Consider the following 72,089-nt stretch of genomic DNA (forward strand, 5'->3'; position numbering starts at 1 on the left):
ATATATTCAACTCTCTCTCAAGATGTACACTATGGGCAGATGGAAGTGGTGACTTGAACTCAAAGTGGGCGCTCAAATATCAAAGGATGATAATGAGGACGATGAGAATGGTCATGGTGAGGAGTGAGTAGAAAATCCCTCTATTTATAACAAAACATTGAGACAGATCTAGATTTAGAAAATAATGATCATGATGATGATTAATGTCCACTAAGACCAATGTGGTCTATCAGAACTCGAGAAAAGAGAGTTTAATTGTCATTCATGTCACACGAAATGAGTCGATCTTGCAGACAAGATAGACCTTCCTATAATCTAAAGAAGACCTAATGACAAGCAAACCAATCACAAACTATCTTTCTCTAAATATGCAATTATAAACAAAGGCAAACAAGTGTTTTTAGGCCTACCTTGGGTCCAACGCAAGTTTGTGGAAGCCTTCGCTCCTTCGATCCAAATGAGCTCCCTTGTCGCGAATCTGCAAACACAAACAAGCAAAAAAATTAGATAGCACCTGAAAAGCCAATATCATAAAACATATTTAACATGAAAGTCAAGGAATTCATGAAACAAATGACATGAGACAATTTGTTGAGAAAAATGGATCTGATTGTATTAATTCAAATCAAAGAATAACTTTACAACCTGTGCCTTGACACTATACAAGCTCCTCCTAGGGTCCAGCAAGAAGTCTCCTCTACTTTGACAAGTTTCAGTCTCTTCCCAATGAAGCCAAAAAGGTATGTGATCTCTCCTCTCAAGCTCGACTAGGAAGTCTTAATTTCACCAGCATCTACCCTCAAAAATGTGCAGCTTCTAACCTCCTTAGCAACCAGCCCAATGCCTGAATTTATAGTGCAATGGAGGGAAGTTACTAGGTCCTCCTTCAAAGGGATAAAACCCTCCTTCAAAGGGATAGCTCCTCTCATCAAGGGATTAGCTCCTTCTCTTTTGGGATGCATGAACCACCTAAGAGCAGCCAATCCACGTCAAAATTCCTTCTAGAATCATCTAGAATTAACCCAAAGTGAGCTTTTTAGAATAAACTTGTGCCTTTTTGACTTTCACAGGGGTCCACACCCACACCTTTAGGGACAGAGCGGGAAGGTCCGCATTTTTTGTAAACAGGAGGTGTGGGACCACAGGAAATAGTGAGAGAAAATGCAGAACCAGAGTTTTGTTGATTTTCAATGTCTTTCTCTCATTTTCAAAGCTTGACTTGAAGAGCTGAAGTCTGAGACTTTCTTAGGAGGACAGTACAAGTGATGATAGAGCCATACTGACCGCAAATAATCATGGTGACGATATTTTTGTGTAACAGATTGCCCCCTAAAGTGCGAAGTCTGTAGTAGATGAGGATTTCATTTATCATTTAGGAAGAGTGAAGTACTTTATCATTTCGAGGATCATCTTGTGGAGAGCCCGGTTGGAACCTGTAAAAACATTCAATGCAAGATATATATATGAGATCATATCATCGCTGAGGTAGGCATTCCCATACTCAGATTAAAACTGACATAGAAAACTAACTACTGCTCTGATACAGGAATGATCTTGTAATACATCACAAGTATAGACTCATGTGGACACAGTATGGACGCAACCATCTGTTTATGAATAGTCCATTATATAATGAATACAAAATTCCTCGCAGCCTGGATTATGGAAACTAGATCCAGGGTCTTCATTTCTACTTCCCGAAACAGTACGATTCTATCCATGCGAATGAATGTGTTGAAGTCAAACATGGTAGAAACCACTTGATTACGAGTCAATGATGTAAACTGTTAACAAATGTGAGAGAAACCACCAGTGATGTCAATGGCTCTCAAAGTACCCAATACAATCCATGAGATGTGAATAAATGTGTTGATGTCGAACATGTCATGGAATCCTTTGATCGAAGGTCAATGATGCAACCTGTCGTCAAAGGCGAGAAACCTGCCATTGAGGCATGCAGATCCCAAGGTACTGACAATTTCTAGATCATCTTTCTAGATAATGAGATGAAGTCGATAGAAAGTGATCCGTTGCAGGCAAGCCCACAACATGAAATCATAGATCAAGTTGAAGAAATTTAGTTGCAAGGACTGACTCAGGGATGGTCAAGATGGATGACAGATATTTTGCAGATGAATGGCTTATTGGCAGTGACCTCTTGAACACATAACGACACAACAGATGGCTTGGTGAAAATTAACCCAAAGTTAATATCCAGAAACTGGCTGAAGACTTTCAATGTGGTTTGATCAACTGTTAGGCAAAGGATTCCCCAAACTAGGTGAATAAAAGTGTTGTGTTCAAGAGTGGTTACAAAGTATGAGAAACAGTCTCATTTTTCTCTCTTTTCCCCCACCATTTCTGGCAAGTACCTCTTTATTTTTGACAAGCTTGAGGAGGATAACATTTGCTTGATTATAAGCTCATCCTTCGGATGAGTCCAACTTATTTTAAATTCGAACCCTAAGAAGGAGTGGTTTGTTCTTGTTTGTAATTGAACAGGTCCTTTACTGTGAAATTTTAACGAGTCTAGTATAGGAGAAACTCAGCGTTTTTCAATTTTAGAGAGTCTAAAAAAACTTAAGAAGACTCCAGGGTTGACCTTTTTCGTAAATTTGTGTCTCCCAAGCCCGAAAAAGTATAAAATAATACTTGAGAGAACCGCTTGATCTTTACAACCAAGGAGTACTTTTTGTAATTAGTGTCCCTGATCCGAAAAAGTAAAAAAGCAATCAACGACACGTCGTTTTATAACCAATATCGAATTTGAAACGACAAAAATCCGGCAATCTTTTCATGTTTTTACAGTCAGAAAAGAGCTGTAAGTGGACTATCTTTTAGTTCCGTTTTAACGAGTTTAAAAGAAAAACTCGGCAATCTTTTCATGTTTCAGGAGTCAGAAAAGAGCTTAAAGGTGACTCTAAATGTTTTTTCGTCGAAAATGATAGATTTCGCCTGAATAATCCATTATCCTAAACAAAAATGCAAACATTACTCATACCTGTTTGAAATGGATAAAAATGTTGCAAAAATACCTTTTCAAAATGAAACATAAACAAATTTGCAATTTATTTACTCAAAAAACTTATAAAAAGGGCTTTCGTCAATTCATTTTTACCGTTTGAGTTTTGGGTGAGAAAATAGTGCTTTTGTCCAGAAAACTTCCCGTGAAGATTGCGGAAAATCCAACCGTCGGAATCGAACGTCGTCTTCTCCAGGTAATCCACATCATCCTACTCTTCATTTTTAACCATTTAATTTCTTGTTTTAGGCTTTTATTTCATTTTTTGGAGGGTTTTCAGGCTTAAAACCCGCGTGCGAGGGCCCGCAGGCGTAACACTCCCAGCCCGCAGACCCCGACTTTTTCTCAATGGGGAAAAAGTCAAGGGTCCGCACCTTCCATATAGGCAAGGTGCGGACCCACGCATTGTGTCTAACCCAGAGGGTGTGATCCCCACAGCAAGGGTTTTTAACCCAAAATTTCTCAAAATTGGCCCAAACAAATTAATTTCTAGCATTCTAATTTGTCCTTTTACTTGATGCAGAGAGTACATCATACTAGATTGGCGTGAATGAGATCATCAGGACGTGGATCTAGCCGCGTTGAATCACCAACCTTCGATCGATGCATTGAAGGCCTGCGGTTTGTACAAATTCTGGGCCATACCTAGCATGAGGGCCCAGGTGGATTTCTTATAGTGGCTGGTTGACAGATGGAGCATACAGGACCAGTGCTTCTTCATTGGTGGCCACCAGCTCGAAATCAAGCAAGCAGACATATATTTCTTGATCGGTTAGCCTAAGAGAGACGAAGACTTGACTCTATTCGGGACTAGGCCAGGTGGCCAGTCTGTTGATAGCCTTCGGCTAGAGTTCTGTAACAGCTAGGCTAGAGACAAAGGGATAGACATAAAAACCATATCCCTTCCTAAACTCATGGTGATCGCGTTTATTGTCACCAGACTTTGCGAGAGTGCCGCACTACATATTGCCACCAGATCCCAGATGCGAATGGCAGTTGACTGCTTTCGAGGCACCATCTTCAACTGGTGCGATGCTGTGTTGGCCAATGTGAAAGGCCAACTGACCAGAGCCAAGAACGGAAAACTAAAGACCTTTGGTTATGGGGCTTTGGTTGTGAGCTTTGGTCTGGAGAGGGTTCCCATGTTGATCCTGCAGCACCTTACTGTTGGAGCTGGGCTTCCTCGAGAGCCCAAACTGATGCGATGGGTCGCAGTTATGGCCCGTCATCTGGACGAGGGGACAGAGGTTGTTCGATTCAAACCTGAGTATTTCCAATGGTTGGAAAACTAGGCTTTTTCTATTCAGGACTTCCCTTACGCTGGGGTAGATTTTCGGGGTGACCCAGACATGGCTCTTCCACCAGGAGAGTAATGCGATGACTCAGGTAAAATCATTTTCAACATTTTTCTGATTTTAATTTTTTATTTTATTTTTCTATCGTCCCAAAACTGATAGTAAAAGTTTCAAATGCAGATGTGGGTCCACAGTGACCAGACGCTCTCCGGCTTTATGAGAGGAAACAACCAGTTGCAGCTGCGCCAGCCCCACAGGACGAATCAGTAGAGGTTTTGGCCGAGTTGGAGAGTCATCTAGAGCACTTGACAGGAGATATTCCGGAGACCACCATAGATGACATTCCTCGTTGACTTCAGCGCTATGTGATTGGGGTCCCAGGACCTTTTAGGAGGTTCCTTTGCAAGGTGGCCCGTGTAGTGGTTTATTATCGAGATCATCACCAGTGATAGGATGATCACCTATTGTGGGCACATATGACATTTTTGTTTTTTGTACTTATCATTTTTGCCGATCATAAGGTGTTTTTCAACCTATGATCGAGGACGATGTATTTTTTGACACACTCCTATATATATATATATATATATCACTATTACCGGATTATCTTGTAAATCATGTTATGGAATGGTTTTATTTACATGTATGATTATTGCAAATGTCTACTTAACATTCGAGAAGCAATTGCATTTGCTAATGTATTTAAATATATTGGAATATGTTGATATTCAATATAATCAAATTCATGTTCCAAGTGACGCACTCTCAAAAATAATCTCAATAACACTGGATTTCTAATAGCACGCAATCTATTAAGCTGTAATACAACGAGTTCAGAATCTAACCTCACTATCAAACTCCAAATCTCAAATGAAATAGATTCAGATAATAACTCAATCACTGCACTATACTCGGCAATGTTGTTCGTTGTTTGACCGAGGCTTACCCCATGCATAGACACCAACTCGTTATAGGGCGAATAGATAACCCAAGCCACGGAAGAAATGTTCCGTGTATTATGACAAGCACCATCAGCGAAACCAATGTATGTTTGGAGAGGCATCGACATCTGCAATATCAAGAGTAAAACCAAGATAAACAGGAATAATGAAAAAACACTCTCTAAGCTAAGCACACTGTTTAAACTAAAACACACCAGCTAGAAAGAAAAACTATCCTAACTAAAAATCTCCATACCCGTTCTTCAAGCATAATACCTCTTCAAGTAAAGACCATTTCTGGGTTTACCCAAAGAGTCCTCGTCCAAGTAAAGACCATTTCTGGGTTTACCCAAAGGGACCATGCCACATAGGAACGAATTTTCCAGTGCCTAACTTATCATTAGCTTGATCGTAAACTAAGACTAGATCTCCTTCCGAAAAATTTCGAGGGGTCACATTTCGATCATACTGAGCTTTCATACGTTTTGCGTGAGTCGCCAATGCAGCATCGCATCGATTCTCATCTAATTGAGCCAAGTATAGCAAACGTTTTTCCTCTTTGGAAGTGGCTGGAAGTAACTCGATGGCCATTTGCAATGATGGGATTTCGCATTCAATGGGTAACACATCTTCCAGACCATAAACTAGTTGGAAAGGAGTGAACCCTGTTGATGCTTTTACTGAGGTACGATACGCCCAAAGCACTGAAAATAGCATGTTATGCCAATTCGATCGATGAATCCCAATGATTTGTCGGATCATGATGACTAAGACTTTGTTGATGGATTCCACGAGACCATTAGCTTGTGGATAATAAGGGGTTGAACTATCGTGACGCAAACCAAGCTGGCCTGTAAGTTCGGTCATCATAACGTTTCGAAAATGACGCCCATGATTAGTGATAATCGCTTGTGGGACACCAAACCTAGCAATTATATGATTGAACACGAAAATTGCAGTTGTCTTGTTGTCTGCCTCAAATGTAGGCATCGCCTTGGCCCACTTGGTAAAATAATCTATCGCAAGGATGATATACGCATGCCCCCCGACCGAGTGAGGGTTACATGTAATAAAATCGATACCCCATTTGGAAAAAGGTCCAACGGAAATTATAGGGTGGAGAGGAGCAGGTGGAGCGCGCATCTTTCATTCAAAAATCTGGCAGTTGTGGCATTTGCGGACCGTGGTAATACAATCTTTAAACAAAGACGGCCAGAAGTAGCCAGCGCGCAATATCTTTTGGGCTGTGGCATACCCAGACATATGACCGCCACACGCTCCAGAGTGACAATCATTTAGAACCCTTTCAGCTTCCTTGTGAGTTAAACAACGTCGAAAAACAGAGTCCGCCCCATGGCGATAAAGAGTATCTCCAATAATCCTGAATTCTTGGGACTGGAATCGTATTTTCCGACGTTTTGACCTTGAAATTTCTGGCTGAAAGGATTGGGTCTGGAGATAAACGATGATATCCCCATACCACGGATCTAAAGTGCTGATTAGAAACAAGGATTCATCCGCAATGGGCTCCTCCGCCATAGTTTCCGTGTCAGCACGCGGGAAGTCACACATCAACTCCGCAAAAACTAAAGATTTCTTAGACTTAGATTTTTCAAATTCCAAGTCAAACTCCTGCAGGATAACAATCCATTTAGAGTACTTGCCCCCTAGCAATTGCTTGGTCAAAATGTAGATCATAGGGTTGCAATAAGAAATTACTGTAGTTTTACGTAGTAAAATGTAGTGACGAAAACGTTGGACAGCTTGAACAGCTGCCAATGCCAATTTCTCCACATGTGAGTATTTTAGCTCAGTTGGATTTAACGTTCGACTAAGGTAATATATCACATGTTCAGTTCCGAATTCATCTTCCTGAACCAAGACCATTCCAATGGTGGAATGAGAGGCGGCGAGATACAAGAAGTAATCCTGGTTGTAGTTGGGAGGATGCAATAACGGTGCATGGGTCAACGCGTGTTTCAGTGCATCAAAAGATTTCTGAGCTATCTCATCCCAATAGAATGGAGTATTCTGTTTCAACAACTGGGTAAAACCCTTTGTAACCTCGGCGTAGTTAGGAATGAATCGTCGTAAAAAGTTTGCTTTCCCTTGCAAACTTTGGAGTTGGCAAAGACTCGAAGGAGGAGGCAATTTGACAATAGCTTCGACCTTCGAGGGATCGACGCGAATGCCGGCTTTTGAAACTACAAACCCCAGCAATCGACCCGTTTCTATACAGAAAACACATTTGTGTGGATTCAACCAAATCTGATAATGCCTACACCTCATAAAGATTGCTTGTAAATGGACGAGGTGATCAGCTCGACGTAATGAATGAGCAGGCAGGTCATCGAGATAGGGTTGCACAATGTGCTTGATATCATGAAACGCATAAGACATGGCTCTTTGAAAAGTTGCTCTGGCATTCTTGAGCCCAAAAGGTAATTTGCAATAAGCAAACGTCCCCCATGGACAAATGAAAGCCGTTTTTGGTTGATCGGTAGGTAGCATATTAATTTGATTGTATCCGGAAAAACCATCCATGAAGGACAATATTTCGTTGCCGGCACAATCATCAATGATTTGATCGATAGGGGGAGTTGGGTAATTGTCCTTTGGACAGGCTCGATTAATGTCCCTATAATCGATACATATTCTTATTGTCCCTTGCTTTTTGTTAACCGGAACAATATTCGATACCCAATCCGTTAACGGAATCGGATAAATGAAACCTGCTTTGAGTAATTTTTCAACTTATGCTTTAATAGCAGCAACTTTTCTTGGGTGAATCTGACGCAAACGTTGCCGGACGGGTTTAGCGTCCGGGTAAGTCTTTATTTGATGAACAACAATCGCGGGATCAATTCCTGGCATTTCCTCATAGGACCAGGCAAACACGTCACGGAATTCTTGAAATAGGGCCTTATATATTTGAATTTCATTTTCTGTACACGGGGCACCTATATGAATGTTCTCAACAATTCTAGGCTTAACCGAAATGTCAATAGGAATAGTTCGAGAGATGTTTCCCAAATTTAACTCTGAATCAGGATGTTTCATTGGATTCTGAGGTTCCTTGACATATTCAGTCATAAAAATTGATGAAAAATCATTTTCAAAACGATCATTCTCGTGTAAAAACGAAGATATGTGATGGAGATCTTCCCATGGTAAATCATCTACACATAGGATTTCACGAATTTGCTCATCAGAGTGAACAAGTTCAGAAAACGTGATTAAATCCGAGCTTGATGTGAAAAGTGATTCTTCATGGACCACATTCATTAAGTCAATTTCGGTTGAAGATGGGTCGGTAAATGATTGCACGGCCTCATGCGCAATTTCATATGGACTCAAAGGCATGACATCACCAAATGAGTCTATCTCAAATTCAGAAGGAACGATCCAAGGATCATCATAAACAATGGTGTTTGACGTAATCATATGAATGGTTGCAAATGAAGACAATGCGTTGATTAGAGGAAAAGGAAAAGTTCCCAGTAAACTGTCATCTTTAACTGGTCCTACTCCAACATCCTTATACGGGATAGTCGTTTTACCGACATGCTGAATACTTTCAGAAGAGGCTGGGTCAGATGAAAAATAAGCCATCTGGTCTATTGTTACGATATTTCCATTATGAAGAAACTTTATAACTCGAAAGACTGATGAAACGACAGTTGTCATAGCGTAACACCAACTTCGACCCAAGAGAAGGTTGTAATCTAGAGGGGCATCAACCACCTCCACATCTAGATTAACAGTTTTTCCTTCAACCCCTATAGGCAAATCCTGTAGAATGCCAAAAGGATTAAACCCACAGCCATCAAAGGCCTTTAGAATCGTCGGGGATTGATTTAGCGAAGGAGAACCAAGCGATCTCCAACACTGTATCGACATAATACATGTTGAGGCTCCCTCATCAATCACAGTCCGATGAATAGGCCTGTTTTTTACCATCACTGGAATCTAGAAAGCCATTTGATGAGGTAAGCGCGGTGTACTATTTTCTAGATCGAAAATTATTAGGTTCGAGTCCTGAACGTCAACAGCTCCTATAGCCAACAAAAGTAATTTACGTTGTGCTGGACATGATTGCAGCACTTCCAAAGCCGACATTGCTGAGGGTGAAACAACTAAATCCTCAACAATGTTATAGTTCTGAGCCACTCTCGCGTGTGGATTGAAAGCTGAATTTCGAAGTATACCCTTGGTGGGCGGTTTGATTGAAGTCTGGATTAGGTTTCTCGATCTGTAGTGGATCGGAACCGGGAGTTGAGCTTGATGGATTAGAATGAGAAGATTCTGCTTCTTTACCATCAACAGGACTTTTACTACCATAATCATGCGATCGAGTCGCAATCCTAACATGGGACATCATCAGTATGGGTTCTTCATTGGCACTCGAGGAAGAACCAATCATCTTACTGTCTTGACTTGGAAAAGGATCCTTCAATACAGCAGGCGTTTGGGAACCTTTGACAATCTTCGCAACCTCTGCACGATGAAGGCAGTCTCTTGTAAAATGTTCTTCGTCACAAATGAGACAAGGATAACGAGGTTTGCATTTTTTGTCATTGGATTCTGATTTTTCAAGTTTCTCCTTTGAATTTTTGTCCGTTTTATTCTTCTTCTTCCCTTTCTTCTTCCCACTGGATTTTGATTTGGCTGTAGATGACTCTACAACATGAATATCGATGGAAATCTCGGCTGAAGAATCTTCGGTTGGGGAATCAGGCAAGGTTATGATAGGAGAATAATTCTTGGAAGACTTCTTCTTACTCTTAGTGTTAACCGTACCAATCATACCATCGGCGGCATGAGATCCCGAAGGAGCTGCAGTGATTTGATTTTGCTTGGGAAGATCGGGGATTTTCTCGTGTAACGTACCTGACTGAGTATAGACCAAGTCAAGGTACTGTGCTTGAGCAATTACTTGCTCCTCAGTAACAACTCCGGCTTTAGCTACATCTTCAGTGATCTTTGGCAACAAAGATTTTACAAACCACTCAGCCAAAATCTGATCTGGAATAAAAACCTTCACTAAACGTCGTCGACGTCTCCATTCATGAATATGATCTGAAATGTAAGTGGACATCGATTGCTTTAACGAAGTTAACAATTCTGTGCCATTGTCATATTGGACAAGCAACTGAAAATGAGTTAAAAACGAGGTAGCTAACTGACTAAAATTATAAAAAGTTCCTCGCGGTAACTCAATGTACCACTTGGCCGCAAGACTACCACTTGGCCGCAAGACCAATTAGAGTGCACTGGAAAATTCTTAGATGGATTGAATCATCTGAAATGGAGTTAGACGCACACCAGAGGTGATAAGTCATCACATGGTTCGACGGGTCCTCTCCTGATTTGCCTTCGAACTTAGGAATATCACTAGGCAACTTATTCGGCATTGGCGGCCAAAACGGAAGATAATTAATGGGATCGTTCGTTAGGCGTGACAAGTCACACAAGTCCAAAGTTGCGATAAATGGTAACTGACGATTAGGGTCCCTAAAACTCTGGGTCATGAGACCAGCCCCAGGAGGAGGATATCTAGGATAACTGGGAATAGGAATTGCATTTGGGATATTGTATCCTCCCGGAAAACTAGGATTAACCGGACCGTACTGGGGTTGTTGAGGTTGTTGATATGTGTACCCAGGGTATGGTTGATACTGATAGACTGGCTGCTGCACAGCAGGACCGAATTGGTACTGTCCCTGGTACGGTTGATAAGTAAATTGTGGTTGACTTGTGACAACCGTACTTGAACCAGGTTGTCCTACAAGCATCTGAACCAAAGTTTGAATCGTGGATCCAGACGGTGGTAAAGAAGTCTGAGGAGTAGATACAGGAACAATAGAAATCGGAGTTGTCGATACTCCGAAAGTAGGTGGGGTAGATTGAACAGATGTTGTGGCAGTTGCAGCAATCGTTTGAGGCGGAGTATGTGGCGTACTAGGCCCAGGTTGAGAAACTACCGAAGGTACAAAAGTTTGAATATTAGACTAGACAGGTTGCTCGGGTGTACCAGAAACTAAGGGTTCTCCAGTTTGGGATGAAAACTATACATTTGGTTGCAACACCTGTTGAGTTTGCGATGGTTCCAACACTAAATTCATTCCGGGGTACGGACCCATAACATGTTGAGAATATTGAGGACCATAACCGGGTTGAGGGTAGGATTGATAATTCAGAGGTACATTTCCCGTTCCTTGAACATATGATTGACTGGAGGGTGGTTGGAAACCTTGGTTCGAGTACTGACCTTGGGGTTGATACCCTTGAGGCACGTACTGATACTGGGGTTGACCTTGAGGTATAATTGGTACTGGGGTTGACCTTGGAGTACATATTGAGTTTGGGGTTGACCTTGAGGAACGTACTGTCCTGTAGGTATGTACTGTCCTTGAGGTTGCCCCCCAGGCGCAAATTGGGTACCTTGAGGTTGCCCCCCAGGCGATAATTGAGGATTTTGAGGCTGCCCCCCAAGCGGTAACTGGCCACCTTGAGGTTGAGGATTGGGAATAGAACCTGACATCATGAGAATATCTTCTACGCTCAACGACTTAGTACCATTGCTTCCAGTTAATAACCCTTACTCAATGGGTTGAGGAGATGCTCTCGAAAAAATACTAAAAAGTGACTGATACCCAGAGGGAACAGAAGGACCGCCGTACAAAAAAGATTCCGGTGATTGAGTAAACATGGACGACTGTCTTGACATATTTAACAGAGGATAGTAACCTCTAGGTGTTGGGTGATAAGGAACATGAGGTGGTGAAAAACTTAACCCTGGGTTTTCTAAGAAATTAGTCAAAAAAAGATACCAAGCACTGCTCCTAGGTGGACTGTAAAAAATTGGTTCACGCTCCCTTAGCTCAATAGCAGGTTGATTTTCATGGATAGGGATGCCTACTTCTTCTTCCGGAGTAGCAAGTTCTTCGATAGCTATAAGTCCAGAAGGAAGATTTTGGGTAATTATTCTTTCTACCCTAGGTGAACCAGGACCACTAGAAGCTGGAGAAGCAAACCCCGATGTCAGAGTAGCAGCAAATTCACTTTCAGGTTCGGATATTTCAAGTTCCTCACCTATATCACTAGTAGACGAAAAGCTACCAGTAATTTCGGAAGCAGACACTGATTGTAGATTATAATCTGCTACTAAAGCTTGAAAATCAGGATGTACCACCAAAGAAGACTCTCCTTCTTCAGGTGACCCAACTCTACTGTCTCTAGGAGTTACGAGGACTTTCAACCCTTCGGGCTGGCTCGGTGAAAACTCAAGAGGTTGGCCTCGAAGTCTACAGGACTTCCTCGGTAATTCAGCCACGGTTAAAAACTTTTAACTACTTCACATGCAAAAAAAGTAAAATCTCAATGAAAACCACCTAATGCCTCTAAAGAACCAAACAAATTTGAATCACACGCCTAAAGAATCTAGGAGATCAAACACACACAAATAGTAACTTTCAGTACTGAAAACACTAGTTGGTGATGAAATCCAACGTCGCAGAGTTCAATACAGAAATGGCAGTTGGAACAGTTACCCCGGCAACCTGCTTAATGAATAGACTGGCACAAGTTCCTCCACTTAACCGTCTCGAGTGAAGAGAACCCCCGAGAAAATCCAAGTGAGTCTAACTGACGTCTGCTCCAGGTACAGTGGGATCTTCCCACCACTGTCACCTTAGGAAGAATCCTAAAGAATATGGCCACTAAGGTTACCAACTAAAACAAATATACCTGGGGGAACAGTCTACGATCCGATACGCATGCAAGGGCAGAGTAGCAAGCTCAATCCCCTTGAAGGCTCCTTGACATAATCCAAGGTTTACCAACGAGTGACCCAGGCTCCTCGACAATGGTTAATCCGAGGTTTACTGTTTTTAATACGTGAATATCTGACATCGTTCCCAATGAGGAAGGATTGATTCTCACACTGGTTCGAACACGATCTCGTGCTTCTCCTTTAAGAGGAGCTTTCCCAGAGAATAAAAGAAACAATTGGATTTCTTCCCTACCACAAGATACAGTTACTTGTTTGTTTTTACTGTCTTGGAGAGTTAATTACTCTCCTACTCCAAGACACTAGCCTAAGCTATGTTGGTGTATCAGAGCCCTAGAAATAAAAATGTTACTAGATGAATTTTACTTTAAGCGATATTTTTATTGGTTTTTGTTTAAGTCAAAAGGTGTGGAGATGAAACTCGTGGTATGAAGACTCAACTCAAAATCACTAAAAATGCACCTAAGATGATTTAAACAATCTTTTCCCTTCGATGAACTTCTAGCTAAGAAAGAGTTTGAGAATGCAAATACTTTGTAAACACAAATCTTTCTTAACAAACAAATTAAAAGAAGAGCTTTTGTCCTTTCCAATGCACTCAAAACGAGGCAACTAGTTATTTTCACAAAAAATTTCCCTTTTCGTTTCAAAGCACTCAACCACTACAAAAACAAACTTTTTCCAAAAGAGATTTTTTTTTTTTTTTATAAAACACTCAAAACTATGGAAATGACTAACTTTGAGATCTATAAATCATAAAAAACTATTTGAAGTCAAAGCCTACAAGATGTATTTTTTAAGGATGTTTTACTTAGTTAGATGTAAACTAAGGACCAATTTATGCAGGTTCACAAATCAGTCAAAAACAACCAATTTTGGTTTTTTTTTTTTTAAATGAAAATCCAAACTTTTAAACACAAGCTTTTCGAAGTTTTGTAAAGAGAAAACACAAAGCGGATTCGTCAACAAGGGTAGATTTCAATAATGGTCAGACTCATAAGAAGGCTGGTAGAAACCAAGGTGATCTGAGGTCCCTACAGCGTCTAAGCTCAGAGCTACGACAAGACCAAAATGAAAAACAAACCCAACAAGCAAAACTCCTAGGAATTTCACCTAAAACCCTAACACCAATGAAATCAACCTAAGGAAAGCTTATGATAGGTTATATGCAGGTCTGGGCAGTGGATAAGAACTTATAAACAAAACTAAGCTAACTAACAGAGGAAATCTTAGGTTTTTCAAAATTTTGACAGGGCCCGCAGGCCCACAGTTAACACAGGTGCGCTACCGCTCTGTGCTAAAAGCAAAAGTGTGGATAAGTACGCATTGTGTCAAAAGGCTAGGGTGCGGTCCTCTCCCAAAGTTATGAAAAATGAAAAATAACCCTGGATCTACAATTTCTACCCAATTCCACACACAGCAAGCCAAAAACAGAAACAAAAACACAGTTTCTCATGTCAAAGTAAAAGCAAGGAAAAAATCAAGTTCCCCAGCGGAGTCGCCATTTTGTCACACAGAATGAGTCGATCTTGCGGACAAGATAGACCTTCCTAGAATCTAAAGAAGACCTAATGACAAGTAAACCAATCACAAACTATCTTTCTCTAAATATGCATTTATAAACAAAGGCAAACGAGTGTTTTTAGACCTACCTTGGGTCCAACGCAAGTTTGTGGAAGCCTTCGCTCCTTCGATCCAAATGAGCTCCCTTTTCGCGAATCTGCAAACACAAACAAGCAAACAAATTAAATAGCACCTGAAAAGCCAATATCATAAAACATATTTAACATGAAAGTCAAGGAATTCATGAAACAAATGACATGAGACAATTTGTTGAGAAAAATGGATCTGATTGTATTAATTCAAATCAAAGAAAAAGTTTACAACCTGTGCCTTGACGCTGTACAAGCTCCTCCCAGGGTCCAGCAAGAAGTATCCTCTACTTTGACAAGTTTCACTCTCTTCCCAATGAAGCCAGAAAGGTATGTGATCTCTCCTCTCAAGCTCAACTAGGAAGCCTTAATTTCACCAGCATTTGCCCTAAAAAATGTTTAGCTTCTAACCTCCTTAGCAACCAGCCCAATGCTTGAATTTATAGTTCAATGGAGGGAAGTTACTAGGTCCTCCTTCAAAGGGATAAAGCCCTCCTTCAAAGGGATAGCTCCTCTCATCAAGGGATTAGCTCCTTCTCTTCTGGGATGCATGAACCACCTAAGAGCGGCCAATCCACATCAAAATTCCTTCTAGAATCATCTAGAATTAACCCAAAGTGAGTTTTTTAGAATAAACTTGCAACTTTTTGACTTTCACAGGGGTCCGCACCCACACCTTTAGGGACAGAGTGGGCAGGTCCACAGTTTTTGTAAACAGGAGGTGCAGGACCGTAGGAAATAGTGAGAGAAAGTGTGAAACCAGAGTTTTGTTGATTTTCAATGTCTTTCTCTCATTTTCAAAGCTTGACTTGAAGAGCTGAGGTCTAGGATTTGCTTAGGAGGACAGTACAAGTGATGATAGACCCATACTGACTGCAAATAATCATGGTGACGATATTTTTGTGTAACAATTCATCAAAATCTTGTTTCTATGATTAAGGAGGAGGCAAAGGATCGTTCCAAGATTGTTATAGTTGGGTTGGATTAATAATTCAGGAATATTGGAGGTGTGGCTGGTGATAGCAGATTGTGAGTAGATGTGGGCAAGAGTCAGGTTGTCTAAATGGAAGTGATTTTCATATTCGACCTTCTTAGTATCACAAATATGACAAATTCTATCATCCCAGGGAGTCTTGGGAGTAGACCACTACCCTGTCTCACTCTGAAGCTCATGAGAGTTAGTTCTGGTCATCATGATGTTAATTTTCTTCTTAGTGCTAGACAACATAGAGATATATTTTTTGTTATGAAGGGTGGGGTTTATCACCTTCTTATAGTAGCTTATATTCATTTTACCCTCTAGCTCCTTAGCGTCCCACATCTTGTCCTTAAAACTGGAGGTAATACTATCTTTGATACTGTCCTTAATTCCCATGATGATCTCCTCCTTAATCCCCCAAAGGTTGAGCCAGGACTGAGCATCTTGATGCCACCCACGATTAAGGCACAGGTGGGGGTTTTGACAAAAGATAAAAGAAATTTCTAGGAGCCTCTTGGATTCCATATTGTGAAGCTTCTTCTTATACATCAAATATCTAAAAATAGTTGGACTTTCAATGGGGGAAAGGCCAGATTCGATTAGGAGGATAAGATAGCGATTATTTCCCTTGATCTTGAGGATATATGTTATGAATTGCTTTTGGATCATCTCAGTATTTCTCCACGACTCCCTAGATATATTGTACCCCCAAACTTCACATCCATATAAGATAACGGGGGTGACGAGAGTCTCAAAGAGGAACTGTTTTTTTACTCCAAATGTACAAATCGACCAACTTACAAGAGTTGTGAAGCTCATAATAAGATTTCCAACTTCCAACAATTATTTTCTCGATTTGGTAATTCTAGTTGAGTTAATAAGGAAATTAAATACCCAAATATTTATAAGAAGAAACTTGCTCAAGGCAATGGTTATCATAGACAAAACTACTGTGGGTGATCCTTTGGATTTAAATATCATGACTTTAGTCTTGTCAGTATTAACAATCATACCCATCTTTGAGGAGTAGACATGAAGAGTACTAATCTACTCATCTAGGTCATCATGACTCCTTCTAAGAAGAACGATATCATCAGCTTAAAGTAGAAGAGTAATGATAATACCAACGAGCTCAGTGCCTTTACATCCTGTAGTTTCTAGACACTCCTCTAGTTTGTTGATGTAAATACCAAAAAGGGTAGGGAAAAGGGGACAACCTTGCTTAACCTCGATATTACATCTAGTATATTTAGACCATCCTTTGTTGGTCTTAATCTTGGCAATGACAATCTCGTAGAGGTAGATCACAACAATCCTCAGTTAAGGAGGAACCATGATCCCTTCAAGCCTCTCCAAGAGCTTATCTCGGGGGACAATGTTGAAAGCTTTTCTAAACTCCACAAAACAACAAAAGAGATCGATTTTACTATTGTGACATTCTTTTGCGATGATTCTAAGGGTGACAAGGTGGTCGATGGTCGAGTGATGTCTCCTAAAACCAGCTTTCCCTTTAGCTCTTTTAGCTTGGTTCTCAAGCCAAAGGCTAAGACTTTTTTCATAATGAACCCATAAAGATTGCCTAGGATGTGGCTAATCATAATGGTCCTGTAGTTAGAGGGAACACTTTTGTCCCCATTTTTGAAGGTAAGCACAATAAGGCTTTGCGTCCAAAGTTTAGACAAGCCATGCTTTACAGCCAAATTGAGAAGCGCGTGGAGATGAGGAGCGAGGATAGATTTTCCCATTTTAAAAATCTTATATTGGTAACCATCAATATCTTTGGCTTTCCCATTAGCAAGCTTATTAATCCCATACTCAACGTCTTCCAAAGAAAAATATATCATCCTTAATAGGAGTGTTTAATATGGTGCCCATGGTGTCTGGAGAGTCATACAACTTGTTAAGATAGTTATCCAAATTTCCTAGGGGGATAGAATGATTATCTTTAGTTTTACGGACATGAACATTCCACCAAAACTTTATAGGCACAAATTTAGAAAGGTGGAGGAGATGCTCTTGTCTCTTATTAATATATGACATCTTCTTCCTCTTAACGAGATATTTGTATGTACGTATATTCTGGAGCTTAATTATTTCATTAAGGGCATCTCTAATTGCTTTCCTGGCAATTTTAAAGTCTTTGTCATACCAAGGATCAAAAGTTCTATTATTTTTCTTATACGAAGTATTAGTAGAGAATTTGCTAATGGTGGTGGAAAGGGTAGTAGTTAAATCGTAATAGATTTGATCAATGTTTTTATAAATATTTTATTATATTTTTTTAGAGAGGGAAAGATATTTGAAATGGTCAAATATTTTTATTTAAAAAACGGTTAAAGTAATTAACAAATAAAAATAATTAATTAAGTACTTTATGGAGATTGAGTCATCTTACAAGAAAAATAGCGGATAAATATGGAATAATAAATAAATAATGGTTTATTTACTTATTCTTGTGTGTTTAAGTAAAAAGAGGTTAGAAATAGTCCACGAGGTATACGATAGACGGTGATCATGTGTTTTCTTAAGGCATTCCTTGATGTGAAGTCATCGGGTCAATTCCCCACCCGATCAGGGTGATATATTGGACATGATGATGATGTAGTCTCACCCAAACTTACAAAAAAAAATTGTTTAGAAATAATCATTAAATAATTATTTAATAATTATTTCAAAAGAATAATAAATAAATAATTACTTATTTAATTATTCTCTTGGGGTTTTTTGGATTTTCATGAGAAATAACTTAGGAAAATTATTTAGTAGATTATTTCTTAAGGTGAAAGTGGGTTTTCATGTGTAAAAACACATGCTACATAGTAGGAAATGGCTAGATGAACATTTTTTTGGGTGATACCAATTTCATATTTTTTCTTTCCCAATAATATTACAATTATCATTAACATATTAAATATAATCACAACTTAATAAAAACCTTGATAAACTTATATATGATAAAATCTTAATAAATTTTAATAAATGTATACATAATACTTTTATTTTTTAATAATAAGTATAATAATAATGATTTTTTCCCCTTTAGATTCCCAAACTTATAATCTCTTTAATTGTTTGATGCCAAGTAATTATATTTAAATTTTATTAGCAAAGGTTACAGAGTATCTAGTATCTACCACCTATTTTAAATATAGCTTAATTAAACTAAAAAACAACACATAAAAAATAAAAAAACTGATAAAATATTGTATTGTTGAATGTCATCACGAAAAATTAAGAAATATGTTTAACTAATACATATATACTCTTTAACATATATGTTTATTTTATATGTGTGTGTGCGCGCGCGTATTTTATTTTTTATTATATCTGTCGAAGGAATATTTTGGGTAGTTTGGGTCAAAATCCTTTGACTCTTAATTAATTTGTAAATCTTTAGAAACTATTTCCAAAGTCTATTAAAGTTTTGGTAAAATTAACTATTAAACTTATTTTTTATAGAAATTAAAAAATATTTTTTGAAATTTCAAATTTGAATTTCTAATTTTTAATTGGCGGATCACTAATTTTATGTTGTTTAAAATTAAATTTTCGAAAAAATAAATAAAAAATACCTTCTAATTGACAAGTGTCCTCATAAATTAATTATTGATTTTTTCTTCCAAATTTATGGATTTTTCCATAATTAATATTTTCTTTAAGAAAAATAGTTGTCATTACGTTTTGAGCTTTTACTAACCATGGAAACTGATCGATTTAAGAAAAGAAGAAGCAATAATGCTGCGTATTACTCTCATTTTTCCCTTGCCTATTTTCATTATTGAAGGACTTGGTTCAATCATTTTCCTCAATAAAACTTAGCTACATTATATATTTTAACAATTCAATTTTAAATCATGATGCAACATAAAAAATAAAATTTAAGTCAACACTACAATAAATAAATTTTCTCATTTGTCTTCACAATTTTAATCATAACTTAAAAATAAAAAATAAAAAATACTTTTTAGGAATATTTTTGAATTAGGATGACTATAAATTTTAAGTTAAATAAATAGTTTGTTACAATAATTAATTCAATATATATATATATATATATATATATATATATATATATATATATATATATATATATATATATATATATATATATATATATTTATATATAATATATAGATATATGTGCATTATTTAATATAAAGATATTAGACATTTTAATTTCTCCTAGTTATTTGGTCCTATAAGTTAAAGATTAAATAAAATGTACACAAGAACATTTCAATAAAATGTTGGCTTTTGTAACAAACGATGATGTTGAGACTAATATTTCATCCAAAACTATTTATGCACCTATCTCTATTTTGCTCCAAGGTTTTCAACCTTGGGAACTCTCCCCAATCGAAGTCATGCACAACACTTAATATTGGGCATGCCAAGAATTGTTGGTTCCACACTCCTATTTACCAATTTCTCTTCACATATTTCCATCAGACCTCTCAGAATTATCCTCACTTTGGTCATCTCACTATTTAGGATAAATGATTTATCTGCTAGGCTTTGTTACTTGTCTTTCTATTTTCTCCCAGGCTCAATGTTGAATTGTGGGTTCGTTGGGTCACGGGATCACATTTCTCTCTTGGGTTTCATGGTCAACCTTTGTCTCTAGTACCCTATTCTCTCCTACTCACCCTCTCCAATCCTCTGCTATCACCCTCCTCCATGGAGTCTCACATTATCTAAGTTACATATCTCCTTCCCATCTTCACTTTGCCTTGTACTGTTAGTTTCTTGGTGACATCTCTTTGCCTAGTCATTCCTCACCTTTATTGGCATGCCTCTTGACTGCCACTCCATGACTCTCCTTACCCCTATGTTTCTTTTCATTTCCCTTCAGGGTTCATTCTATCTCCATGCATAATCATGCCTTGTGGAAGACCAACCATTCAATGAAGAAAAGGTTGGCTAGGGCGTTCCTTTGTCTTTGAGCATATGGACTACCATGTTGCCTCCATTTCTCAAATTGATGCCCAATATCATGCTTGAGATTTTATAGCTCACTATCAAGAACTCATTCTCGAATTAGTATGGCATGAAATTGAACATGTAGAAGCAGAGGTGCATCGTGATCAATGCTTCATTCTTGATTACCATGTTGATATTGCCACCTAGGACTAGATCCCTAATACCACACCTCAACTCAGTTGCATTTCTCTTAGTACATGTAAGCTGTTAATATTTATTGACACACATTGTAAAAACTATAATAATTCCTTTCCAAACTACGAAGGTACATTTTATATTATTAAATTTGATTTTTAATACAAACTCTTAGTTTTTAAACTTATATGGTATAAAACTTTTATTTTATTAAATTTTTTGTATTATTAATTTTAACAAAATATAATATTTATTTTTAATACAGATTCATGTTTATTAATTCATATTATTTTTTAATATTTACTTTTTCTATTAATTGTGATAAAAATGGCAATGTTTGTATTAATGAAAATAAAACCCACTGGTCAGCTCTACGAAAGAGAGTCAGAACCAGGAGAGTCTAGCTCTGCAAAACGCCCTCCATTGTTCATCAACATTACACATTAAATAGAATACATGGTTTTAGGGAAGTTAGAACAACATCCTAAGAAATAGAAACTAATTCCTATCTTGAGGCTACATGAACCAACTCTACCTATTCTAGGATATTCTCCATTATCTTCAACACTCCCCCTTAATGGAGAATAGGTTCACATATATGCCTAACATCTCCCTAAACATTTGAAATTTTACTTTTCCAAGGGGCTTAGTGAAAATGTCGGCAACATTATGTATTACAATATTCTAGATGAATTTCTTTAGATTGCACTTTCTCCCTTACATAATGGAATTGAGTATCAACATGTTTCGTGTATTTGTGAAACATCGGATTTGTGGCCAGCTTGATTGAACTTTGGTTGTCGCATCTAATTGTTGTTGTGACTATCTGTTCTTCCCCAACATCCTGGAGAAGTCTCCACAACCAAATTGCCTCGCATGTTGCTGCTCACATGGCTTGATACTCTGCTTCTGCTGAGGACAAGGAGACTATGTTCTGCTTCTTGCTACTCTAAGTGATCACCACGGATCCAAGACTGAATGCATAACCTATTATAAATCTGTGATCATCTGCATTTCCTACCCAATCTGAATCTGCAAATCCTACCAGTCTAACTTCAAGAGTCAGTGTAAATAATTCCATAATCTATAATACCTTGTAGGTACCTCAAAGCATTCTTCATTGCATTCTAGTGGCTTAAACATAAATTGGCTTAAGACACTAACTGCATAAGCCAAATCAAGTCTAGTGGTGGTTAGGTAGATTAGACTCCCAACCAACTATCTGTAAAGTGTTGCATTTGCCGCTTTTGAACCATCCTCACACTAAAATTTTATGTTTTGCTGCAATGGTACTGGTGCTAGCTTACACTGATCCATTCTAAAATTCTCTAACAGGCCTTTGACATACTTTACTTGAGAAAAAAATGTTTGACCTGAATCTCTCCAGATCTCGAGACCTAAACAGTATCTGAGTTCACCGAGATGCTTCATCTCAAACATCTGTGACATCTGTTGCCTGATTTCATCAATTAGATATATATCATCACCTGTAATTATCAAATCATCTACATATAATGAAATTAGCACTACACACCCTTGTTCATCTTTCATGGTGTAAAGATTAGGGTCATTCTTACTTCTATGATAGGTAGTTTGTAGAAAAAATGAATCAATTTTCTCATACCATGACCTAGGAGCTTGTTTTAGTCCATAGAGTGCTTTCTTCAACCTACAGACTAAATGTTATTTTTCCTTCTAGAAAAACCCTTTCAGTTGCTCTAAATAAACCGCTTCTTTCAATTCTCCATTCGAAAATGCAGACTTTACATCTAGTTGGTGCATCATCCAATGTTTCTTAGTAGTTAAGGCAATTAACATTCTGATGCTAGTCAATTTAGCTACAGGGGCAAAGGTTTCTTCATAATCTATCCCTTCTTTTTGTGTGTATCCCTTTGCAACCAACCTAGCTTTTAGTTTTTTTATAGTTCCATCTGCATTAAGTTTCGGTTTATATAACCATTTGCAACCTATGACCTATTTTCCTCTAGGGAGTTCTACCAATTCCCAAGTGTTGTTTCTGATTATTGAATCATATTCCTGTTCCATGGCTATTTTCCATTCATTACTTTCATTTGCTTCTTTATAAATAGATGGTTCAACAACATTCATCATACTAGTTATAAATGCATTTTCCCTATATCTTGCAGGCATTTGAGCTTTCCTACTTGATCTCCTGAGTGGTGGGGTGGTGGTTTCAAACCTTATTTCTTCCTGTTGCTGTTGTTGTTGTTGTTGTTATTGCTGTTGTTCATCCTCTACCTTTGTTTTCTGTTGATCCTGATTGTTCTCTGCTTCTTCTTCAAAGTACGGAATGTCCCATCCATCATAGTGCTCATTAGTTTCTTCACTATCCTGCTCATGGAATTTAACATCTCTACTAACAAAGATCTTGTGAGTAGAGGGATTAAATAATCTGTATGCTTTATATGATGAACAATACCCTATAAAAGTACATCTGATGGCTTTTGAGTCTAATTTTCTTCTATCTTCCTTTGGTATGTGGGAAAATTCTTTACATCCAAATATTCTTAAGTGTTTTACTATAGTCTTATATCCGTATAAAGCTTCAAAAGGAGTTTTAAACTCAAGACTTCTTTTAGGACTCCTATTTTTTAAATAAACTGCAGTACTCACTGCTTCAGCCCAAAAACCATTTGAAAGATTCTTACCTTTCAGCATACTTCTCACACATTCCACAAGAGTTCTATTGTTCCTTTCTGTTACTCCATTCTTTTGTGGAGTATGGGGTACTGTAAACTGCTGCAAAATTCCATGATCCTTACAATATCTGATTAGCTCATCTTTCCTATATTCTCCCCCTTGATCACAATGGAGAATTTTTATCTGTTTCCATGTTTGTCTTTCAATCATATTTTTAAACTACTTAAAGTATTTGAATGTATGACTCTTGTTACTTAAGCAATACACCCAAGAAAACTTTGTACAGTCATCAATAAAAAAATAGGAAATACATTGCACCTCCTAATGATTTTGTCTACATGGGACCACAAAGGTCTGTGTGCACTAACTCTAGTATATCCCTCTGTTTCTTTTCTACTCTAACTGGGAATTCTTCTATATGCATTTTCCCTAAAGTACAAGCATCACAATCATTATGTACTTGCTTTAGCATAGGAAGATCTCTTACCATTTCTTTCCTTTGTAGTAACAGAAAATCATTGTAAATGATGTGGCCAAATCTTTGGTGCCAAAGCTCTTCTGTAGTCAGGCTCATTGTTGTCAATGCTCGAACCGGTGCAGGTCTCACATCCAACTTATATAGTCCTCCTGTTCAGATTCTTGTAGCAATTGTCTTCATTCCATCTAGCAGATCTTTAATACATTAATAGTTAGATTTAAAGAATTCAACTTTCAAATCTTGATCTGTAATCATATATACAAAAATCAAGTCCTTTGTTATACCAGGCACATACATAACATTATAAATTTGTTTAATATTACCATCAGGTAGAATGACAGAAACTTTCCCACATCCTTTGATTTGATGACTTCTGTCATCACCTAGGTAAATCTATGCGCCTTCATTGATCTCTTTAAAATCCTCTAGCCAGTGTTTGTTCCCTGTCATGTGTGTTGACGCTCCTGAATCTACATACCAAATGCCTGCATCAACATTTTCATCATGATCTGCCCTGAACAACCTCAAATTTTTCACCTGATGACTGTTCGCGAGATGACCTGCATGTCTCTTTGGCTTCTATTGTCCTTCATGATACTTCTTTTTCCTACATTCCCTAGCAATATGACCCAATTTTCCGCAATAAAAACATTTAGTTTCAGAGTAGTTTTTATTCAGGTGCATACCTTGGGTCAGATTTGGCTGTTTATGTGAACTTGCTCCGTTTTTCTATTGTGGACGTTCTTTCCCTTTGTAGAAGTTCTTCCTCGCCACCAACGCAGGATCAACACTCTGGGGCTTCAGAGTCGATCTTCTCTCTTCTTCCTACATCAGTATACCTGTCAGCGCTTCAAAATGCAGGATCTTTTCTCTAGCATTAATCCCAGTGATGAACATCTGATAATCATCAGTGACACCATTCATTGTAATGGTCACAAGGTCTGTATCATCCATTGTATGACCAATATCTGATAATTTGTTTTTCAGATCCTTGATCCTTGCTACAAAAGAAGCAATCATTTCATTCTCCTCCATCTTCATGGACATGATCTTACTCTTGAGGAACAAAAGACAATTTGAATTTCTGATCTCGTATAATTCCTTCAGAGTTCCCCAAGTCTCGTTAGCTGACTTACCTTCTCTAATGTGCGGTATAATACAATCTTTCACTAACATCTTTAACATTGTCCTTGCTCTACTTTCTCGTTTCTCGCAATCTGGGACCGATGCTGATCTAGCTGCAGGCTTCGGCTCATCCCCATTCACAATCATCCAAGAACTCTACGCTTCTAGCAGATTCTACATCTTAAACTTCCAATTTGCATAGTTGGAACCATCGAACTTGTTATGCTTGTTCATGCATGCTTCAAAAATATTGTTATTCATCTTGGCGATTTAGAAAAAAAACCGATAGGTAAAAAATGTTAAATTTACCCTAGATCCGTGACAGAGATAGATCACTATTGTTTGATCTTGCAACACACGCGCAGATCACCGTGGCTTTCTTCTTCGCCTCTAGAAAACCTCCTGTTGTCAGCTACAACCTTGTTCTTGGCTTCCCCACTCAGCTTCTTTGAAAGCTACAACGTGTTCTTGGCTCCCTCATGCAATTTCTTTGATTTACATGATCATCGCAGATATTTGCACAATATTCGAGACTAGTCGCAATCGTCGCAGAAATACACCAATTTTCAGAGACTAGTTGCAACCGTCGCAACTGTACACTAGAAAAGTGTGACGATCGAAAAAATGAAAATTCTGAGAAGTGTAGTAGTGTATCGTCATGGTTATCCACTCAAAACCTGCGATGATTTTGGTTCAAAGAACCACCTACCAGCCAACGTACCAGTTCCTTAGCCCTGACGCTCTAATACCATGATAAAAATGGCAATGTTTGTATTAGTGAAAATAAAACCCACTCGTCGACTCTATGACAGAAAGTCGAAACCAGGAGAGTCTGGCTCTACAGAATGCTCTCCATTGTTCATCAACATTATACATTAAATAGAATACATGGTTTTAGGGAAGTTAGAAGAGCATCCTAAGAAATAGAAACTAATTCCTATTCTGAGACTACGTGAACCAACTCTACCTATTCTAAAATATTCTCCATTATCTTCAACAAATTGGTATAATAATAAACTTTCATTTTATTAACCAATATATATTTTTTAGCTTATTAAATTTATATAATAAGAAAATAATGTTTATAATTTCATTTTATTTTTATTTTTTTGTGTTTTTTATTATTTAATTATTTTATATTTTTAAATAATAGAAAATTATTTAATAACTTAATCTCAAATCATTAATGGAAACAACCATTATTAATTTCCGTTTCTAAAATCATGGCAACTAAAATTATCTTACTAATAGCTTATAAAAAATAAGTTATAAATATCTTTAACCCTTAACCTATTTCCCTTGGAGAGAAGACTAACTCTATAATAAACCTAAGTAATTTTAAATCAACTCCAAAACCACATCTCTTTCTATATATTTTATCAATAAATTATAAATGATATCATAAACTACATAAATCATCATCATGATTATTTAATTCATATTTTTATAATTAAAATGGTATTCAGTAACAACTTTAATTAAACAAATCTTCCGTAAGATATTGTAATTATAAATGTTTTTACATAATTATAATTCTACATGTTATTTGCCACTGTAAGCAATGTGATTGTGACAGATAAAAACGTCCATACCTATAATTAAATAGTCACTTCAATATCACAACTGTGCAACTTTTTTAATAATTTCTTTTTTCATAATCCAATTAACTAAGTATCAGAAATACAACCATGCAGGTTTCTTACACTTCGAATTTTTCTTTATATACTCAAAGCGAATGGTGGAGCTCATTCCCTTCCATGTTTCTCGACTTTGAATTTTCGTTTTTTCTAGTTGAGGAATTCAATTACAAATTCAGTGTATATGAAACAGAGTGAACGATCCAAACTCCTGAAGCAGAGTGAAGCGTTGAAAGCAGTTTAGGGAAATAATAAATTATGCAGGGCCTTATGATCATACGAGCAGCTCTCCTCATCAACTTGGCATAGAAAAGATTCGAGAAGAGAGTGTCCTGTCCTGAGACGGCGATGAAGATCAAAACATTAATCGGCTACATGTTATTTATTCTGTGTGTATGGACGCCTCTTCACCTCTCAGTTGCTCAGACAATTGACACAAAAGCTGGAGCTTGGGATTGGGGGCTTTGTGGGAATACCAAATATATAGACGGAGGCGATTTCCAGCTTAATGTAATCCAGGTTTTGGAATCATTGGCGGGGAACGCTTCTATCAGCGGATTCAATACCTCAAGTGTTAAGGAGCAAAACAGCAATAGCACTGTTTAAGGGTTCGTCCAGTGCAGAGGAGATTTAAATTCCTCCGATTGCAAAGCCTGTGCTTCTACGGCTGAAAAAACCCTTCTTGAGAAATGCAACAGCACATCTGGTTTCATTCAAACAGAGGGCTGCTTCTTCCGTTACGACAATCATAATTTTTACAACGATTATAATGGGAGTAGCAAGTTTAAGAAATTATGTAACAATATGCAAGGAAATGAGCCAGATCTCTTTGCAAATATTACCGTGAAGGCTCTGTCGAAACTTATAGAAAGAGCTGTCTTGAGTTACCCACGTTTTGCTATAGGTAAATTCGAAACCGATTATCCGGATATAAGGGAAATCTATAGCCTAGCGCAATGTTGGTATTTGTCGCCAGCAAACTGCCGATCGTGCTTAACTGCTGGTCAGTCGATTATATCTGGTCCTGGTCGATCAAATGTATCCACACAGGGATGCGAATCTGGAGCTATTGGAGCACGCTACATGAGTCCCAACTGCTTTCTGCGTTACGAGATTTATCCCTTTTTCAATACTTCCATCATCCCGTCGCCTCCCGTATCCGGTATCTTCTTTCACATATAATTTACAATGATAAGTGGTATGGTGATTTTGTTCATTTTCTGAAATAAGACAGCCAATTTACTAAGGATTTTAAGTGTAAATTTGCAGGACCTAACGTGCTTGGGATAACTCTGGGCGTACTAGCTGCTACGGTTGGATTAATGGCAGTCATAGGCCTTTGGAAGTGGAATTTTTTCTCTTGTCGAAGACCTTGGGAATGCATTTCTCGAACCAGAGGTCCTGAAATTGCTAAACCATTAGTGTGCGCTTCATAAAATTCTGTCTCGTGAACTGATTACCTATTTCTTTGGCACAAAATGAATCGAAGCCTTGTAAATGTTTTCTCAGGGCAAGGAGGAGAAATTGACTTATCGCCTAGTATACCAAATCCAGAACTTATATTCAAATACGACATACTGAGGGAGGCTGCGTCCCATTTTAATGAGGAAAACAAGCTTGGCGAGGGAGGTTTTGGATCCGTCTTTAAAGTGAGCGCTCAATATCATTGTTTTCTGTCGAATTAGATATTTGGAATCTGAAGCTTCCATTAAAAATGGAAATAATTTTGAAGTTCATTGATCTGCTGTAGGGGGTTCTACCTGATTCAAGAGAGGTTGCAATCAAACGGTTGAACAAAGATTCAAGGCAAGGAGATACTGAATTTTTGAATGAAACAAATCTTATGAGTCGTGTTCAGCAAAAGAATCTTGTGAAATTGCTTCGCTGCTCCGTCAAAAGCTCAGAAAGGCTATTGACATACGAATACCTCCAGAACGGCAGTCTCGACAACATTCTATTCGGTAGCTTCTCCCTCTTTAACGAATACTTAATCCTTGCATGGACCGTGGATTTGTTCTAGTTTTTTAATATAGCTTACCAACGGTTTTAGTTCTTGTTATGTAATCATTGCAGATAGTGTTGAAATTGTAATTTCAATTGTCGAGGCTCTTTGAAGGTTTCAAAAAAGCTCAAGGAAGGAGTTTTTGTTGCAATAACTTCTCCAACAGAGTGAATTCTCAGGCAAAAGAATTCAAGGTATTTCTCAAAGTTTTTCTTTGTGTAGCTATTGAAGAAACGATCAGTATTTTAAATACACAGTCAAATATTTGAAGCATAGCTCAGAGTGCAAGGAATGGCTCGCTCCAGCTCTAACACAAGCACTAGCACGGGTATTTTTAATACTAAGTTCCCACAGTTTAATGGGAAAAACTATGACTATTGGGCAATAACCATGAGAGCCCTGTTTGCTTCACAAGATTTATGGTAACTTGTTGAATATGGGTTTGAAGAACCAAGAGATGAAGATGAGTTTAATAACTTGACACACGCAGAGAAAGAGCTATTGAAGAGCTATAAGAAGAAGGATTCTAAAGCCCTTCTCTTCTTATATCAAACAGTGCATGAGAGTGTGTTTCCAAGGATAGCAGCAGTCAAGACATCCAAAGAAGCATGGAAAACTCTCAAGGCAGCCTATCAAAGCATGGAGAAAGTAAAGACAGCAAAACTACAGTTGCTGAGGAAAGATTTTGAAAATTTGTGCATGAAGAAGTGAGACAATATTGACTCATTCTTCACACATGTGATTGGTCTGGTCACATAAATAAGATCTCATGGAGAAATTCTTGAAGAAATGAGGATTGTGGAGAAACTGTTGAGGGTCCTACCCTCAAAGTTCGATGTGATTGTCACCACCATACAAGAGACAAACGATCTCACAAAATTTTTATTTGATGAACTTCATGCATCACTGATAACATATGAGCAGAGGTTAAGTAGAAATGAAAACTCATCTCTAGAGCAAGCCTTCAAGACCCAAATGTCATTTGGAAGAGGAAGAGGTCAAGGCAGAGGAAGCAAGAGAGGAAGAGGCAGAAGCCAAAACAGAAGTGGAAGAAACAGTGCAACAAATGCTTAAGGAAGAGGCAGCAATCCAAATCAGAACCAAGGCAGTAGTCAACAAAGTGGACAACATCATGCTCAAGGACAAAGGTATGAAAAATCCAATGTCCAATGTTATTATTGTAAAAAATATGGGCATTATTCCAATGAATGTAGGAAGAAGCAGCATGATATGAATAATAGATCTAGTGCAAATATCACTAGAGAAAATATCAGCCAAGATAACGTGCTTTTAGTTTGTAACATGGCTGAAACAAACAGTGAAGATATATGATTTCTAAATTCCGGTTGTAGTAACCATATGACATGAAGCATAGCCCTGTTTTCTGCTTTAGATCAGAGTGTGAAGTCACATGTCACACTTGGGACTGATAGTAAAATTTCTATTATGGGAAAACGAGAAGTAAAAATATTTACAAAGAAAGGTGAAAAGAAAACCATAGTAGATGTCTATTATGTTCCTGGAATGAAGTGTAACCTCTTAAGTATTGGACAACTTGTTCAAAAGGGTTACAATTTTTTCTTTGTGAATGATGTATGCGCCATCATGGATAGAGCACCCAGCAAAAGATTTATTGCTAAAGTGAAGATGACAAGGAACGGGATGTTCCCTCTCAGAATAAGGGCATATTTGAAAAATAAAGAAGTAATAGCAGCAATTACCCAAGAGGCTTCCCAAAGCGTACCAAAGGATGAAAATTGGTTGTGGCACTTGAGATTTGGACATCTCAACTTTGGAAGTCTTAATTTGTTGAGTAGAAAAGGAATGGTAAGAGGATTACCATTGATAGAGAAACCAGACAGCCTTTGTGAAGGTTGTATCTTGGGAAAACAACACAGAGAAAGTTTTCCATCAGGGAAAAGCATAAGGGCAAAGGCACCCTTAGAAATTGTCCACTCAGATTTATGTGGACCGATGCAAACTCCATCACTAGCAGGCAGCCAATATTTTCTAATATTCATCGATGATTTGACCAGAAAGACTTGGGTTTATTTTCTAAAGAACAAAAGTGAAGTGTTTGAAAAAGTTGGAAATTTCAAAGCACTTGTAGAAAACCAAAGCGGGTTGCATATCAAAGTTCTAAGAACTGACAGAGGAGGTGAGTATATCTCCAAGGAATTCCTACGGTTTTGTAGAGAAAATGGAATACACAAATAGTTTACCACAAGGTACACTCCGCAGCAAAATGGAGTTGCTGAAAGGAAAAATAAGACAATCATGGATATAGCGAGGAGTATGTTAAAGGAAAATCATTTGCCAAATGATTATTGGGCTGAAGTTGTACACTGTGCAGTATATATTTTGAATAGGTGTTCTACAAAAGCAATGATGAACAAAGTGCCGGAAGAAGCATGGAGTGGGAGAAAGCAAGGAGTCACCCACATGAAAGTTTTTGGTTGTGTGGCTTATGCACACATTCCAGATTAGCTAAGGAAGAAGTTGGATAGCAAAGGGGAGAAATGTATTTTCATTGGGTACAATGAGGAATCCAAAGCTTACAGATTGTATATTCCATCTACCAAGAATTTTTTTGTGAGTAGAGATGTTCAATTCATTGACGAGGAAGCTTGGGATGGAAGCATAGAGAAAATAGTGAATGTTAAAAACTGTTTTTCTCATGATGAAAATGATGAGGAGATGGCTGAAATACATCCCCAAATAGCAGTGCCAACACAAGGACATCAACAGACACCCTTGAGGAGAAATGAAGGTGCTTCTCCAAGCACACCACAAGGAGGAATTCAAGTGCTTCTTCAAGAACTTGTACACCAAATGAAAGAGGTAAGAAATTCAGAAATATAAGTGACATTTATGATGAAGGTATGAATTCTTTGTTTGCTTTATATTGTCATGTTGATGACCCTATTCATTTCGAAGATGCAATTAAGGATAGGAAATGGATAGAAGCTATGGATGGGGAGATAAATTCCATAGAGAGAAACAAGACATGGGATTTGGTTGAACTACCAAAAGGAAAGGAAGTCATTGGAGTCAAATGGGTCTACAGGACCAAGAGTAATGCTTAAGGAAAAATAGAAAGACGCAAAGCAAGACTGGTTGTCAAAGGATACAAGCAGCAGTATGGGAGAGACTATGAGGAAACTTTCGCCGGTTGCAAGAATGGAAACAGTGAGAGCAGTGTTATCCATAGCAGCACAAAACAAGTGGAAAGTTTACCAAATGGACGTAAAGTCAAAATTCCTAAATGGAGTGTTAAAGGAAGAGGTTTATACTGAGCAACCTCTAGGCTATGAGAAGAAAGGCCAAGAGCACAAAGTATGCAGATTGAAGAAAGCTCTTTATGGACTAAAGCAAGCACCAAGAGCATGGTACAGTAGGATAGATTCTTATCTACTGGAAAAAGGATTTGAAAAGTGTGAGGGAGAACTCACCCTCTACATCAATGAAAAAGATGGTAAAATATTGATTGTTATATTATATGTTGATGATGTTATTTTCACAGGAATGATGATCATCTTATTGAAAATTTCAAAACAGTCATGAAAGAAGAATTTGAAATGACTGACATGGGTTTGTTGAGATACTTCTTAGGAATAGAAGTAGATCAAAATGAAATGGGATTTTTATCTCACAAGCAAAATATGTTAATGAAGTATTGGAAAGATTTAATATGCAAGAGAGCAAGGCAGCAATCACTCCCACAGTGATGGGATTAAAACTCAACAAAGAGGACAGCAACAAAGATTTTGATCCTAGTTTGTACAAGAGCATAGTTCGCAGCGTCATGTATTTGACTGCAACTAAGCCGGATATAATGTTTGTTGTTAGCTTAATTTCCAGATTCATGGAGAGGGCAAAAGAAACGCATTGGCAAGCAGCAAAAAGAATTCTGAGGTATGTTAAAGGTACTAAAAGGTTTGGCATTTTATACACTGTCTCAGAATGTTCAGATTTAATTGGATACACTGATAGTGATTGGGCTGGAAGTGTAGATAATCGGAAAAGCACATCCGGTTATGTCTTTCACATGGGTTCAAGAGCCATTTCATGGGCTTCTAAAAAACAGCCTATTGTAGCATTGTCTACAGCAGAGGCAGAATATGTGGCAGCTACAGCAGCAGCATGTCAAGCAGTTTAGATGAGAAGAATGTTAAGGAGCTTAGGCCAAGAGCAGGCAAAAGGAATGGTAATTTTTGGTGAAAATAGCTTAGTTATTGCATTATCCAAGAATTCGGTGTTCCATAAGAGAACGAAACACATTTACACAAGGTTTCATTACATCAAGGAATTGGTAAGCAATGGAGAAATTGTTTTAAAACATTGCAGGACTCAGGAATGGGTTGCAGACATTATGACCAAGCCATTGGACCAGAAGAATTTTGAATTTTTGAGGAAATGTTTGGGTATGATGGAACGCCCAGCAGTTGAAATTAAAGGGGAGTGTTGAAATATTAATAATTTCAACTGCGCAATTGTTGAACCGTGCGCATTTACTTTAGAAAACCACTGAACCTCCATCGCACCGATTTTGCTCAGCAAGTGGTTTTCCTCCGAGGGGCTCCGCTATTGTACACCATTTGACGCATGTCCCCTGTACGTTTTGCAAAACAACTTTTTATCGAGACGTATTGTTCGTTTAGTTTGGGCAAGCGATATTCATCCAATTGCAAGGATGGATGATGATCGTTGATTAAAGTCAAAGCTGCGTACAGGCCTACAACAAATGAATTTGACATGCCGTAAACGTTTTTGCTTGACCGCCAGTAAAACATAAATGAAATTAATTGTGTTCGTAGAGTATTGGTAAAGAGTTTTAATTTTAATGTTTTTTTTATTTTACGGAGGTATGGGCATAGTAAAAACGTATTTGTTATGTTTTTTTTGGTGTGTTGTGTATTGTATATGGAAGGTGAGTCCACGCAGTAGCGTATGAAAAAAAGGGCGAATGAAGAAAATCCTTTACACAGAGAAGCGTAGGAGGCAGAGTAAGATTGAAATGGAATGTGTAGCAGCACACATGTAAATTTTTGGTTGTTCATTGAATATGTTCCGAAAATATACGCAGTATTTTTGTGTTGAAATGAAATATGCAGCCGAGTAAATGAAACAAGAAGATTTCTTTTACAGCAGTAAATCCATGTAAATTTTTTTATTTACAGCAATAAATGTAAAAGAAATTTTTACACACAGTAGTGTAAAATTTCTAAAAGAGACAGAGTAATTTTTTTTAAGTTCTTGGTGAATCCCTCTGTTTAGAGGATGAATTTTGTATCAGGCAATTTATTAATGAATATAAAGTCTTTATGTGTGTGAGAAACTCTGTCTGCTCAGCAAACAATTTTTAAGCTTCCCTGTGTTAAAGATCATGTGGTAAAAACAAAGTATTACTCTCTGTTCAGTGATTTTGTTTTGGAAATTACCAGAAAATTCCCAACAGATAGAACAAAAAGCCATTTACTTGACTGGAGAACCAGGTATGAAATCATAGTCGGAACTGCATGTGGGCTGACCTATCTTCACGAGGAATCTGTGATTCGGATCGTCCATAGAGAAATTAAAGCAATCAATATTTTACTTTATAATAAATATATACCCAAAATAGCAGACTTTGGTTTAGCCAAACTCTTTGGAGAAGATCAGAGCCACGTTAGCACTAGAATTGCAGGAACTTTGCAAGAATTCTCTTTACATTTCAATCTCTTCATGTACCCAGCTTTATTCAATAAACTATAGGATATGAACCAATTACAAGTCACATATCTGAGACGACGTTATGTAATTTTGAGGGGGTTAAGATATCTAGATTTCGATGTGCAGTGGTTACATGGTGCCTGAGTATGCCTTACGTGGACAACTAACAGAGAAAGCGGATGTATTCAGTTTTGGAGTACTTGTTCTTGAGATTATCAGCGGAAGAAAGAATCAGAGTTTGCTATAGCACATAGAGTTTCTTCTCGAAGAAGTATGGGTTATGTAGATTTCATCTTTAAAGTAGAAATTTGATAGAGAATTATGATTCTTGCTGGCTAATCTTTTATGCTTTGCTAATATTATCAGACATGGAGACTGTATAAGGAAGGAGAGCATTAGTAGTTATGGATCCCACACTGGAGGGCAGTTATTCGTGTGAGGAAGCGATGAGAGTGATTCAAATTGGTCTTCTGTGCTCTCAAGGTGCTACAGCGTTGCATCCTTCAATGTCCATCATAGTGTCGATGCTGACGAGTGAACGAGAATATCTTTCTTCCCCGACTAGGCCTGTTTTCATAGATGTGGATAATGCGGCCAATTCTCACCAACATCAACACCCTAGATCAGTTGTTGATCGTGACAAAGCATCTAGCAGTACTGCAATTTCTCCAAACGCACATCCCGATAGCCACTCTGGAGCTGTCGTTTCTTCATCAGGCACCCTGGAGCCGAGGTAAAAATCAGCCAACGTTTATTGCTCCCATCCACAAATGAGATTGTTCATTATTGAAAGAAAATTGGGTGTACATAACATTTGGGAATGGATAAATGGCAGACTTTCATGTGTGAACTAAAATTTATATTTGTCCAGGGGCAATGAGTGTAGTTATTATTGTTCTCATCCACAAATGAGATTGTTCATTATTGAAAGAAAATCAGGTGTACATGAGATTTGGGAATGGGTAAATGGCAGACTTTCATGTGTATTATTGCTCCCATCCACAAATGAGATTGTTCATTATTGAAAGAAAATTTGGTGTACATAAGATTTGTGAACGGGTAAATGGCAGATTTTCATGTGTGAACATATAGAAGCAGTGAATAATTGGTGGCAGGTAAATGGTTTTTTCAGATTTTAATTTGTTTTGTTTAGATTGGTTTTCTAAGGACATTTATAAATTTAGCATTCTGATTTTTTTCTAAAACACATATTTATAACTAAAACATGTAATTCCTGCCGAGTTATAAACAAACTACAAAACCTCCAAAATCCTCAGATAAACTATTACTTTTTCTTCCATTTAAAAATAAAAATAAAAATTAGTAAAATAATTTTAACTGCTAATCCAATCCAAAGATCATATTTTTTTTCATTTATTATCATAAACAACATCATTTCTATCACATTACTCCACGACATACTGTGTAAGAGGCTCCAATCCACGATGCACATCTTTCACTCGGAGAACATGATCAAGAACCTCCTCCTATTTTTGATTCTTACTATTCAGAGGAGGACGAGGTGGTCATGGAGGTTCAGAAGAAGTTGTTTACCAGCAAGTGGGGAGAAGGATCCCAACAAAAAAAAAATTCAAGAAGAGCCCGAAGTTGGAGGACCAAGCAGTGTCTATGATTATTTATCACAAAAAGGTTCCTACTAGGAATTCTCAAGGGGCCCTGCAGTCTATGACTCTTATAGCTCAGAAGCTGAAGACTCCATTGCAGATTTCCAAGAGGGTTGGCCCATTGAAAAATGAGTAGTAAAAGATCAGCAACAAGTTTTTAATGAAAAAGTTAAATTTGAGGAGCTGGACAGTGTTTGTGGTTGCCCTGGCCAAGAGGATATTGGCGAGCTCACTGCTCATGAAAAAGAGCCAGCTCCAAACTTTTCCTGTCCATTTTGTGACCCTGTGGCTGAGTACATGATCCTATTCTTAATCCAAAAACAATGGTTGTATCATCAACAAGTATCAGGTTCCTTATTTGAATACTTTTCATGGTGCATGCTTGTTTTAATTTTTATTTTTCAGCAGCATGAAGGTATTAGGTCCAACACCCAAATGCGAGCCCCGCTCAATTGGAGGGTTGAACTCACTTAGGTGAATTGAGCCCTATGCATAAGCAGGATTGTATATAAATAAGTTCACTCAATGAGAATTTAATTTTCTAGTGGTTAGCATTTTTTTTCTGCATTTCAGTTTGAGGAGGAAGTGACTCCCTGCAAACAAAGGTTCATGGAGATCTTATGTAAGTTCATATATTTCTGACTCCATGCCCAAGGATGAAGGATATTGGTCTGCATGTTCTCAGCACCTTGCCAGCAAGGCACTCTCCCTAGTTGGAGCCAATATTGTCACTCACTGCTTGATAAAGTTATTAGTTGCCTAGAGTGCAGAAAATAAGTGAAGGTTGAAGCCATTTCCCAAGTCACGTGAGATATCAAAGGCCAAGTCAATCCCACTCTGTTACATAGTGCTCAAAATAAGCTTTCCAATGGTATATGGAAGTTTAAAAATGGACTTCTGGATCAGAAATTAGAGCAAGTTGAAGGGACCCTTTTGAAAGCTAGAAAGCTAGGAGGAAAAGAGCAAATAAAAAGGCAAATCGCATATCATAGGACCATGAGCCAATCACAATCGCAATTGGCTATTGGCGGGTCTAGGCATAGATGTTTATCACATATAGGTGGGGGGCAGTCCTGCATCCCACAATCCCGCATCCCACAGGTCCTGCATACAACATCACGCAATATCGTTATATCACAGTCCCGTGATCCCGCATCCCGCAACATCGCAGTCCCGCACACTCCAAAACCTTGCATTATCATTGATTTGAGATATTATGTTAAATCATTGGGGATTGTCGAAAAGGCTTAACAAAGGAAATGCATGTAAAAACAAGGACATGCGGGCCCTTTCTCTCTCCTCCATGTGGCAGTATGGTTTATCGGAGGTTGGGGGCCCTAGGCACAGTGAATCCTGTAATTTTGCGATATCGGCAATCGACGGAGTAAAGGGGCTACCACTTTAAAAACCTTGTGATGTCGCGGATTTGCGATATAGTGTTAAATCACGGGGAGGGGCCGATTTCATTTAACAAAGGAATTCAAAGAAAAACTAAGGCTAGGTGGGCCTTTCTCTCTCTCCTCCAAGGGGCCATGTGGCACAATCCCATTGGCCTGTATGTATGACATGGAAGATGATGTCATCAATGACGCGGTAGTATGGAAATGACGTGGCAGTACAAAGGACACATGGAATTCAAATTCAACATTTTCAGGGGTCCTATAGGGCCATTTCCAGGTGACATGTGGCAATGATGATGTCACCCCCCGTAGATTAGCAATTTGCGATAGCGCACAACAAAGTCTCTCTTCCACCCAGGTTCCTTTCAGGATTACGATTGCGATAAGCAGGGATCCTCCTGGATGCAATATATTATGCGATCTGGATTATAAAGCCCCCGCGTCTAGGCAATCGACCATCGTTGAGAAAGAAAGTAAAAGGGCCTTCCTCTCCCACAGTGTGATTGCAATACTCCCAGTGGGCCCGACCTCGCGGATTGGCGATCACGGGGTTCATGGGGAAATAGTAGTGACAACTATCTAAAAATACCGAAGTGCGGGATTTCATATAACAAAGGAAAGAAGCCCACGGATAGGAGCCTGAAGGCCTCAGTGCCCGAGGACTCAGCACATGGTCATTGCCCCTTGTTACATGAAGGAAATAACAGAAAGGGGTATACCAAAAGGGGCCTAAGAGGAAACCAAAATGCGCATGTTTCGTAATATTTCAGTGATAAAGGCCCGCACCCGAAGGAATTCTTGTTACATAATAAATGCATCCCCAGGAAAACCAAGAGCATGATACAGAGCTTTTAAAGATGGATGGGTCGGCAACTCCAACATTGAATAAGAGTATGGTGCGGTGGTGTGTCAGTATGGGGGGCTTGCGAGCGATTAAGATTCAGCATGGGGCTCCACTTGAGTTTAGAGAAAGAACTAATCAGGTAGTTAAGGTAGAATGGACGGAAACTGGCTGAGCAACTAAGGGACACACATGGCAGAGACGTGGCTTGACCAGAGGCCATTCACAGGAACAACAGAAGGGACACTTCCTCCATCATCCTCCAATTTTCCTTTTAGTTCTACAATTTCAACGTATTTCCAAGAAGGGATCAAATCCCAATTGTAATCGTTTTGGGCAACAACGCCTTACATAGGCTGAGACAACTTGTCTAGCAGGACAACTGGAGCTCTGGCTAAGACATTTTTGTAAGTGTAATCCAAGCTCCCCCTCTTCCTATAAATAGGGGGAAGAAACACTTATTCATGGTTCCAGAATTTCTCACCCACAGGGTCTGAATTATGAGATTCCACTTTTGGTTCTATTTGCTTATTCATGGGGGTCTTGACTGATGTTGTGATGAATGTTATGGACTAGTTATTTAGACCCTCTAAGTATTAATGAAACTTCTGTGGTTATTCCAAGCATGATCAATGTGCAACATATTTCCTCATAGTAAATCCCATTTCATTCGTGTTTCCCATTTCTAAAATAGTGTAATGAATCCATTGGTTTCTCCCTGATTTATGGATTTATCTAGGTTGCTAAATAGAGAATAGTACCTGAGTTATATTACAGACTTACTTGTTTTATTCAATATCATACAATACCTATAGTAATTGCAGATTTATTTGTGTTATTGGATTAACCTACAATACTTGTGTGATCCTTGATTTACTCATGCTATTTGGTGTCAATGATACCCATGTTATATTTGGCATGAAACCTTAATTAACGTACTGCTATTTCTACCATTTCACCTCCTTCCTCTTACATATTTCTATTGGAACATGGTTGCTGAGGATTTTTTTTGTTTAAAGCCCTATGCATCTACTTCGCTCCTTCCTCTCCTCCTTCCAACCATCACTACAACTTCAGTATTAAGCTATTTCATTGTTGTGTGTCGACCACTAGAAGAAGAAATTTCTCTTTGAGATTGCCCCGATAGACCCCTCGCATTTGGATCCATCTATTGGCTTGAGTCTATCTTAAGGAAGGCCTATTGAACCAAGCACCTCTTATTTTTGTTACGTGAGAATTGGAGTGCAGAGAAACCCTATTCATAATCTTCCATGCACTCCTCTATTCAAGATGTCCTAGGCACTAGTCTACAATCAACCCAGAGGCTATCTCTAGGGGGGTTTCTATCTCTCCTACAACACTTGTGTTGTTGGTGTGATCTAAAGCGACAAGACATGGTTCAACCTTTCACATCGCTTTTCAGTGTTCATAATGCATAGTTGTGTTGTGCTCTACAACAACCCCCCATTTCATATCATCTTTACTTATAAATATTAACGTATGAAATGGGTCCCTTTAGAATTTAATTTGGTATCAATGCTATTGTAATCCAAAAAAGTCCAATAAATGAATAAATGCACTTTATAAAACTTTTTGGACAAACCCTTAAAAATAAATCATGTAATGATTTGTCATTGCGATAAAGCGATCGCAAGATCGCATATCGCAATGACACATGAATTATAATTAAGCACCCCAAAGCTTTCCGCCGATGCACATTCGGCGCATTCGGCGATCGGCGATATTCCATGTACATGTTATAATGCCCCATGCCAATAGTCCCGACGCGATACGCATTCGGCGAATTCGGCGATCGGCGACACGCTACAACAGTTGAGATGTTCCCAAAGACTTGTCCCGATGCGAAGCGCAATCGGGAATCGGGTATCGGCGACAATCTCACCCAAGTCTTATTGCGCTCAAAGCTTTTCGCCGATGCGATATCGCATTCGGTGATCGGTGATATCCAATACACACCATTAAAGCACACTAATCATATCCCCGATTGCGATCCGATAAAGCGCGGTTTTCAACGAAGAGCTGTTAAGTGATGGGATGGCACAATTCATTTGTAATAAAATCTTGATCTCTCACACAATCCTTCATCTATGCTCAACCGCCAAAACGACGATTGCATGCTTAAGTGAATTGTTCACCCAAATAACGATATAATGGGCATTTAAGGAATGACAGATTGAAAACGGCTAATTAATAAGATCATGTCCTAAAAATTTTTACGGATTGTATCCGCACCCATTTTAAAAGCTAAATCCTTTAGTTACGCATCTATTCATATGTGTTGTATCACTTAAGAGTTTTTAATCGCTATCTCTGTGTATTACGCCCAATTGCCTCTTTGTGCAGAATTCATTCGTAGAAGCTAGGCCTGAGAAGATGGGAAAGAAGTCCAAGAAGATTGCAAGTGCTTCCGCAACACCAATTGCAGGACAAGCGGCCACAAACAAGAAGAAGGGCCTAATATCCGATACAACATGCATGGGGCTCACCAGAGTTACTTGGCAAGCGACTTATAACCTAATTGAAGCTGAGCAACCAGAAAAGACAGTGACAGAAGCTAGTGTGGACTTACTCAAGAAGTCTGATGCAACTCTCAAAGATTTGGCCGACTCTTTCCTTCACAGGATAGCGGCCAGAGAACAGATTCTTCCCTATACAGACGTTGTGCGATGGGCGATTGAAGAAATCCCCATTTTGGACAGAACTTTTAATACCAGAGATGGGAGGATTTTCGGATCATTCAAGCCAGATGACCTAAGGCAAATGTATCATTTGCCCGAGCCAGAGAAAATATATAACAAGGCCTTCCTGGAGAAGTTTGCAAGCGAGAATGAGATCGAATCTGAACCTATCAAGGATTGGAGGCAAAATCCCAACAAGCACAAGCACGAATCCTCCGGTAAGTACTCGGTCGATTCTTTGGCTTCTCCTTATTGTTATGCGGGGATTATGATGCGTAGGCTGTGGGGATTGCATGATTCTGCCAATTTTACCATTGAAATGGTTCCTTTAATGGAGGCAGCAGTAAACAGTTGGATTATGGATTGGGCTACTATTCTTTCGGATAAATTAGCAGTAGTTGTTCGTGCTTTTAGATCTCAAACTGTTGTTTCAGAAAGGAAAATTCCCCCGTTCTACTATAGTGCATATATCTTAGACACCCTTTGTTTCAATTCCGAATTTCCTGTTCTAGGGTGGAGGTGGACTCCACAGGACCCTTCACCCATTCATATATATCATCAAAAATTGTGGAAGTCTTCTTATAAACACCACCTGTATCAAATCTGTAATGGTTTTATGGTGCCCATTTACTATTCCATTTTTTATAAACCCATTTCAAAAATTTCCTATCAAGCTTCCTTTGATTTACCAGCAGTAGCAAGTTGGTTTGGAGAAGAAAATTTCACCTATATCAGAGTTTTCGGCAGTGAAGCCGACCCACATGTTCTTCCTCTATATGTTCCAGATAAGCTGATAGCAAGGGAAATTGCATATCAAATCATGGCTGAGAGTACTACACAAACTCTCAAAAGAGAAAAGAAGAAGGGATGGCCATCTTTTCCCTTCAGATGTGGTGTTTATACTCTGCATGATCTTAAACATGCAGAAAAAGAAGCCATGAAGCTTCAGTCTTTAACTCTGGCCATGATCCCAAACAGACCATACGACCCAAAAAAGACTGCTTACAATGCATTAGAACAGGCCAAATTAACAAGGTTTGAGCATCAGAAAGATATGTTTGATGACCTGTTTGTTGCCTCCGAATCAATAGGTCATGCTAAAGTACTCACTAGGATGCGATATAATGATGAGGGATTAACTGAGTTCAATAAACTCAGAGAACAGAGGTTGCAAACTCTGCCTCTGGATTTACTGGCAACAACCCCAGCGACATCATCAAGTGGACCTGTTCAGGAACAGTTCAAAGAACAGGAGGAGAGGAAGAAGAAGCAACAGGCAGAAAGACAAAGAAAAGAACAAACAGAGAGGCTAAATAAAGAACAAGTCGAGAAACAGGAAAAGCAGAAAATGGAACAAGAAGAGAAACAGAAAAAAGAACTGGCAGATAGGCAGAAAAAGGAACAAGAAGAAAAACAGAGGAGAGAAAAAGAGGAGCAGCAGAGGAAAGAGCAGGAAAAAGAACGGAGCGAGTCCCATGCAGAAAAACAGAGACAAACCACCTTTGATCCCGAATTGCTTCAACAGTGGAAGCAATTTGACTTTATTATCAGTGGAAAGGAAGGTTCAAAAGAAATGGACACCTCCAAAACAACTGATACATAGGATGTTACCTCTCCTCAGGTTCTAAGTGGAATCAGCGGCCCACCAAGTTCTAAGGAAGTTGAAGTTATTCCAAAAGACCCCTCTGACCAGATTATTCTACAGATAGAAGATATTCCGCCATTGGATGTTTTCTACAGCCCAAGACACAGGGCAGTTGTAAAACGATCAAGGAAGAGATGAAGGATTGATCAACCTTCTATCTTCCCAGAACAAACGGTCATGGGTAATGTAGTATGGAAGGAGGAATTGGATCCCTCCGATGACTTAACAAAGCTATCATAGTATGCGAGCGCTTATTCGGCGGCGACAATTGACAAAGCATCGGAGGTGAGCCTTCTATTGAAGAATAAGGACCAAGAAATCTTTGCGTTACAGGCAGAATTGGTTGAAACAAAGCAAAGGGCAGCACAAGCAGAAGAACAGTTGCTGGCGCAACAGCAAGAGAACAATCAGTTGACTCAGCAATTGCAAGCAGAAAGGCAAAGGATTGATCAGGGTGCAATCCAGAAACAAAAAGAATTGTCGGAGGCATTGGAAAATTTGAGAGTGGCAAATGAGCAAATGATAAAGACCAAAGTTGAGCAAATCACTCAAATGTCATCACAGCTAGAAAAGATGAAGGGCGCATCGCAGGTAAAAGAGTTTAAATCAGAGGCATTATTGATAAACAATGCGTTGATATCTCAGGTCAGACTCTTATGTCAAAAGATCGCTCAAGCTGAGCCATTATGTGAGCTAACTACAGCAATAAATCAGCAGGTAGAAAAGGCCAGGACTGAACTAGATCAAGCGGACGAGGCCATTACTGCATATCTTGAATAGCAAGATACTGATTTAGGAAAAGCAGCAAAATTGCCCAGGATCATAGAAACACATAAAGATATACTTTTCACAGAATCGCACACTCAAATGATGAAAGCAGAGAGGGCGGCTTCAAGATGTAAATCAACCGCCAACAATCTAGTGGATCTAGTCAATAACACTCTTTACCTGGCCAATATGATTTCTCAATGTACACCGGGAAAGATGACAACCACAAATACATTAGAGCAAACATGCTACCCTGAATTAGATGAAAAAGGAAGATTAATCGCTGGAGTTAAAAGCTTAACCTCAGATGCATATTGGCTCTTTTTAATCAAGCCACATACACAAAGATCTGCCCTAAAGTGCCTTACAGACGCAATCGGGTGTATAATTCCCGATATCCAAGATGCCACCTATGCTGCACAACTCAGTTCGTGCCTCAACAAACCCCCGGAAGTTGAGCCAATGCTTGCAATAAACCAGCTCAGATTCAAAGGAAAGCAGCCGACTTAATGAGTCACCCTCCCGCTTGCCATATCGCCAGCCAAAATAGGATCAAGAGTTATTGATACCAGCTTAGTAGGATTTCTGTTTAGTAGATATTTAAATTAGATTAGTATTTATAGACCCTTTCATTGTTTTGGAAAGGGTCGTAAAATTTTGTAACAGACTTAATAGGCTGAAGTTTGCACTACTGTGCTTCAGTCACTATTCTTTTATGAAATTGGACAAGTTGTTCTGAATTTGACATCAAATTTTTTAATGCAATTGTGCACTATTGCCTTTGCTAAGGACGATTTCTATGTTGAAGGAAGAACTGCTAATAGCGATTGATATTTGGGAATGTCCCGCAGCTCATATGGTACTTTTATCTACGTCTGAAGTCATTCCTTTTATATGAATTGTTATGTTATATATTCTTGCTATTGTTGAATACATGTATGCGCTGTAACAGCAAATCTCTATCTCAGTCCACTATTGGATGTTTTGCGATTTGCCTTTTCCTTTAATCATGCATGTAACAATGATATAAATGATAAAGTGTAGTAATTTCGTTGTTATCGCTTTGTGTAACTATTTATGCACAGCAATCTTGAATAATTTAGTATCTATGTTTAGAGACAGAGTCATCTATATGCCTGTCTAAAAGCTCAGATCATCAAACGCTACACTTTAGAGATCGATAAAACCCCGGGGTAGATTATAGTTATTATATTCCTGCCGATAGTTTTAGTTATTTGCTTATCACTAGCATAATCTATAAGTCGCTCATCCATCCCATTTTATCTATTTCTGGGAAACTGGTCCCATTATCCCCAGTCAGAGCCACTATTCCAAACGGAAAAGGCGCTGTACTAAGGTCCGGACCGGGTGGTTTCCCCTATGTTGTTGCAGCGATTTTCGAGGCATCAACATGATTGGCGCTAGAAGGAGGGCCATCAACTGTGAATGGCACATAAGTCCAAACCTATAAGCCATTCTAAGAGTAATTCTCCCTCTGAATCCCCTCGACTTTCCCATTTGCACACTGGTTCGCCGGTATCCAAACAAGGAGAAGGGGAATCAACTACCACTGCTCAAACCCATCACACCCCAGAACAATTAAGTCTTGAATCACCTGAAGTCCAGTCTCTAATCCATAAACTTCAGAGCTTCTCGATTTCACCACAGAAATCTGAGGTATCAGAAAGCAGTGCGACTTCGCAGTTCAATCTGACTCATCCTCTCACCAGACTTCAGAGCGAAAAACTCGGTATTGAACCCACTGAGTTCCCTTTACCCAAAAGGAAAAAGGCGAAGAAAATTACTGAAGGATCTGATAGTGAAGAGCTTTCATCCACGTCCTCCATTGCATCTTCCCCTCTGCGAGGTCAACCATCCACTCCCCCATTACAAATTGTCGTTCACCAGGGATTAGAAGCCTCAACATCCCAACCTGTTCACTCCTCATCATTAATCCCTTCCCATACATCTGGAATCCCAACAGTAGTATCAACTACTGTCACTATTATAATGGCAGACCCATGGACTAGACCAGGTGCAGTCAACATGCCTGCACCATTGCATGATCTACCAGATGCTCCTGAAAAATGGCTGCCTAAATTTAACCCAGATGACGGGACCCAGGCTGAAGAACACATTAATAATTTTATGTTAGCAGTTAAGTTAAAAGGAGTGACAGAACAAGATGTTGTTGTGAGACTCTTCCCCTACACCTTACAAGGATCAACAGGATCCTAGTATTTTTCCTTACCCTCTGGTTCAATTACTAGTTGGAACACATGCCAAGAGCAGTTTCTTACCAAATATGGAGATGATAGGTCCTTAGCTACTTTAATAAACGACCTCTCCAATCTGAGAATAGAGCATAGGGAACCAATAAAGGAGTTTAATGCCAGATTTAATAAACTCCTGAATAAAATCCCTACAGCTTCTAAACCAAGTGAACAAATTCGAAGCGAATGGTATATTACCGCCCTACCTACCAACATAGCTATTTTTGTGGACAGGGCTGGGAAACCTACCTTAGCTGAAAACATGAGAGAAGCACTTGCTGTTGAAAAGCGCATCAACGCTCTAGAGAAGAAAGCTGCTTTGGAAGATAGAAAAGCTAAAAAAGTCTCATTTAAAGAGGATTCCAAGAAGAAAACCCCAAAGGACCCCTACGACATGGAGGGTTTACAAAAAGTCCTTAAAACGTTGTCTAACGAAATGGTTGAAATAAAGAAGCAGGTGGCCAAAACCTCAAACAAAAGACCATTTAGGACTTTTAAGAAAACTGAAACAAAGCCACCCAATGTTATATCTAACGCAGATTCAGAGCAAGAAGAAGAGGAAGAGGAAACAACCTCACAAACCGATGATGAAGAAGAAGTAGCTGAATGCCACGGAATGTGGGATTTTATACTCCCAAACTCTGATATCGAGAATGAAGAAGAAGCCTTTCCGGTTACTACAAGAAGTAAAAGTACTTCTGAACCTGCCCAGGCAACTTCAAAGAAAAGGAGCCCAGGTGCTACCACAACAAAGGAAAAAGTTCCCCCAAAGAAGTCGCCTGTAGTAGTTCCCCAAAACCAGCCTTCAACTTCTAATTCTCCTTCAACATCCAAGACATTAGTGGTATCCGATTCAATGGAATATAACATTGTTGATGACATGAAGAAAACTAAGGCAAACATAACTATGTTTGAGCTTAGTAAATTAAAGCATCAGCAAAAATTACTTCTTAAAGAATTGAATGTTGTTCCCTCTACTCCCCTTCCCAGTGCAAGAGCTGCCAACGATTCAGGCCAACCTCCTTCAGGTATGGTTGAAGCTACCGATTCAGTTCTAATGTGAGATAGATCGAATTCTCATACTCCACCCTTCCTGCTGACCTATGAGATTTATAACAGAAACCTGCACAACTGTTTAATTGATTCAGGGGCATCATCTAATATAATGCCAGCTTCAGTTTGCTCTAAACTGAACATTGAACCCCAGAAGTCTGCTATTCATATTGTACAGTTGGACAGGACCAAAGTGCAGGTTGTGGGAGAAATTAATTCCGTAACCATCAAGTTGTCTGCCGATCCCAGGATTGTACAGAGGATTGATATCTTAATTGCTGACATACCTGAATTCTACAGTTTAATTTTGAGCAGAGATTGGTCCGAAAAACTGCATGGGTACATTTCCACAGATTGGTCACATATGTGGCTTCCCTACAAGGGAAAGCCAAATCAAATAAGGATCGATCGAGAGAAGCATATGACCCACACAGTTACTGAATTTGAGCAAGAAAACCAATGTGTAGCGTTCAACAACAACATTTTGGGGAACTATTCATCAGAATCATTCTTTGGCAACTTTGTTGCCCAATCATCTCCTTTTTCAGTCAATCATTTTACATCTCAGATTGAAAATTTTTCACAAACTGATAAGTCCAGATGTTTTAATGATGCTGAGGAAAATGTAAATATTTTTGTTAATACTCCTTTATTTTGGTCTTTATATTTTGATGGCTCTAAGTCCAGCGAGGGCTCAGGAGCAGGTTGCATTTTGGTTAGTCCACAAGGAGAAAAGACAATGCTGTCTTGTAGGTTAGAATTTGACTGCACTAACAACACAGCCGAATATGAAGCTTTAGTCAGGGATTATATAAAGCAATCAGCCTTAAAGTGCAATATCTAAAAGTATTCGGCGATTCAGAAATCATTGTCAAACAGGTGAGGAATGCAATTCATTGTCTTTCAAGTCACCTCAAGCATTATCAATCGCTAGTACAGGATCTTACCTCACACTTTTCAGCATTTAACATTTCTTCCATTCCTAGGTCGCAAAACTCGGCAGCCGACCTACTAGCCAATGTAGCTTCTAAGCTTCTACCTTCTGAAGACTACAGCCTTGATAGATTTTCCGTAGAATTACTTTTTAGGCCTTCAATTCCCGACAATGTCACTAATTGGAGAGTATTTAACCATGATGAAGATATCTTGCAGTTTCTAACTTCCGAAAAGTCCTATGACAATCAAATTATTGAGGAAAATGACCATGATCTACAGATGAAAGAAACACCTCAAGAAAATTCAATTCCTAAACCAGTGGTAAAGCTCAAAGATCTTTATGATATCAAAGACAAGTTTAAACCTGTAATTAATGCAAAGCTTCAAAGTTCTACCCTTAGGTTTGAATTGATAAATCTAGGTACTGATCATGCTCCTCAAAACATCAATTTAGGATTAGGACTTTCCTTGGAAGAAAAGGAAGCATTCATTAAACTGTTAAGAAAAAACAAACAGGTCTTTGCTTGGAAGTATGATGATTTGAATACATATGATACATCTATTATCCAGCATACCATTCATATGCTTCCTGATCAGAAACCGATTCAGCAAAAGTTAAGAAAAATACATCCAAATTTGGAGAGCCAGATAAAGTCGGAACTTAACAAGCTCTTGAAAGCCAAGATTATTTTTCCGGTCCGACACTGAAACTGGGTCTCTAATATGGTGCCAGTCAGAAAGAAAAATGGCGACATTCGAATTTGTATCGATTTCAGGAACCTGAACAAAGCGAGCTTGAAAGATAACTTCCCATTACCTACTATGGAGCAAATCCTCCAATCAGTAGCAGGCTCTGAATTGATGTCCTTTCTTGATGGATTCTCAGGATATAACCAAGTTCTGGTTCATCCTGATGACCAACTTAAAACCACATTCAAAACCAAATGGAGAACATATGCATATCAGAAAATGCCTTTTGGACTCATAAATGCAGGAGCGACATTCCAGAGAGCTATGGATATAGCCTTTAGAGGGTTGATTAACCGAACAGTAGTCGTCTATCTAGACGATATTACTGTATATTCTAAAAAGAGATATAATCATTTGCATGACTTAAATCAAATCTTTCAGCGATGCAAAAGATATGGTATTTCTCTGAACCCAAAGAAGTCTTTCTTTGCTCTTGATCAAGGAAAACTCTTAGGCTTTATTGTATCCAAAGATGGCATTTATATTGATCCTGATCGAATCAAGGAAATTTATGAATTCCCTTTCCCACACAATAAAAATTCGATGCAGTCATTTTTAGGCCAGATTAATTTTGTTAAACGATTTGTTCCAGATTTTTCTCAAATTATATTACCACTTCAGACAATGATCAAGAAGAATTCAGTCTTCAAGTGGGGATCAGAAGAAAAGCAAGCTTTTGATGTTATCAAGCAATCAATAATCAATGCCCCAGCCTTGAATACTCCAAATTTTTCTAATCATTTTACATTGTATACCATTGCGTCCGATGTGTCTTATGCTGCAGTTCTCACGCAACCAAATGCTCACAATTTAGAAGCACCCATATCATTCTTCAGTTCAAATCTTCAGGGTGCCGAATTAAATTACTCCGATGTAGAAAAACAAGCCTTTGCTGTATTTAAAGCAGTCAAACATTATAGACCCTTTCTTTTAAAAACCCATACAAAAATAATAGTTCCTTTCCCGGCAGTTAGGCAACTATTAATCCAAAAAGAGCTGGGTGAAAAAAGGGCAAATTGGGTTACAGCGCTTCAAGAGTATGACCTGGAAATTAAGCCAACAAAGATTGTTAGGGGCCAAGGTTTTTGCAGGATATTGGCAGGAGCATCCAACATTCCAGAATCAAGCGATACAGATCAAACTCAAGAAATTAATCAGATAAGTGTTACCGATTCTGGATCTCAATATGCAGATTTAATCTTTTATCTAAAGAATGGTTATGCACCTCCGAATTTGTCTTACAAAAACAAAAGGGCCATTAGATTAAAAGCGAAGAATTTTACAATCATTGATGACGTGCTTTTTAGACAGAATTACGATTCTATCTTGTTAAGATGCCTTGAAAAACCTGAAGCCCAAAAGGTTTTGCAGGAGCTACATGACGGACCAACAGGAGGACATTTCGGAGCTGACACAACAGCTCACAAAATTATTCATGCTGGTTAATATTGGCCTACTTTGTTTAAAGATGCTCACGAGTACGTAAGGAAATGTCTAAATTGTCAAACTGCTAGCGGAAGACAACGTAAATCAGCTTTCCCCCTGCAACCAATCAACATTGAACAGCCATTTGAGCAATGGGGATTGGATATCATTAGGGAGATTACTCCAGCATCTTCCAAACAGCATAAGTATATCCTTACTGCTACCGATTACTTTACAAAGTGGGTTGAGGCAATCCCTTTAAAGACAGCAAATTCTGAAGCAATCATTGAATTCATAGACCAATTCATCATTACCAGGTTTGGTGTCCCAAATGCTCTTGTTTTTGATAATGCATCTTACTTTTCAGGCAATGCTATGTTTGATTTCGCTATTAAAAAAGGATTTAAGTTAAAATATTCTGCTAATTATTATCCCCAAGGAAATGGTTTAGCAGAATCTACTAATAAGAATCTGATTAAAATCATTAAGCGAACTATCGAACAAAATCAGAGGAATTGGCACAAATCCTTAGTGTTCGCATTATGGGCTGATAGGATAACATAGAAAGCTTCTATTGGAACTTCTCCATTTAATCTTGTCTATGGAAAAGAAGCAATCTTACCCACAAATCTTATTCTTCCTTCTTTAGCCCTAGTGCAGTTCGTTGAGGAAACTCCTTCCTCTTCTATTCAGTTTAGACATGACCATATCCTAAAATTAGAAGAGGAAAGAGAAAAAGCCAAGGTTATCCATGCCAAACATCAGCAAGTCATCAAAGCAGCATTTGATTCAGTCTCATCCGGTTCAAAACAATTCCAAGTCGGTGATTTAGTTCTGAAATGGGACAAAGCCCATGAGGACAAGGATAAACACTCCAAGTTCCAGAAGTTGTGGCTTGGACCATTTCAGATCTGTGAGAAGATAGGCCATTCAACCTTTATATTGCAAGATTTATCAGGTTTGAGAGATTCTCTCCCTGTTAATGGCCTTGTCTTGAAGAAATTCTTTCACTGAGGAGGTAACCCCTTCTCCTTTCATTTCAGTAGGATTTTATAGTTTGTAGGATATTAAGAAATAAGGTTGTGAGATGTATCCCATTGACCTTTTGCTGTGTTTGAAAAGTTGTCCCCATAGAACGAGAACGAACATTTGCTTTTAAAATGATAGAATTTTTAACCAAAAAGGATAATTTCTAGGAAATTAGATATCTTTGTATTCTGAAATCACAATTCAAATTTTGTCAACTACTCTCGAAGCATAGAAATATTATAAACCATTTTTTGTTTTTCAAATTGGTCTCTAAAGGTTATCCATACTAAGATAGGAATCAATCCAATCTCAGCATCTTCAACTCTTACTCTGTCATCCATTACTCTTAAGAAGAAGATTGTTCACCCCATTCACTAAAGTTTATGATTATTCAGAGTGTAATTCTAAAATATAAGATATTTAAGATAAGAGGTCTTATTACAAGCCTGCTTACCACGTTCATAGAGAAATAGTTTATCTGACATTACCAATACTGCAAACCAAAACAGGGTAATGGCTTGAAATTACAAGACAAGGGGTCTCATCACGACCTAGCTTGTTCAGCTAAACTACTATCAGTGAGTGGCATTGTCAACAGCTAGCCACCAAACCAGGACAATGGCTTTTTATCTTATCAATGACAAAGAAGAAAAGGGAAATGAAATACAAAATATGAAAAAATATTTTGAATTCATTATGTTAATCACACTCTTAATTGGATGGGACAATGGACAATCACATGGTTAAAAGGTATCCCTGTCGAAACTATAGATGTTTGCTGGCAGCAGAGGCTCTACCTATGACAGATGAGTTTACTATAAAAGGCTGATTTGGAAAGGTATTCTATTTTATCATTACAAACCAATAAAGGCCTATTTCAAAGCTTAGAATGTTTTTATTTTCTTAGGAAAGAGGAAGTCAACAAAATAGTTTCATTTTTCTCAGAATATATTGAAATCTAGTTATATTAGTAATTTCCCCATTGATTGAAACTCTATTTTCTGAAAAAGCTTAAATGTTTCTATTTTTTTGAAAGAGATAACTGGTTCTTCCAGCGAATCGCCAATTGTTGTGCTCTACAACAACCCCCCATTTCATATCATCTTTACTTATAAATATTAACGTATGAAATGGGTCCCTTTAGAATTTAATTTGGTATCAATGCTATTGTAATCCAAAAAAGTCCAATAAATGAATAAATGCACTTTATAAAACTTTTTGGACAAACCCTTAAAAAGAAATCATGTAATGATTTGTCATTGCGATAAAGCGATCGCAAGATCGCATATCGCAATGACACATGAATTATAATTAAGCACCCCAAAGCTTTCCGCCGATGTGCATTCGGCGCATTCGGCGATCGGCGATATTCCATGTACATGTTATAATGCCCCATGCCAATAGTCCCGACGCGATACGCATTCGGCAAATTCGGCGATCGGCCACACGCTACAACAGTTGAGATGTTCCCAAAGACTTGTCCCGATGCGAAGCGCAATCAGGAATCGGGTATCGGCAACAATCTCACCCAAGTCTTATTGCGCTCAAAGCTTTTCGCCGATGCGATATCGCATTCGGCGATCGGTGATATCCAATACACACCATTAAAGCGCACTAATCATATCCCCGATTGCGATCTGATAAAGCGCGGTTTTCAACGAAGAGCCGTTAAGTGATGGGATGGCACAATTCATTTGTAATAAAAGCTTGATCTCTCACGCAATCCTTCATCTATGCTCAACTGCCAAAACGACCATTGCATGCTTAAGTGAATTGTTCACCCAAATAACGATATAATGGGCATTTAAGGAATGACAGATTGAAAACGGCTAATTAATAAGATCATGTCCTAAAATCTTTTTACGGATTGTATCCGTGCCCATTTTAGAAGCTAAATCCTTCAGTTACGCATCTATTCATATGTGCTGTATCACTTAAGAGTTTTTCATCGCTATCTCTGTGTATTACGCCCAATTGCCTCTTTGTGCAGAATTCATTCGTAGAAGCTAGGCCTGAGAAGATGAGAAAGAAGTCCAAGAAGACTGCAAGTGCTTCCGCAACACCAATTGCAGGACAAGCGGCCACAAACAAGAAGAAGGGCCTAATATCCGATACAACATGCACGGGGCTCACCAGAGTTACTTGGAAAGGCACTTATAACCTAATTGAAGCTGAGCAACCAGAAAAGATAGTGACAGAAGCTAGTGTGGACTTACTCAAGAAGTCTGATGCAACTCTCAAAGATTTGGCCGACTCTTTCCTTCACAGGATAGCGGCCAGAGAACAGATTCTTCCCTATACAGACGTTGTGCGATGGGCGATTGAAGAAATCCCCATTTTGGACAGAACTTTTAATACCAGAGATGGGAGGATTTTCGGATCATTCAAGCTAGATGACCTAAGGCAAATGTATCATTTGCCCAAGCCAGAGAAAATATATAACAAGGCCTTCCTGGAGAAGTTTGCAAGCGAGAATGAGATCGAATCTGAACCTATCAAGGATTGGAGGCAAAATCCCAACAAGCACAAGCACGAATCCTCTGGTAAGTACTCGGTCAATTATTTGGCTTCTCCTCATTGTTATGCGGGGATTATGATGTGTAGGCTGTGGGGATTGCATGATTCTGCCAATTTTACCATTGAAATGGTTCCTTTAATGGAGGCAGCAGTAAACAGTTGGATTATGGATTGGGCTACTATTCTTTCGGATAAATTAGCAGTAGCTGTTCGTGATTTTAGATCTCACACTGTTGTTTCAGAAAGGAAAATGCCCCCGTTCTACTATAGTGTATATATCTTAGACACCCTTTGTTTGAATTCCGAATTTCCTGTTCTCGGGTGGAGGTAGACTGCACAGGACCCTTCACCCATTCATATATATCATCAAAAATTGTGGAAGTCTTCTTATAAACACCACCTGTATCAAATCTGTAATGGTTTTATGGTGCCCATTTACTATTCCATTTTTGATAAACCCATTTCAAAAATTTCCTATCAAGCTTCCTTTGATTTACCAGCAGTAGCAAGTTGGTTTGGAGAAGAAAATTTCACCTATATCAGAGTTTTCGGCAGTGAAGCCGACCCACATGTTCTTCCTCTATATGTTCCAGATAAGCTGCTAGCAAGGGAAATTGCATATCAAATCATGGCTGAGAGTACTACACAAACTCTCAAAAGAGAAAAGAAGAAGGGATGGCCATCTTTTCCCTTCAGATGTGGTGTTTATACTCTTCATGATCTTAAACATGCAAAAAAGGAAGCCACGAAGCTTCAATCTTTAACTCTAGCCACGATCCAAAACATACCATACGACCCAAAAAAGACTGCTTACAATGCATTAGAACAGGCCAAATTAACAAGGTTTGAGCATCAGAAAGATATGTTTGATGACCTGTTCGTTGCCTCCGAATCAATAGGTCATGCTAAAGAACTCGCTACGATGCGATATAATGATGAGGGATTAACTGAGTTCAATAAACTCAGAGAACAGAGGTTGCAAACTCTGCCTCTGGATTTACTGGCAACAACCACAGCGACATCATCAAGCGGACCTGTTCAGGAACAGTTCAAAGAACAGGAGGAGAGGCAGAAGAAGCAACAGGCAGAAAGACAGAGAAAAGAACAAGCAGAGAGGCTAAAGAAAGAACAAGCCGAGAAACAGGAAAAGCAGAAAATGGAACAAGAAGAGAAACAGAAAAAAGAACTGGCAGATAGGCAGAAAAAGGAACAAGAAGAAAAACAAAGGAGAGAAAAAGAGGAGCAGCAGAGGAAAGAGCAGGAAAAAGAACGGAGCGAGTCCCATGCAGAAAAACAGAGACAAACCACCTTTGATCCCGAATTGCTTCAACAGTGGAAGCAATTTGACTTTATTATCAGTGGAAAGGAAGGTTCAAAAGAAATGGACACCTCCAAAACAACTGATACACAGGATGTTACCTCTCCTCAGGTTCTAAGTGGAATCAGCGGCCCACCAAGTCCTAAGGAAGTTGAAGTTATTCCAAAAGACCCCTCTGACCAGATTATTCTACAGATAGAAGATATTCCGCCATTGGATGTTTTCTACAGCCCAAGACACAGGGCAGTTGTAAAGCGATCAAGGAAGAGACGAAGGATTGATCAACCTTCTATCTTCCCAGAACAAACGGTCATGGGTAATGTAGTATGGAAGGAGTAATTGGATCCCTCCGATGACTTAACAAAGCTATCACAGTATGCGGGTGCTTATTCGACGGCAAAAATTGACAAAGCATTGGAGGTGAGCCTTCTATTGAAGAATAAGGACAAAGAAATCTTTGCGTTAGAGGCAGAATTGGTTGAAACAAAGCAAATGGCAGCACAAGTAGAAGAACAGTTGCTGGCGCAACAGCAAGAGAACAATCAGTTGACTCAGCAATTGCAAGCGGAAAGGCAAAGGATTGATCAGGGTGCAATCCAGAAGCAAAAACAATTGTCGGAGGCATTGGAAAATTTGAGAGTGGCAAATGAGCAAATGATAAAGACCAAAGATGAGCAAATCGCTCAAATGTCATCGCAGCTGGAAATGATGAAGGGCGCGTCGCAGGTAAAAGAGTTTAAATCAGAGGCATTATTGATAAACAATGCGTTGATATCTCAGGTCAGACTCTTATGTCAACGGATCGCTCAAGCTGAGCCACTATGTGAGCTAACTACAACAATAAATCAGCAGGTAGAAAAGGCTAAGACTGAACTAGATCAAGCGGACGAGGCCATTACTGCATATCTTGAATGGCAAGATACTGATTTAGGAAAAGCAGCAAAATTGCCCAGGATCATAGAAACACATAAAGATATACTTTTCACAGAATGGCACACTCAAATGATGAAAGCAGAAAGGGTGGCTTCAAGAAGTAAATCAACCGCCAACAATCTAGTGGATCTAGTCAATAACACTCTTTACCTGGCCAATATGATTTCTCAATGTACACCGGGAAAGATGACAACCACAAATACATTAGAGCAAACATGCTACCCTGAATTAGAGGAAAAAGGAAGATTAATCGCTGGAGTTAAAAGCTTAACCTCAGATGCATATTGGCTCTTTTTAATCAAGCCACATACACAGAGATCTGCCCTAAAGTGCCTTACAGACGCAATCGGGTGTATAATTCCCAATATCCAAGATGCCACCTACGCTGCACAACTCAGTTCGTGCCTCAACAAACCCCCGAAAGTTGAGCCAATGCTTGCAATAAACCAGATCAGATTCAAAGGAAAGCAACCGACTTAATGAGTCACCCTCCCGCTTGCCAGATCGCCAGCCAAAATAGGATCAAGAGTTATTGATACCAGCTTAGTAGGATTTCTGTTTAGTAGATATTTAAATTAGATTAGTATTTATAGACCCTTTCATTGTTTTGGAAAGGGTCGTAAAATTTTGTAATAGACTTAATAGGCTGAAGTTTGCACTACTGTGCTTCAGTCACTATTCTTTTATGAAATTGGACCAGTTGTTCTGAATTTGACATCAAATTTTTTAATGCAATTGTGCACTATTGCCTTTGCTGAGGACGATTTCTGTGTTGGAGGAATAACTGCTAATAGCGATTGATATTTGGGAATGTCTCGCAGCTCATATGGTACTTTTATCTACGTCTGAAGTCATTCCTTTTATATGAATTGTTATGTTATATATTCTTGCTATTGTTGAATACATGTATGCGCTGTAACAGCAAATCTCTATCTCAGTCCACTATTGGATGTTTTGCGATTTGCCTTTTCCTTTAATCATGCATGTAACAATGATATAAATGATAAAGTGTAGTAATTTCACTGTTATCGCTTTGTGTAACTATTTATGCACAGCAATCTTGAATAATTTAATATCTATGTTTAGAGGCAGAGTCATCTATATGCCTGTCTAAAAGCTCAGATCATCAAACGCTACACTTTAGAGATCGATAAAATCCCGGGGTAGATTATAGTTATTATATTCCTGTCGATAGTTTTAGTTATTTGCTTATCACTAGCATAATCTATAAGTCGCTCATCCATCCCATTTTATCTATTTCTGGGAAACTGGTCCCATTATCCCCAGTCGGAGCCACTATTCCAAACGGAAAAGGAGCTGTACTAAGGTCTGGACCTGGTGGTTTCCCCTATGTTGTTGCAGCGATTTTCAAGGCATCAACAAGTTGCGAGGTTTTTTATTCTTTTTTTAGGTTCTCTCTTTCTTATGAGGATGCTAATGTGGCTAATATTTTTTTTCTGCATACTTAAAACTTGGTGAAACAATATTATCTTATATAAATACATTATCATCCACCTCATCAATCTTTGCAACACATAAAGAGGAGGTTGCTCATTTAGCAATGCAGATTGAACTCCACCTGCAACAAATGACACCTTCCCAAATTCAACAAGATCAAACGTATGTAGTGATTCAATAGCAACAACATATACAATACCTTCTCTATATGTCTACACTTCAAGGGTAATAGGAACAATAACCAGAGTTTAAAAAGATTGGCGAATCTCACTAGTCCCTAATATGCAAACTATAAAATGTTCATTAATGTATTTGTAAAATAATTTGAATTTATAAGGATTTTATATATAATCTCTATATAATGTTGGCAATTTTTAAGGTAAAATATTTTTATATTATAAAATTTGGGTGAATCATTTTTATAAAAAATGGTAATTGGTGAATCTTTTTTTTGGAAAAATCATGGAAAATTAGCCCACCTACGAATATTAGCCCCTAAAATTTTCCATGACAATAACGCTATCTCCATTTTTCCTAAGTCCTCCTCCAATATACTCTATTTTGATCAACAGTCAAGACCAAATATTGGTAATGCGATTTTCAACATTGGGTAAAATAAAAGCATGTGATGAGGCAGAATAATCAACATCAGGCCTCTCGCAAATAGAAAGACAACAATCAAGATCATGAAATGTGGAAGAAGGTGAGCCTAGCAACTCAACAATAATGGTTTTCCTCTCATCATTTAGTAGCTGACTAAATTCTAGTACAAATTTTTATGAACACTCCTACAAGTCCTAAACAAATTCATTATTATTAGTCAACTGTAGCAACAAGGAATCCTAACCTTCTTTTAAAGCCTAATATTGATCAAACAATCTATTATTTTTTGCTTTAGGAGGGGCAACTTCTTCATGAATCATTTCTACTAGGTATTTTAAATAGAAAACCTCTTGAGTCCATTGGGAATTTTTCTCCTCCAACTTGCATATTTTCTTATTCATGATAGCACTCTTGGAATGAGAGAGATCCTCAACTTCCTCTTCTAAATCATCAAGAAAATTGACTTGTTAGAAAATTATATATTACAGAGCAATGGAACACATAGAATATTGCATAAATATAAACACAGAAAACGCATAAAACGAGAGAGACACTGATATACGTGGTTCACCCAGTTTGGGCTACGCCCACCTCGAACAGACAGTCCTTCCTTTCTATTATCCAGCAAAATGAAGAGACACAACCTACAACAGATCCATTGTAATATCCTCTTTTTTCTCTCACAGTCTCACCTCTCTGTTTCTCACTCGGAGAATACACATTTATTACACAGCCTCAATACAATGCCCTCATACAAAGAGAGGGGTTGTTTTTTAGGGCAAAAAACCCTAAACTAAACATAAGTTCTACTGTCAGATCATCTGCCTAATGAATGGCCCAGATTGACTAGAAATTACTATACTTTTACAAGACGAGTCCCCCCTGCATGGAGGGGTGTACAAACTTCCTAGGGGATACATCCGGCTGAAACAAATACCTATAAATAATCATGCTCCACACCCAACATGACTTTGGTCTGACATTTGTCTATTATATTGTGAAAAATATTCTGCTTTGTGTCCCTAAATTATCAACCTTGTTGAACTTCTTAGCAGTAATAGTTTGGGACTGATCCCTAAGTTTTACATTCTTTTCTTGCATTAGAACAATGGTGCACTACAATTTAAGAAACTCATTACATATATATTCAAATGTATTTACGTCATGGAGTTCTTGTAATCTTTTACCCATCTTGAAAAATTGTTCACAATGCAATAAATTGGAAAATAAACTCAAAGAAAAATAACCACTAGTTGACACAAGATCCAAGACACCTAGATAATGTGTCGTACACAAATCTCATCATAAATAAATCCATTTCTTTTTGCAAGAAACCCTTAGAATACATAATAATGTATTTAGTCTGGTAAAACAATGATGTCTAAAAGCATGATAAATATGTGTTCAACAATATATATATATATATCTATATATATATATATAAGTTCTTAAACAGTCTAAGATCTAGAGGTTATGATCTAAAATAAATCAAAAACCACACAAGGAAAACCAAAGTTGACTTAGAACAGTGGTTGAGGAAAATTGTCCCTCTAAAATTTGACTTGGGAAAATAAAATTCACAATCAAAAAATATTTGGACAAGGAATGTGTGGTTATTTATTTGTAGAACAATGAAGGAGTAAGTTGTGGTTGAATAGTCATCATAGGTGGAGTCAAAACAATCTAATATTTCACTTTATGCAACTATGGAGCAATTATATAGGAAATGTAACAATGGATTTGTGATCCATTGAAAAACTCATCAAATTGATAGACAAAAAAAAATCTCTTGAAGCTTAGAAACTATACTTTCAAACTCTAACCAACTAATCCAACAAAAAACAATCCTCAATTGAAAAATTCCTTATCAAAAAATAAGATACCTGATAAAAGAGATCATAATCACCTTGAATGAAACCCTGAGGATACGATAATTGGAACTCCATCAGTTTCTAACCACACATATGCTATTATCTACCAAGAAAAGCATTATCCCTATATGAAGGCTTCATATATTCTCTCTTCTCACATTTTTTTGGATGCGTATCAAATATTGTGGACTTTAGGAACTTAATGTAGAGAAGTTCCTTGAGTAGTGATAGAGTGTAATTGAACCCAATACCTTGAATGCAAAAATGTACACCACACCATGCAATATAATGGATTCGATTGAGAGTGGGGCGAAACCATAAAAACATTTTCTACAAAGAATAAAAACTGGTACTTTTAGGAAAAAATGCTTGGTAGATACACATATACATGAGGGATGTGGTAGGTGTTCATAGTTTAGTTTATGAAACCCTTTTTTTTCGTGCTTACCCTCTATAGCACTACTTAGGCTATTGTTTTTGTTTTCTTCCCTAGATTCAAATATTTGCCTCCTAGCACTATAACATGTATTAAAGACAACAATAATCCTACCATCATATTGTTAATGATCTCTTCAACCTTGCCATCACAAAAGCGTTTACATGCATCCAAATCAGTCATGCTCCCAAAACTTGAAATTAGTCATCAATGTTGTGTATGTGTTATATTCTTTATGTCACTATCCCCAAACATCGTACACTGTGTCAAGTGTAGTTGGGGCGTCACATGGTGTGGTGGGGTGGTGAAGCTCCCTCTGCTCAAATTATTTTTGGGTATTTTTTGCATCATGTTTTGGAGGTTTTCGAAACATGGTTTTCACATTTAGTATTTTTGTGGTGCATGGTGAATTTTTGCATTGTTTCATAGATTTGGTTAATGAACTACAATTTTATTCTAATCCATGTTAAATTCATTTTCATTTTATGGATGTTGTAGAATATATATTGTATTGTAATTCCATACATAATAATATATATTAAAAGAACATTTGTTGCAATTATTGGTTTGGGTTTCTAGGATAAAATTCGTATGTTAATCTTTGTTTTTCCCATTGTATATTTTCCCTTTTAATTAAGAATATATTTTCATTAATTAATGTACAAGGTTGAAACTTACATTTCGTATCAAAGAAATTTTGGCTTCAAAGGATGTATTTGTGGCTAAGGGGTTTGTCTTGAGCTTGAGGTAGACCCTGTTATAGTGGGATATTTCTGAAATCATTTCTTGTGGTGAAAAGAAATGTAGGAATTTACAGGGTAAGTTCCTCAGAAAGAACACCAAAAGGACACCGCTCACAACTAGATAACAGATCAATACACCAGTATTTTTGACGTGGTTAAAACCCTCAAAGAGGGAAACAGTCCACGGCCTGAGCCAACGCGGCCACTTCAGGCAATTTATTAATCAAAGAATGAAAATTTACATAAGCTTCTCTCATGCATGGATTACCCTACAAATGACCCTCCATGTGCTTTAAATAGAATTCATGGACCAATCGGGTGTCAAGCCACGGATCAAGTGTCGGTAATACCGAGGAGAGAATGAACCGTTGGATCACTACATATCGTGACCGTCGGATTGTAAGTTACAAAATATACAACGGTAAAGAAACACACTTTACCTAACTCTATACCTAACTCTACACTACCAAGTTGAACTTAACTATATCCTATGTGTTGGAATATCCTAACATCCCCCCTTAAGAAAAACTTGGGATAGGATTGAATGATTTACAAATATGACACAATAGGAGAAGGAAGGAGGCACTAGAGCCTATCCCCCCTTAGTGACAACTTCCTAAACTCCAACCATAAATCGAAGTTTAGTGAACTTCGGCTCTGTGAGAGCCTTTGTGAAGATGTCTGCAACTTGATCATCTGTTGAAAAATATTGCACTTCAAGAACATGGTCGTGAATGAGCTTTCTGATGAAGTGCATGTGCAGTTCAATGTGTTTGTTGCGCTGATGTTGGACTGGATCTTTGCATAGTTGAATGACACTTTGATTATCACACCAAAGTGTGGTCGGATGCTGCTGCTCAAAGCCAAACTCTGATAGGATTTGACGAAGCCACAAGGCTTCCTTACTAGCTTCTACGACACCACGATACTCTGTTTCTGCTGATGAAAGAGAAATGGCACCCTGTTTCTTGCAAGCCCATGTAATAGGTCCTGAACCAAGAGTGAACGCATAACCGACAGTAGACTTCTGATCATCAGGGTCACCAGCCCAATCGGAATCAGTGAAACCAACCAATAGAGGAGATGCTTTGGCACTGTAATGAATGCCAAACTGAACTGTACCTCGAACATAACGAAGTATTCTTTTAGCTGCTTTCCAATGACTTTCACGGGGGTTTTGCATGAACTGAGCAACAAGGCCAACAACAAAGGAAAGGTCAGGACCAGTATGGGTTAGATACAAAAGCTTTCCTACAAGTTGACAGTATAAGGTAGCATCAACTTCAGGATAAGTACAAGTGACTAAGAGTTTGACTCCAGACTGAAAGGGAGAAGGGGCTGGCTTACAGTCTTCCATGTGAAAATGACATAGAATATCACAAGCATACTTGGACTGGAAAAGGGAAATACCCTCCTTGGATTGCAAGACTTGAAGACCGAGAAAATAGTGTAAGTGTCCTAAGTCTGTCATTTCAAATTTCCTTTTGAGGCTAGACTTCACATGGTTTATAAGGTTGGGATCACTACCACTAAGGATAAGATCATCAACATAAAGAACAAGGATGATAAGAGAGTTGCCCACTTTCTTGGTGTAGACAGTATTGTCAGAATGACACCTAGAAAAGCCAGATTCTAAAAGAAAGCTATCCATTTTGGCATACCAAGCCCGAGGAGCTTGCTTGAGACCATAAAGGGATTTCTTAAGTCGACAAACAAGGCTGGAGTCTGTTTGTATGAAGCCAATGGGTTGTTCCATATAGATTTCTTCATGCAAGTCCCCATGCAAGAAGGCAGATTTAACATCCATCTGATGGACTTCCCATTCGAAAGAGGCAGCAAGGGAAAGAAAAAGGCGGATAGAGTTCATTTTGGCAACAGGGGAGAAAGTTTTAGTGTAGTCAATGCCTTCAACCTGTGAAAAGCCCTTAGCAACAAGACGAGCTTTATGTTTATCAACTTTCCCATCTGGTCCATACTTGGTTCTGTAAACCCATTTGCATCTAACAAGTTTTCGTCCCTTTGGTAAAGGAACAAGATCCCATGTATCATTTGCCAATAATGAATGATATTCTTCATTCATAGCTGCTTCCCAATCTGGATGGCCTGAAGCTTCTGCAAAGGTGTCAGGATCATAATTTACTGGAGCTTGAGCCAGTAAAGAAGAGGCTCTCTCGAACTGAGAACGTGTGCGTCGCTGATCTGTAGGATCACCGGCAAGATCACCTGCTGCATCTCGAGTAGCACGAACCCATTTTGGAAGCTCAGGAGCTGAAGGAGGATCCTGAGATGGTGGGGGAGGATTGTCATCCTCACTTTCATCATCTGAAGAAGAAATGTTTTCAAAGGTAGAAGAGATAGGGAGAGGTGGCACATCCGCCGGACTAGGCTCGCAGGCCGATATATTTTCATCAAATTTTACATCTCTTCTAATGATAACATTTTTGGACTTAAATGGAATAAGTCTATAGCCTTTGACATCTTCAGAATATCCAACAAAAGTACATTTCTCACTCTTAGGTTCTAAAGCTTTATGCTTTTCATCTGGAATATGGGCCCACGCTTCACTTCCAAAAACACAAAAGTGACTTACATCTGGTTTGATTGAGCTCCATGCTTCTTCTGGAGTGATATTATTTAAAGCCTTAGTAGGAGTGTGATTTGTTATGTAATTTGCACAGTTAATTTCTTCTGCCCAAAAACTAAGACCAAGTCCTTTAGATTGTAGCATACAATTAGCCATTTCCTTTAAGGTGCGATTCTTCCTTTCAACTACACCATTTTGTTGTGGAGTATATGGAACAGTATGTTGCATTTGAATTCCATTCTCAGTGCAATAGTTGATGAATGTGTTTTAACATATTCTCCGCCATTATCAGATCTTAACTTAAGAATTTGATGTCCAGATTGTTTTTCAACAAAGGCCTTGAAGGCCAAAAAGATGTTAAATACTTCACTCTTGAGTTTTAAGAAGTATACCCAAGTGCGTCTGGAGAAATCATCAATGAAAGTTAAGAAATACTTGCAACCAGAGAATGACACAACTGGAAGTGGACCACATAAATCACTATGCACAAGCTATAAAGGGGCTGAGGCGTGCCAAGAGGCACGTTTTTCAAAATTGTCCCGATGATGTTTTCCAAGTACACATCCGGAACAAACACCATCTCTGCAAGATACCATAGGAAGACCTGTCACCATATTTTCTTTACATAGATGCTGAAGGGAGCGATTGTTTAAGTGACCAAATCGCTCATGCCAAAGTTTGCTCACTTCATCGTTATGAGCAACAAATACTGAGGGAAGATTTGATGACCCAAAGTTGTGAAACTTATACAACCTTGTGGAATCATCAGCAATGCTAGTAGCCAAAATCTATTTAGGATCTCTTAAGTCCTTGATTACAACATCATGAGGTGAAAATTCAACGATTTTACCTTCACCTGAATGAGTTATCTGATATATAGATAGAAGGTTGCATGATAAGGTTGGAACACATAATACATCATTAAACTGACCATTGTCTAGATGAACAGTTCCAGTCCCTACAACATTAAGAGATCTATCATCACCAACATATATATTTTTGGTGTTACAATTATTTAAAGAAGAAAACATGGCTTTGTTTTTGGCCATGTGATAAGAAGCTCCAGAATCAATCAGCCACTCATGAGAATGAGAAGAAGAAGAAGATGCATTTAATGCATAGCCAGACCGAGATGCTTGACAACTACATGCAGAAAGTGCCATTCCTGAAGATGAAGTTGAAGAAGATTGCCCCAAATGGATGTTATGCTTCTTCACTGCTGCTTCCAAGGCTTCCATCTTTTTAAAGCATTTTGATTCTAAGTGGCCATCTCGATTACAAAAATTGCAATGTCTATCAGTCTTCTTCCCTTTGTTTTTATTTGTCTTATCATTTTGTTGAAATGATTTTTCATTTTGGGGTTGAAATTGCTTAGGACCCTTGTTTGGTTTAGGACCATTCTTTTTAGGATATGACTTCTTAGGATGCTTTGAATTTGGTTGTTGATGGGCGGCTAACGCTTTCTTGGAAGAGTTTCCAAGATTAAGAAGACCAAGATGTAAGAGTTTTTCTTGTTCTCTTATTAAAGAATCACAAAAAGAGTCAAAGGAAGGGGGCTTGTAGTCTTTTCCTTGAGAAATGAAGGCTTCTCTTGTAGAATGGAAGGTGGAAACAAATACAGAGTAGGCTGGTCCCAACTTAGTAAGGAGGGAATAAATAAGGTTACTATCTTCTTTCTTAACCTTAACACCTTCCAAAAGATATCTAAGGGTCTTGAACTTAGACAAGAAATCTTCAATGCAAGAAAAATTATTAGGGTCCAATGTAAGCAACTCATTTTCAAGTTGATGGGCTCTAATTTCATTTTTGATCCCAAAAACTATATTGATTTGTTCCATTGCTTCATGAGGAGTTTCAAGTTCTGCAATATGGAATCTAAGATCTGGAGAAATAGACATCCCTATCAAACCACATGCTTGATCTTGTCTATTTTCCCATTTAGCAGCCTTGTCTTCATCTTTCGGTTTCTTTTCTTGGCCTGTGGCTATTCGGTAGAGACCTTTACTTCTAAGTAAATCCTCCATGTAGGACAACCATTGGAAGTAGTTGGTGTTGTCAAGGGTAACTTGGTAGTGACTTTCCATTTCAACAGAAACTGAAGCTGAAGATGCCAAAAGTAATTGTTCCAATGGATAGATCTCGAAAAATTAGGCTGGTTTAAAAAAAACGGCTCTGAAAAAGGCTTCCGGATGAAGAAGTTATGGCTTTTTGAAAAAACGTTGTTAAAGTTGCCGACGAAGTGCGGGAATGTGCGGAAATGAAAAAGTCCGCCCCCACAAAATGGAGACTTGAACCCAAGACCTCTACTCTCTTAAAATAGCTTTGAACGAATTGATCTATACAAACAATTTGAGAGAGAGAGAGAGAGAGAGGGGGGGGGGGCCTTTGGGTTGCGTGCTTGCTTTGAGAAAGCTCTTTTTCCCTACAAAACAAAAAACACAAAACCCAACACGGACATGCAAAGAAAACGAACCTTGCAGCTCGAAGTTAGCTTTACCCATAAAACTAAATATTTTCAAAAATTGAACCTTGCGGCTCAAAGTTAGCTTTAGCCGAAAAACTAAATATTTTTCTCAATGTTTCTGATTTTCCGAGATCACACTAAGGTGCAGGGAAAAGAGCATATGCATGAGAAAAATCCTTCCTTTCTGTTTCTGATTTGCCCATATCGCACAGAGTCGCAGGGAAAAGAGCATACGCAGAAATGAAAGGTATAGATCCGGTTAAAAAAAAAGCTAAATAAACCGAAACCGAAATAAGCAGAGAGAAAATAACAGTAAACTGCAAATAAACACTTTATACCTCCAGATCTTAAAAATGACGCAGCTAGGGTTACCGGAAACCTTTTTGCGTGAAACGAAAGGGGTTCCTCACTGGAACAGATTCTCCGAACACAACAGAGCAGTCCACTCGGCCCGAAAGTAGTCAGAAACAGCAGATCTAGGAAACGGCAGTCGGATGCAGTTCTACCGGCTTCAGATTTGGATCACCAACGGACGCGGCCCTCAAATAGCTCTGATACCATGTAGGAATTTACAGGGTAAGTTCCTCAGAAAGAACACCAAAAGGACACCACTCACAACCAGATCACAGATCAATACACCAGTATTTTTGACGTGGTTAAAACCCTCAAAGAGGGAAACAGTCCACGGCCTGAGCCAACGCGGCCACTTCAGGCAATTTATTAATCAAAGAATGAAAATTTACATAAGCTTCTCTCATGCACGGATTACCCTACAAATGACGCTCCATGCGCTTTAAATAGAATTCATGGACCAATAGGGTGTCAAGCCACGGATCAAGTGTCGGTAATACCGAGGAGAGAATGAACCGTCGGATCAATACATATCGTGACCGTCGGATTGTAAGTTACAAAATGTACAACGGTAAAGAAACACACTTTACCTAACTCTATACCTAACTCTACACTAGACCAAGTTGAACTTAACTATATCCTATGTGTCGGAATATCCTAACAAGAAATGGTGAACAATTCAAATATAGAGATTGAAAAATTTAATGGGAATATTTTTGATTTGTGGAAGCGCAAAATGGAAAATTTGTTGGTGGATAGAGATCATTGGATCATTGTGGATCTAGGTTATGCATTGACAAGGATGTCAACAAAAGATTGCACGAAGTTGGATTGAAAGGAATAGAGAAAAATGCAATTGTGTTTCTCAGATTCAATATTACTCAATGTTTTAGGCAAAGCTACAAAAAACAATTGATGGAACAAGTTAGATGCTTTGTATTAGTCTAATCCCTTGGTGAACAAGTTGTTTCTATGTAAAAAGTTGTAGAACCTAAGGATGAAGGATGAAGACTTGGTGAGAAAGCATCTGAATGCCTTCAATATTATAGTAAGTAAAATATTTTTTGTTAAAATTAATATTTAGGATGAAAATGATTGTATTAGTTTGTTTTGTTATTTATTAGACCCATGGGATAGTCTAGTTGTCGTGATAGGTAGTAATACAACTACCCTACATTTAAATTAAGTGGCCTCATCTTTGTTATCATAGGAGTTGAGATAGAAAACCATGGATATTTAGAACACATATGCCTTATCTATAAGAGGAAGCTACTAGAACATAAATAAAAATAATTCCCCCAATTGGAGATCTAAATCTAGAGGGAGATATAAATCTCCAAAAAAATTGTTAAGATATGGTTTTTGCATATGGTTTTTTTGGCATGATGGTTTTTCCCATTGTATTTTGTAGATCCAGTCAAGAGAACAACAACTATGTTCTAATCCAAGGTTAATGGATTGTGGTTTATGCATGCTTCAATATATATATAATGTATTAGAACAATGAAAGTAATATAATGAAAAAACAATTTGATTTCTAGTTTTGGGTTCTAGGAGAAAATATCTTTGTATATTTTATGTTTTCGCCGTTGTATATTTTTCTTTTCTAAGAATCTGTTTGCAGGTAATTTCTGTACAAAATTAAAACATACACTCATATAAACGAGGGAATGTGTACTTCTCTTCTTCAAGTACACATGTAGATCACGAGGTATGATTGGTTGATTCAAGTGCATCATGTTATTTGATTCGTCATAGGGAGTGGTTTTGCATGTATGAAAGATACAATGGTGGTGATGTATTCCTAGGAGATGACTCCATAACCAAAATAATAGGATGAGGAAAATTCATGTTGAAGCTCATGAGTGGAAGGATAGAACACTCCTTGGTGTTTTTCACATCCCAGGGTTGGCCAAAAATTTGATTTTTGTAAGTGAGATGAGTGATTTAGGTGTAAAAATAGTGTTTGAAAAGGATATCTTCAAGATGGTTCAAGAAGAAATGGTATTATTGATGGGTGTTTAGGTTGAAACTCTATATAAGCTGTTGGAAAGCACTGTTAATGATGGGTTCAATAGTTATGTTGTTCTTAGGAGTGGAATTTAATAAGGAAAAATAACCTATGGTCTCTAGTAAAATGACTATGTTGGGGCATCAAAGACTAGGAAATATATGAGAGAAGGTCCTTTGAGTACTACATGGTAATGGTATGGTAAAGCGTACATAGATTAACTCTCTCGAATTTAATTTTTATGAACATTATTTGTTTGAGAAGAAAATTCATGTAATATTTTCCTATGGTTCTGTGAGGTTAGAGGGAATAATATATTTTATGCACTGTGATGTGTTTGGATATGTGTTGATTCAACCACTATGTAAATATGTATACTATCTCTCATTTATAGATGCATTTTCAAGGAATACATATATTTATTTTCTCAAGAAAAAAATTGAATTCTTTGACAAATTCAAAGAGTTTAATTCTCTTGTGGAAATTAGATAGAGAAGAAAATTAAGATGTTGGGGATATATGATGGTGGAGAATTATCCGAGAATGAAATCAAATAATTCTGTAACAAGTGCAACATAACAAGGCAGAAGACTACTCCATATGAACCTCAACATAATGGAGTTGTAGAAAGGATGAATAGGATGTTGATGGAAAAAGAAAACAGAATGGTTAATGGTGCCAAGTTGGTTTGTGAATTTTGAGTAGAGGTAGTGGATACTGCATGTCACCTAGTAAATTGATCACCTCTCATTAGATTTGGATGATAAGACTTTGATGAGCCTCATAAATGGGTAATTATATGGGCTCATTTTACCTCCTAACCTATTCAAATCAACCATTCTCTTAGCTTATTGTATGATTTTCTGATTATATTTATGCCTATAGAGTGAGTTGAGTTAGTTATGATGAAATTTGGTCTAACATGTGTTTAATGCAGATTATTGATGAATTTCGAGGTCAAATTCAAAGATCCAATGGTCAGTGGCAGCAATAACTCAAAGTAGACAGGGGAGAGGACTTATAGGAGGGAATCCCCCTAATTTATTACTCCTCATTTCGAATTCCCCTTCTTTCAGCTTGGAGTACAAGTAGCCAAATCATGCACTAGAAGGCAGACGAGCAAGTGGAGGATTACTAATAGTTATCTCGAGTTTTGGGAGCCAAACCTCCCTGATTTTAAGGAAGTTGTTGGTAGCTTCAAATGTATAAGTAGAGAGGCCTAGGGCCTCACTAGGGTCGGATTTTTTTTTCTTATGTAAACTCTGCTCAAATTTCGAGCTTATTATTTTGTGACATTTTCATGTAAACTTGATTTCTTTTAATAATAAAGATGGAATCCTTTTTTGAGCTAGCACTAAGTTACATCGAAGGGCTGAAGCTCTTGGGTTAGGGCCCAATCCAAGTAGCCAAGCTTCTCTTCACTTGTATTTGTATGCTTACTTCAGTTTGTAGATTAATTTGTTGTTAGAGGTCTTTTCCTTCATGGTTAAGAATAGGTTGCTTCTGATGATTTAGTAGTTTGCTTCCATTTGTGCTTTCTGAAGTAGGTTGAGCAGCGATTAGAAAAGATTTAAAAGGCTAGAAATAGTGCCTTGGCCTCTCTTCCTCCCTCTGGGACCATTATTTGAGGCAAAGACCCTCTTTCTGCCCCAAAAACACAGATTTTCCTCATTCATAGGACTTCTAGTGTTTGTAGCTTTTTAGTAGGTTAGTAGTCCAGTTTTTCTTTACTTCAGATCTTCCTTGTCATGTTCACTCCTTCATTTGCAATAGTCCTCTTTCATGCTTTCCTTGCTTGCAGCATTTATCAACATGTCCTTTCATAGATCATAGTTTAGACCATTTTTATGCAAAACTCTGTTCTTCCTTAATGCACTCATTTCATTGTTTGCTTGATCTTCTTGGTTAACTGTCAGTTCCTTTCCAGCAGATCTCTTCCAGCATTAGACCAGATTCTTAGCAATCACATCCTCCCTGTGATCCATGCCCTATAAGTCTCCCAAACCTCACCTCAATTCTGCCTTAGTTTCCTGCATTTTCCATAGAACTTCTTCCTCTCTCCTTGAGAAAACCCAATCATCTTTCTCTCTCCTGGTGGTTCATGGTAGACCTTAGGCACCCTAACACCTCACCCCAACCTTCTTCCACCTTTTCCACCCACTCTCACACCCTCAAAATAGCGGAAATTTCTCTCGGCCTCCTCCTGTAGGCCTCTTGTAGTTTCCCTGTTTTCCTCCTGTAGTTTCCCTGTGTCCTCCTGTAGTTTTTCCTGTAGGCTTTCTTTTGAAGGCTGAGTGTGGGAAAAGCCTCCAAAAGGCCACCTAAGACCTCCTAGGACCCATCCACACCATCTTCCATCCTTCCAAGCTCCAAAACCACCCTTTAACGCCACCTGTTCACTACCACACTCACACACAATAAATTAGATGCATGTCAAATTCACATAAAAACACATAAAAATCCAAAAATATGTTTTTTGCTTATTTACTTCTAGAAATAGCATGGTTAGATGTTGTTTTCTTTCTTGAGTAGGTAATGGAATTTCTTTCATGGTCTTCATAGTGTTTTTGGCAAAAGTAGAATTACCTTGTTAATTAGGGTTTACTAGGTCTGGATTTACATTCCAATTTTTTTCTCCTTTCTACAATTAGAATAGCTTATGTAGAGTAATCATTATTTCTTTCATCACACATAGAGCTTCTTATAAGATCTATAGAAGTTGGCTTGAGCTCCTAGTGATCTTGCGCCGGCTGACCAAGTGACAACCTATAGTAAGAGCTAGTACTTGTGCATACAGCACTGACGCTTCCAAGTTTGTTACAAACTACTGAGTTGATAAGAGTAAAGTTGGCAGTCCAGGAGTTGCAGCATTCTTGTTGCAATACTGGCACTCACCACTTTTTGGCACGCTGCTGGGGAACCATCAGAGTATTCTATGATTACTTCTTTCTTCTATTTCCTATTGCAACATTCTGCTAATAGTTTATTTAAGCAAAAGTAGACTAGTCATTTCTTTCCTTCCAGTTCTGTATTTCTTTGCTTTCCTTTTCAATTCTGGAAATTTCATTTCTGAAAAATTAGACTATTCATTTCCCTTCTTTCCATTTTGCATTTCCTTGCTTTCCTTTTCAATTCTGCAAATTTCCATTCAGCAAGTTCATTTCAGCTAGTTGCAATTTGTTTTTCTAAATCACAATTTCAATTTCTGCAGGTACTATCAGTGTGGGGAAAAGAAAAAAACCAACCAAAAAGATTTCATTTCATGCCTCGTAGGAATAGAGATAACTCAGGAAAAAAATTTCCCAACACCCCCATTGCTTCACACAGCCAACCTTCTCTCTTCTTCAGTGGCTGTGATCAAGAAGAACCCTTAGGTGAACAACCAGACATATTTGAAGAACCTATAGGGGAATAAGAAGAAGAAAAAATGCCTCTGGAGCCAATGGCTGAAAACAAAAATGCTAGGGGAAATGGAGAAAGAATAGATGGTACCTTTCCCATTCGAGAGACCAATGGGGACACCAAAATGAAAAATATAAGTCCTTCAGCCCTACCTCACTCCCATGGCCTGACTACAGAAGTTTCTGACACCTTATTTGAGTTTGTTGTCATCTACCAAACTTATAACTATGCAGAAGATGAGAAAAAGTTGAAACTGTTCCCTTCTACTCTCAAGGACGCAACATTGCGTTGGTTCATGGGGTTACCTGGCAATAGCATCACAACTTGGGCTCAGATGCAGCAAGCCTTTAACAAAAACTATCGAGACTATTGTAGGTCAAAAGATACTAAAGAATAAATCTTTTGAATGACCATGGGAAGTGATGAGTCCCTGGAAGACTATGAAGATAGGTTCCAACTCAATTACAAAAGGGTCAGGTGTACACTTCACCCTGAGTCTCTGAAGTTGGTCCTTCTTAACGGAATCCGGGAAGACCTTTTAGA

The 72,089-nt window shown here is 38.2% G+C and overlaps 1 protein-coding gene across 1 annotated transcript; it reads left to right on the forward strand.

The window, feature by feature from the left end:
* Nucleotides 1-27,501: 27,501 nt before the first annotated feature.
* LOC149256330 (cysteine-rich receptor-like protein kinase 2) lies at nucleotides 27,502-28,717 on the forward strand. Its single transcript, XM_089455319.1, has 4 exons — nucleotides 27,502-27,859; nucleotides 27,967-28,095; nucleotides 28,207-28,346; nucleotides 28,448-28,717. The coding sequence occupies exons 1-4, from the start codon at nucleotides 27,502-27,504 to the stop codon at nucleotides 28,715-28,717; spliced, it is 897 nt and encodes a 298-aa protein (XP_089311445.1).
* Nucleotides 28,718-72,089: the final 43,372 nt, after the last annotated feature.

The sequence above is a fragment of the Pinus tabuliformis genome, chromosome 7 (genome assembly GCF_031772625.1).
Source record: "Pinus tabuliformis cultivar Carrire ecotype Pingquan chromosome 7, CPIR1, whole genome shotgun sequence".
NCBI lineage: Eukaryota > Viridiplantae > Streptophyta > Pinopsida > Pinales > Pinaceae > Pinus > Pinus tabuliformis.

What these genes read in the sequence shown, in the direction of transcription:
- LOC149256330 (XM_089455319.1), top strand. Translation starts at nt 27,502, where the DNA reads ATGCAAGGAAATGAGCCAGATCTCTTTGCAAATATTACCGTGAAGGCT. An exon ending in CCCGTCGCCTCCCGTATCCG is followed by an intron (nt 27,860 to 27,966) that starts GTATCTTCTTTC and finishes GTAAATTTGCAG; the next exon opens with GACCTAACGTGCTTGGGATA. An exon ending in GTTTTGGATCCGTCTTTAAA is followed by an intron (nt 28,347 to 28,447) that starts GTGAGCGCTCAA and finishes GATCTGCTGTAG; the next exon opens with GGGGTTCTACCTGATTCAAG.